The sequence below is a fragment of the Miniopterus schreibersii genome, assembly GCF_964146895.1.
Source record: "Miniopterus schreibersii genome assembly, chromosome: 4".
NCBI lineage: Eukaryota > Metazoa > Chordata > Mammalia > Chiroptera > Miniopteridae > Miniopterus > Miniopterus schreibersii.
Window position 1 is genome coordinate 58,420,141 of NC_138105.1, and position 53,441 is coordinate 58,473,581.

At 38.1% G+C, this 53,441-nt stretch overlaps 3 protein-coding genes and 1 long non-coding RNA gene across 4 annotated transcripts; 1 reads left to right on the forward strand and 3 right to left on the reverse strand.

Annotated features, from left to right (window-relative positions):
• Positions 1-461: 461 nt before the first annotated feature.
• Positions 462-3,115, reverse strand: HMGB2 (high mobility group box 2). Its single transcript, XM_081136658.1, has 5 exons — positions 2,949-3,115; positions 2,198-2,366; positions 1,782-1,927; positions 1,516-1,690; positions 462-1,007 (listed from the first exon to the last, which is right to left on the reverse strand). Exons 2-5 carry the CDS (start codon positions 2,345-2,347, stop codon positions 849-851), a joined length of 630 nt encoding a protein of 209 aa, XP_080992784.1. The 5' UTR covers positions 2,348-2,366; positions 2,949-3,115; the 3' UTR covers positions 462-848.
• Positions 3,116-10,118: 7,003 nt separating this feature from the next.
• LOC308556897 lies at positions 10,119-15,763 on the reverse strand. Its single transcript, XR_013998774.1, has 3 exons — positions 15,666-15,763; positions 14,608-14,676; positions 10,119-13,891 (listed from the first exon to the last, which is right to left on the reverse strand). It is a non-coding gene; the product is annotated as an uncharacterized lncRNA (long non-coding RNA).
• A 174-nt stretch (positions 15,764-15,937) lies between these two features.
• SAP30 (Sin3A associated protein 30) lies at positions 15,938-21,625 on the forward strand. The gene is made up of 4 exons (XM_081136659.1): positions 15,938-16,562; positions 18,170-18,295; positions 18,707-18,805; positions 21,296-21,625. The coding sequence occupies exons 1-4, from the start codon at positions 16,251-16,253 to the stop codon at positions 21,416-21,418; spliced, it is 660 nt and encodes a 219-aa protein (XP_080992785.1). The 5' UTR covers positions 15,938-16,250; the 3' UTR covers positions 21,419-21,625.
• A 10,899-nt stretch (positions 21,626-32,524) lies between these two features.
• SCRG1 (stimulator of chondrogenesis 1) lies at positions 32,525-39,242 on the reverse strand. Its single transcript, XM_081134465.1, has 3 exons — positions 39,160-39,242; positions 34,515-34,767; positions 32,525-32,759 (listed from the first exon to the last, which is right to left on the reverse strand). Exons 2-3 carry the CDS (start codon positions 34,751-34,753, stop codon positions 32,705-32,707), a joined length of 294 nt encoding a protein of 97 aa, XP_080990591.1. The 5' UTR covers positions 34,754-34,767; positions 39,160-39,242; the 3' UTR covers positions 32,525-32,704.
• Positions 39,243-53,441: the final 14,199 nt, after the last annotated feature.

Below are 53,441 nucleotides of genomic sequence, written 5' to 3' on the forward strand. Positions count from 1 at the left end.
ATCTCTCACATTTGAGTTTCTCTCAGTCTCTCCCCCTCCCTTCCATTCTAAAAAAAAAAAAAAAATCAATAGAAAAAATACCCTCCGGTGAGGATTAAAAAAAAGTAAACTTTTACTAATGATGTTAATGTTTTTAAAAGTTTGTTTTTAAGTATAGAGGTACTGTACTAGTCCATCTGCCTATTAATTATGGACCAATTAGCAAATACAAATGTCAAGAACCAAACATACATTTTGTAAAACTGCACAAATTTTTAAAGCTCTTTAAAAATTCTGATCTGATTTTTAAGGAACACTTTATAAATATGAATTTGAGCATATCTGACTCTTTTAACCAAACATTTTATTAACTCAGGTGTGTGTAAGAACTGAGGCAGAAACACAAAAAAGCTGACATGGTTCCAGACCCTATTTTTTAAAGTGAAAGCTAATTTAGCATATTAAGACAAAGACAACAGAAGTAATATACATAATTTTATTACAAAATTTTTTTTAAAAAACAAAATGCAACAGTCTAGAAAAACCAAAATTTACTATTGATACTAATTCCTATGAGTTTGCTGTGCTACCATACACAAGTCAAGAAATTAAAGAAACCTTTAAATATTTAGAAACATTTAACATCAGAAGCCTTAAAATCTAACTGTATGTAGTAGCCCCTCAAAAAGCTACAACCTGCATTTTTATAAAAGTATTTTCTCTACAAAGAATCTTATCAGCTATACAAAAATCTGTACAGTTTTTATACTGAAGCTAATATTGAGCTGCACTTGAATTCACATTCTTAGCAAAACAATTGCCTGAGAGCACACACACATATTCCATACACATCATTACAGGATAGCCATTTATTCTTCATCGTCCTCCTCTTCATCATCATCATCATCATCATCATCTTCCTCCTCCTCCTCATCTTCTGGTTCATTCTTCTTCTTTGAGCCTGTTGGCCTGCCAGGGCCCTTCTTTCCTACTTCACTTTTGCCCTTGGCACGGTATGCAGCAATATCCTGAAATATTGTCAAGAACATAAAATCAGCATCCGGTGTCATTTCTCAACTGAAAACCACTACGTTGTAAACAATCTAAGATTATTGACCAATAACCCTGGTGACTGGCTAAAAAATTATTCCGAATCTAACTTCAGTTTTGAGAGCATTTGTCCCCTCTAGGCTTTAGAAAGCTAATGATGTAAAATGATGGGGTGGCATTAGATCAGTGTCAGTATTTTCACTACCAACACCCATTTACCTCACTTAGCCCCACCACCCTTCAACTTCACATTTTAGATACACTTACATAAAATACATTTGGCCCTCCACTTTTTCAAACTAAGAGGCCTATATTACCACAAATGAAAGTCTATATGCAGGAACCTATCAGTGCTACAAACACTGGTTTCAGTCAAAAGAAAAGAGATTTCTCAATTAATTTGTGTTGCCTAAGTGTACAATTTTCATTAGGCCTGTGCAAAACACAGCTGACAGTCATTAATACAAGATTATCTACAAAGTGTACCTTTTCATATTTCTCCTTTAGCTTAGCTGCTTTTTGTTCGTAGGGTTGCTTATCTTTGGCTGATTGTTCAGACCACATTTCGCCCAATTTTTTTGCAGTATCCCCAATGGATAAACCAGGGTGTTCACTTTTGATCTTTGGGCGATGTTCAGAGCAAAACAGGAAGAAGGCAGATCTGAAAGGAAGTAACAGTTAATAAGCTGAATGAAAAATCGAGGGGCAATTCGAGTGATTTAAAAACAAACAAACAAACAACAAAAACTTACGGAGGCCTTTTAGGAGCATTGGGATCCTTTTTCTTCCCTTTCTTATCGCCTTTGGGAGGAACATAATTTTTCATCTCCCGGTCATAGCGAGCTTTGTCACTCTTTGCCATATCTTCGAACTTTGACTTTTCCTTTGCGGACATAGTCTGTGAGCATGAAGAGAGCAGTAAAGACAGCAGAACTGTAAGCAATACACATCCAAAAGATCATCTTAAGGGCCATATTTTCCCTAGTTAACAGCATTTTGGTTTAGTAGTCAAGCAAAAACCTAAAGCAGTCTGCCTAAAACTCTAAAATATTCCAGCGAGTCATCAGGATAGGAGAGCTGAAAATTACAAGTCAACTGCCTGCTTAACGTCCTACCCCCCATTAACACACCTGAAAACCCTTAGCTCCTGTCTGCATTCCTGACTCACCTTCCATCTCTCCGAACATTTCTTGGAGAATTCGGAAAAATTGACGGAAGAGTCTGGGTGTTTCTTCTTGTGCTCTTCCCGACAGGTTTGCACGAAGAAGGCATACGAGGACATCTTGCCCCTTGGCTTGTTGGGGTCTCCTTTACCCATGGTGACAGACAGTGTCGACCTAGCCGGGCGAAATCCAGTAGGTGGGCACCGGCGGGGCTCGGCTTCCCGCCCAAATCCGCGCCCGCCCGCGCCCCCCCTCGCGAGGGCGGCCGCCGGAGCCCCGCTCCTCCGCCGGCCCACCCGCCCCGAGGCCGCGGCGACGCCGCCTCCGCGCACACGCTTCTTCCGGGCCCGACCCAAGCGGTTCCAGCTGAGTCTCCTCACGCGCTACCGGCCACGTCCCTCCCGGAGGCCCGAGACGCCGCCGCCCGCTCACCGGCCCAGGCGGAGGAAGCGAACGCCGCGGGCGCCCTCGAAACCCCTTTCCTGACGGAAATGTCCTCCGGCTTCCACGTCGCGAGCCCCACTCTGAGTTGTCGCCTCGCGACTGACATTTAAAAAACTACCGGAACCGAGCCCCGACGAGCTGCCCCGGCCGGCCCGCCCGCCCTCCACAGCCCCTGGCCCTCACCCGCCCACACCCTAGATTCCGCTCCCCGGGGCGAACCCCGAGAGCCACAGCGTCCAGTCCGGCTAGAAGGATACGAGGGAAGGGGAACAGCAGGCCCACGAACCCCAGGGGGTCGAAGGGGATTCTTGCCTGGTGGTAGGTTTTCCTCAGAGTCCCGCCGGGCGGCCGGGTCTGACCGAGACGGTTCCCTCGCTGGGCTCCGGCTAGAACTGGCTTATCGCAAACCCAATCCTCAGCCTCTTGTTTTGCAGAGTTCTCCGCGCCACGGCAACTTGACGAGCCGGACGACAGGCCACACCCCGCCTCTATGATTGGGTCTGATGATTATTCAAACTCTGAGAAGCCACGCCCCCTCCCATTGGCTGTTTCTTATTGGCCGGTATCTCGCCGGGTCCGTCCCTCCACCCCCAGCCTAGCAGGTTCGGTAGGTCGCCCAGGTCGTTAACTCCCAGACCCGTTAGAACCGGTCAGGAGAGGAATGTGCTGCTCGATCGTGATTGGCGGCAGGAAAAGGGTTTGAAAAATGGCGGGCCTGACGCTGACTGGCTAGGGCGGTAAACGGGGGGGAGTGGTTGGCCCGAAAGGGAAAGCCCCGCCAGATTTAAAAATACCAAGTCGCGAGCCTGGGGGTCGTTCTCAAGGCCTGGCGGCGGCGACTTGGTTTGCAGTCTCTGAGGTAACAGAAGCTCTGCCCCTGCTCCGACCACTTTCCAGGTCCTAGTCTCCTCTGCCGCGTCCAAATACTAATAAATTGGGAAAGACTGAGGAGCTTGCCCTGCGGGCCGGTTGCCCAGCGCCGCTCGCAGTCGCTGAGGTTGGTGTGCGACCGAAGGAAGACGAGAGCTGGCGGGGAACCGGGCCGAGGGCGCGGGAGGACAGCTGTTCCCGCCTCCCGAGAGGTGTTACAAAGCGACCTAAAAGGCGCTTTCGGCCGCTGGAGTTTCCCTCTGAAGGTCCCTCCCTCCCTCCCTCCCTTCCCCCTTCGTCTCGGGTGTCAAACACCCGGAGATAAACAAGGGCGCCTTCGGGTTCCGGAGGGGCGGAGGCGAGCGGCTCGGCTCCCGGCCCCACCCGCACCACCCAGGTCGGGATTCCCGGCTGCGGCCGCCCGGCCGGGCCGCGGGCCGCCCGAGCGCGGCGGGTAGAGGGAGCCCTGGTGACCTCCGCTCCTTCGGCTCGCCCAGCTGTCACCTTGTTTTCAAGTTTTCAATATCAGAGATTCATTTGAGACTTCCATAAAAGCAATGTGGAGCATGCTCCCCAGCCCCGATTGCATATATTGACCATACTGCTTACAGCAGCATGTTACAGACTCCTCCAAGCCCAGGTTAACTTCGTATTAGTGGCTAGTGGGAGCGCACCGATACTACCTTAATTTAGTGCTTTCTAGTGTCACAAGCTGCTTTTTCCAGGGAAGGAGGAGTTTCACTGACGGTATGCTATCTCTGTGTTGTATTTAGTTTTGAAGGCTATTTTTTCGTATTGGCCCGTATGTTGCACTGACAGTCGGATTCAATACAGCTTGGTTTGTAATCAGTAATCATGCTCAATAGAACCTCAGAGCCAGCAGTTATTAATCTAGATTTACTAAGAAAAACTAGGTTTTTAAAAATGTATTTTCCCTGATGAAAGATTAGTTGCACAACATTACGCATGTACTTAATGCTACTGAATTTAAAAAATAAATTTGAAAGGTGTAATGCATTAGTGACCTGTTTGTTGCTATTTAAATAATGTAGTATGATTTATTTTGTCGATTTGGATTTTTCTGTGCTTTTATGGCACAATTGGAACTGACCTTATTTGAGAATAGGGTCATTGCGAATGTAATTAGTTAAGATGAGGTAATACGGAAGCTGGGTGGGCCCTTAATCTAATTTGACTGTTGGCCTTATAAATAGGGAAAATTTGGCCACATTTACAGCCACAGAAGTAAGATGATGTGAAAAGACACAATGAGAAGGTGGCCATCTACAAGCTAAAGAGAAAGGCCTGGAATAGATCCCTCCCTTACAGCCCACAGAAGCAGCCAACCCAGCCAACACCAATTTACATTCTTTACTCCATCACAGCGGAACACAGGAAAACATTTCTATATTTAATCTACTTTTACCATTGATGCCAAGACTTCACTCTCATGCTGTACTTCCTGACCTAGAAGTAACATTGAGATGCGCAGCGAAGTGCTAAATGAAGTAAGGTTTAAGTGTGATATAGACAGTTGCTTATACAACAACCCTTTTTTTTAAATAAAAATTATATACAGAATCTGGCAGCACAAACAAAAATATCTAATCCCAAATGTAGTTCTGAAAAGATGGATTAAATGCCCAAGAAGCCTAGTTCACTATTAGGAATTACTTGGCATACCATTATAACAGAAAACTGAAGTGTCATATAAAGAGGTAATACCAACGGTGTTTCTCATTGTGTTTGTAATCTTGTTATGGTTCTAAATGAGAAAATAAGATTGTATTTCTAAAACTCAACTTTAGAACCATTTCTTTTCAGGAACACATCAATTTCATATATTCTAAAAATAATTCTCCAAATTTTTATTGAAATGATGCATCTTTCTAAAGATGATAAAGAGGAAAGTGTTTGTTCTTCATTTTTTTAAAAATGTATAAATTAAAATCCAGCAAGGGCTTGAGATTTTGAATAGTATACTTAATATTTCTAGGTTTTTGATTGAGAAATTGTAAAATGACATTTGGGGGATAATCTCTACAGTACCATTCAGCTTTTAAGTGTGATTCTATAATTCTGTGAATATGTGATCATAATGTGGGGAAATACATATTTTAACTTTTATAATTATTAGGTGATCAACAGATTATAATTAAAATTAAAAAGATAACTTGGGTTCTAGGAAATTCTTTGATTATGAATACCAATTAATTGTGAGCCCCTTTACTTCAAAACAGTATTTGATGAAATAAAAGTTTATAGCTACCCAAATGTAATAAACTATATAGACCAAACTTTAGATATACAATATTGCTCAGTCATCTTAGTCTTCTAGTAAAATCTTACCAGAGTTTTCCCCCACCTAAATGATACCAATATAGCACTTTATTGAACAAACTTTGCCTGAGTTTAGCATCTCACAAATTATAACATAAATATTTAGCAATAAAATAATTATGAGTTAGGCTTGAAGCTGTTTCCAATATAGGTCCCCTATCCTATAGGTATAAATAGCTATTATATAAATTGGAATTCATCCATAGCAGTGTCAACCTGGCCGGATTGTATAGAAATGATCTTGGTTTTGTTAGCTATTGAAATTCCTATCATTTATTCAGTCAGTTAACCCTAAGAATTTGGATTTTTCGTAATCTGACCATCAAACCAGAGTGCAAAATCCTGAGGGAAAGAGAATATCATTATACAGTTTTTAGTAACCCCACCCCCCACCACCACCACTACAGAGCAGTAAATAAGTTCTCAATTATTATTTATTGATTAACTCATATAGTTAGCCAAAATATAGTATACTTTACATAAGATTAGTTGCATATAAAATAATTATTCTCTCAAGTTGCAAGTTGTTTTAAAGGTAGTGAAAGGAGAAGGATAAGTGTACCGCAGTATTATCAAACAGGCACATCCACTTATGGGGAGATCACTGGTTCTGAGGCCTAACTGCATATACTTCAGATTGAGTTTAGTGATGTAGTTAATGTATTTTTGAAGAAATGAAAATTCAGGTTAAGAGAAAACAAAAATCCTCTCATCCCACTGCTAGCATTTTCAATTAAAAAATGGTAAGCAAAGTTATTTTGTTTTTCTTCAAAAAAAGCTGTTAACTATTTTTGTGAATCACTATTAACCAAATGTCAATCAAAAAGGTTATTTACTTTTTAAAAGCCTCCACTGCCACAATTGGGGGGGGGGCAGATTGCAAATTTCATGTTTTTAAATACATTGGAGATCCGTTGCAGCAATCAGAAAATAATTCAAACTAAAATTCTAGACAGGAAAGAGATCTCCATAGGTGTGCTGATGATTTGGGGGAACAATTAGTAGATTTTAGGCATGAAACGGAGAATCAGTCTGACTAGGCTCAGGTATAAGGACTTATACAAAGGGAAAGAATCTAGCAAGTTTTTCGCAATTGTATGGGGTTAACACAGTCAGTTGGAAAATAGAGGACACCTAAATATACATAATGATCTATTTTCCACACAGATAGGCTCAATTCTCAGGTGGTATGGGAGGCTAGAGAATTGTGCCAGAATCTTCTAAAAGACAGTGAAATCTAGGGTTTCATGGTACTCTTTGGACAAAAGTCTGGCGGGAGTGAGCACTGGTCTCTTCCTGAAGACATTTGCTATATTTTGAAGCTGTGTAGACAAACATGGAGAGACAAGCTCAAAACCTTCAAAGAGCAGAAATGAATCTTCTCAGGGCTAAGGAGACAGAGACTGCCAAGACTTCTATCAAAAGTGCATGCCCTACCTGGTTGTTCAGTGGTTAGAGCGTCAGTTGGCGGACTGAAGGGTTCCAGGTTCAATTCTGGCCCAGGGCAAGTGCCTTGGTTGCAGGCTCCATCCCCGGCCCTGGACGGGGCATGTGCAGAAGGCAACCACTTGATGTGTCTCTCTCACATGGATGTTTCTCTGTTTCTCCCCCCTCCAAACTCTCTCTGAAAAGCAATGGAAAAATATCCTCGAGTGAGGATTTTAAAAATAATAATAATAATAAGCCCATGTAATGGACACAGACAATAGTACGGTGAAGGCCTGAAAATAGTATGGTGAAGGCCTGGGGTGGGGTAGGGGCTGGGTAAAGTGGGGCAAAGAAGGGGGTTGGAATTGGGGACATCTGTAATACTGTCAACAATAAAAAAAAAAATTTAATTAAAAAAAAAAAAAGCCCATGTGACAATGTCTGAGGAACAAGAATGAGCCAGAGGTAAACTGGATCTTACTAAAGCTTTATAACCCAGCCTGGATAGATATAGCTCCATCTATCACTGGATTGAGATAATCAACCCCTTAGCTTTCTACCTATTAGATGGGTTCCCCCTGCCTAACAGGGGAAAGATCAAATCCTCTTTAGTAGAAGACATTATCTGTAGTATATCATAATAAAAAATTTGAAAACTAAAGATAGAAAATCTTAGGAACCAGAGGGGAAAGACACAGTAAACTTTAAAAAGCAACAATAAGTCTGAATACTGACTCTTCAACAGAACTAGGAAATACAGAAGACCATAGAATGACAAATTACTGAAGAAAAAAGTGCCTCAAGTTCTATATCCAGGGAAAAAGCTTTCAAGAATTAAGGCAAAATACAGATGTTTTCATAAAAACAAAGCTGAGAGAATTTATTGCTTAAGGAAAATGGTCCTAAATCTTCAAAAGCAGAAAAAGAACACAGGGTAAGTATGTAAATTTTAAGAGTATTATTTGTTTAAAACAGCAATAATAATAATGTCCTGTGGGTTTTTATAACATGTATAAATAGAATATATAACAATAGCACAAGAGATAAGAGGAATTAAATTGTTGAGAGTGTCTTTCATTGTTCAGAAAGTGATAAAAGTAATAATTTGTATTAAGCTGTAATGTGCCTTGCATACTATACTTTAATTGGGGTGCTAGTTACATAGGTATATTATATATACATATACATACATGCATATGTAAATATGTGCATGTGCAAAAATTCATCCTCCTATACAAAGGATGCCAGGTCTAATTAGTCTGTGCTAAAAAGCCAATGACTAATGACTACTAAGATATGAAAATTCATGCAACATCACTAATCATTAGGGAAATGCAAATTTTAAAACCAAGTAAGATACCACTTTGTGCCCACTAGGATGGCTACAATCAAAAAGAGAAAATAACAAGTATTGTTGAAGATGTAAAATTGGAACACATACATCACTAGTGGGAATGTAAAATGGTAGTTACTATAAAAAACAGTTTGGTAGTTTCTCAAAATTTAAACATACATTTACCTAGAGATTCCACTCCTAGACATCTACCCAAGAGAAATGAAAACCTATGTTCTCACACACACATACACACACCCAAAACTTGTGTGCTGGGGGTTTTTTTGTTTTGTTTTTTAAGGCAATGACATTTTTCTCACTTTCAGAGCACTGCATTTAAAATCGTCAAGAACAATTTAGACCTTAACAATGACAGCCACAGAATACAGTATGAAAATAAAGGAATCATTTGAGAGGAAGTGAATACAACTAATCTATTTTAGGAAATAGTGGTTAAGAGTGTCAGAAGCTCTTGAATTGTAATAGCATTGTGAATTTGGTTCATATTTAGCTGAATATCTATTGCTTTCATACAATAGGAAAATAATTATTTTGTAAATATTTTTGAAAATATCTTTATTTTTTATATTTTCAATTAAATTTGATATACAAATACTATGCTGATTTTATATCTAGCCAATAACAGTTCTAAGTTTAGTAATGACTGGAAATTGCAAATTCTGATGTAAATACTCATAAAGGTGACATATTTACAACTTTATCCCCTAAATAATTTTGTTACAATGCTTAGTAGTTTGATTGTATTTTAAAACATGTTCACGAACAATATGATTTTCAGATTTACTTTTTTTAAAAAAATATATCTTTATTGATTTCAGAGAGAGGAAAGGAGAGGGAGAGAGAGATAGAAACATCAATGATGAGAGAGTCATTGATCAGCTGCCTCCTGCAGGCCCCCGATTGGGGATTGAGCCCGCAACCCAGGCATGTGCCCTGACCAGGAATTGAACCCCGATCGCCTGGATCCTAGGTCGAAGCTTAACCACTGAGCCATGCCTGGCCGGGCCAGATTTACTTTTAAAAATATCTATCTAAATTTAAAACCTAGAATTCTATTAGACTAAAAAATGTACTTATGCCTAGTTGAAGAATGGACTAATTAATAGAGAAAAAGAAGTATTTACACATTGTAGTACAAGCTGAAAGATTAAAGGACAGTAAAAATTGAAGTAGTGATCTAACTTTGTTAAAAACTTCAACAGAAAGTCTAGGAATTTCTGAAACCAATTCTCTGGACAATGATTCTATCCTTGTACAGACACAGCAGAATTCTGTCCATTCAGTAATCTCTAAACCTATCTCATTCCACTTTGGGGGGGCTTGAGGGGCGGTTGTCTTCAGGATCTTGGAAATGGAGTAAATATAGCCCAAGGATCTGAGTCTGCTCTTCCTGCTGAGTATGAGATCAAAAACAAGTCTATTTTCAATCTCCCAAAACAGAAGTCAATGAAATAATTCCATATGAATGTAATATAGTGTTTTATTTTTTTAAATATGTTTTTTATTGATTTCAGAGAGAGGGAGGGAGAGAGAGAAATAGAAACATTAATGATGAGAGAGAATCATCAATCTGTTGCCTTGCCTCCTGCATGCCCCCTACTGGGGATTGAGCCCAAACCCCTGCACCTGCCCTGACAGGAACAGAACTGTGACCTCCTGGTTCATGGATAGATGCTCAACCACTGAGCCACACCAGCTGGGCAAGATAGTCTTAATGTAGACACAATTTAACCAAAAAATCTGTATTTCTCAAGCTTGTCTCCTACATAAGGAACCTGACATCCCACTATGAAGATTCTGGATTCATGTTCAAGTTCTAATATAGCCTATTGCCTTCCACTTCCTGGCTTCTCACCCTGCAAACCCCTCTCACCACTGCAGCATCCTAAAATTCATTAATTTCATAAAAACATTTAATCCTGCAGACCTCCAAAATGTCTACATTATATTTAAAGAAAGTGAGAGAAAGACACTGAAAAACAGACGTGCTGTTTTATGACGGAAGAGATAAGCAAAGGAGAAGACAGGCATGAGAGGTAGGGAAGTGAGAGTGATAAGCAGTAAAAATAAGGGAGGATTATGGAGCAAGTTGCACAAAGGGGTGGGTATATGGAGCAGGACATTAGATTTTATAAACTATTGCTAATGCCATTTGCATATAACAATAGAGTATGAAACAATACCATTTATTTAACAAACATAGTGTCTGTTTTAGGGAAGGCATTGTTCTAAGTGCTCTAAAAATATTAACCCATTTAATCCTAATGCTATGAGGTAGATACACTATTTCATATTATAGAGGAAGTCACTGAGACAAAGGAAATGGATTACTTGCCCATGGTCACAGTATCAGTATCTAGTCAGGGAGAGAAAAAACACACACCACTTTGGGTATTTCAGAGGGAATCCCTACAGAAAGGCTGGAGGAGCAAAAGGGGGTGGGGGAGGTATTGTTATCCAGAGGTAACTACAAGAAGAGCTATCATCCTAGCACTGGGGAACAAAAGAGAAAGTAGTGTTATCCACAATCCACAAACGCTGTGCTTCTGAGGCTTTTGGAACACAGCTTGCATGATTAGAACTTTGCTCCCTGCTTTGCAGGAAGCCAGTTGACTTAAGTGGGCCCTGCACTCCTGGAGCCAGAATAGAGAGCACAGTGCTGCTGAGGCTGCTGGAGCCCGAAAAGGAAAAGTGCCTTCTATCCTCCTCTTGCCTGTTAATCTCCCATTAGCAGAACTGAACATGAGACCAACTGGAAAGTCAGTCTGGGTAATGGTTTTTTGGATTCCAGTACCCTGCAATACAGAGGAGAAAGTAGAAGGAGAAAGGAGCTGAGAGATGACAATCAGCATAGTCTAACAACTAGAAAGTGGCAGAGTTTAATTCTCAAGCATCTGGCTCCTGAGTCCATGCTCTTAACAACTATGGACGATGCTATGACACTATGATATACTATAACAACAGTATTTCATACATTTAAAAATTAATGTCTGATCATAAATGTGGGTTAGCAGCAAAAAAATGTAGGAATTGTATTCATTGAATATTCTACAAATATTTATTTATTATGTTCCTACTTTGTGCCATGCACTGTTCTACTAAAAATACAATAATGGAGAATTTTTTTAAAAAAGTGAGGCCTCTTTTCTTCCCATTTCAATTGAACAAAATTGCCTGGGAAGGATTTAAACTGGCTTGGCTTGAATCAGGTGCCCACCCATCGAACTGCCACTGTAGTTGAGGAGTGGGTAAGTGGAAATAATCTAGTGGAGAGGCCCTCTATAATCCTGAGACAAGGATTTAAGTGCAGGTAGTTTATCTGGAGAATTCAGGAAACACCTGTAGAAGGTGGGGCAGTGAGACAATGATGGGAAGGCAGTAAATAAAGGGTGACTTACCAAGCCAGCTACCACTAGTAATGACTGTAGCTTAATCTCACCAGAAAATTCATGGAAAGGGTACGAAATACATGGCTCAAAGTTATTGCATGTGAGAGGCAAAAGAACTGGAGTATAACACTGCATAAGCAATACTGAGATGGGAGGTTGACAATTCTCAAGCACTTCCAAATTGTCCTAACCACAAGGGAATATGACTTTCTTCCACCCTTGGGAGAAAGACCTCAGGCAAAGGGATGAAGATACTGGCAGCTGAAAACCTGACCCAGAACATTAAAGTGGTAAAAGCCATAGAGGCATAGGAAGGGATCTAGAGGGCCTACTATTTATCAGATAAAAAAATTTCTTCTATACAAAGCTGTTATGATTTCCAAATATTTCCTGCCTGTGAAAGAGTTTTATAAAGTGGAAAATATAATACAAATAATTATTGTTTCGAAGTTTCTTGAAGGCAGGGAATATGTCTCATGTTTTATATCTCTCATAGGACCTAGTACAGTGCTATACTAATGTCTTTGGCTCAAATATTTACTGAGTGAATTTGTCAATTAATACCTGAATATATTTTCTAGGTTTACAAAGGTGGAATTATTTTTAAACTTTCATTAAAATCAGTAACTCATTTCTGCTAAGTTCTGAATTTATCTGTTTCAGAATTTTAAGTAGCATGGTCTTGTTCTATTCCTTCTATCATATTTCTTAAATCTAGACCATTACAGTATTCCATTGTGTAAATGTAACAAAGAAGGAACTCTTACCCTTTGTGATAGGATGGATGGACCTGGAGATTATTATGCTAAGTGAAATAAGCCAGTCAGAGAAGACAAATACCTTATGATCTCACTTATATGTGGAATCTAATGTACAAAATAAACTGATGACAAAAATAGGACCAGAGACATAGATACATGAAACAGACTGACAGATCTCAGAGGGGAGGAGAGTGGGGAGGACTGCAACTGATTAGCCAAAGAACATATATGCATATATATATAGCCATGGGTACAGACAACAATGTGGTGGTGGTGGGGGGAGGTGTCTGAGTGGAGGGGAGCAAAGGAGAATGGGAAATGGAGGACATTTGTAATAGTGTGAATAATAAAAATATATATAGACCATTGTAGATAACTCTCTTAATTGCTTACCCAATAATCATTCTCTCCTTCCTTCTTAACTGCAAAAGCTACCTTGATTATAAACAAGTTATTGATAGATTATTGCTGGTTCAAACCAATCGTGAGAATGCTATCCTGAATAGCATGAGGGAAAAGCAAGAAAATCATAGATGCCAACCCTGACATTGTTGAACTTCGGAAGCAATACCAGGAGCCATCTTCCCTCAGTCTTATTATGTCAAAAAAACAAATTCCTAATAATACTGCTAAACAGTTATTCTATTCTATGCATTCAGTGATTCAAAACCCTTAAATAGCATTTTCTCCTTTTGCATAACAATGCCAAGACAAGTCATTTTAATTTTGGAGTAAATTATTTAAGATAGCAACTCATCAGAAACCCCACACAAACATTAAGTGTTTGGCCACACTAGTTTTAATCCATCTGAATTTCCCTCTAAGGAAAGATCACAGTGTTCCCCACAGCTCTCTACCTGTGCCCTCCCCTTCAATATTCACTTTAGTATTTTAAGACATCTAAAGAAGCTTAGTAGGATTCTATCACCAAAAAAGTTATAGTGAACCTGGCTGGTGTTGCTCAGTGGTTGAGTGTCCACCCATGCACCAAGAGGTTTCGGGTTCTGTTCCTGGTCAGGACACACGCCCCAGTTTCAGACTTGATCCCTGGAGGGGGGGGGGCAGGAGGCAGCGATGGATGTTGATCTTTCTTTCACATTGATGTTTCTCTCTCTAAAATCAATAAGAATATATTTTTTAAAAAGTTGTATGAGATGATGACCTTTCAGATACAAGTAATTCTGATTCTCTCTACTATCCTTTGGCCTCCCTTCTGAGAGATGACCACAACCCTGAAGTTGGAGTGTATCCATCCTGTCCATATGTTCTCATTTTTACCATTTAAGGAAATATACCCATAAACAAGGTAGTAGTATTCTGTGTTTTAATACTTTAAGCCAGCATTATCTAGTGCAAATGTGTGTGTAGTTTTAAATGTTCTAGTAGCCATATTAAAAAAAGTGAAACAGGTAAAATTTATTTTAATGTTATATTTTAGTTAATCCAATATATCCAAAACATTAGCATTTCAACATGTAATCAACATAAAAATTGTTAATGAGCTATTCAATATTGTTTTTTAATTTCTGCTACTAAGTCTTTGAAATCCCACTAGTAGTTTATACTTACAGTACATCTCAATTCCCATGCTGAATTTAGATTTCATAAAGTTTAACTTGAAAAAATAGATTACTATATCCTGGTTGTTCCAAATATATTTAAAAGTTTTTCAGAACTGAAATCAGTTTTTAAAATGTAAAATAATTAACATTAAATTAATTCCATTTTTCAGTCACAATAACCATATTTCAAGTGTTCAATAGCCACAATATACCTAGCTGACACCCTATTGTACAGTGTAGATGGAAAATATAACACAAGGCACTTACCATTTCGCATCTTTCTTGACTACTCAATTTATGTAATATTTCAATTCTTTTGTTTTCCTTTGCCATATCCTAGAATGGAAGTACACAGATGGAATGGATGGCTTTGAATTTCAGGGCAGATAACATTTTACATTAAAAAAAAAAATCATCCATCACTAAATTTACTCAGGAAGTCTAAATGAATTTTCAAAAACACCTATTGGTTTGTATTTTAAAAGAAACACACAACGGAATTGTTAAACAAGGCATATTTACTGATAAGGACGTGTAAACAAGCCACGGCACTGCTTTCATATTAGCGGATCCCATCCTTTTACCCCACCCTCCACAAGCACTCACCTGCACGCACGAACACCCCTGCGCACACACACACACACAAACGCGCGCGCGCGCGCGCCAACCCAGGACACGCGCATATTTCTCCCTGTGGAAACTTTCTGCGGAACGCTCAGACTAACTCGGCATGGGAAGGGTTCCAGGTTCCCTTTCAAAAGATACTAGACTCCGCCCTCTCCAGGTTCATTCCAGGAAAAAAGATTGGAGGTGGCGGCGAAAAGTAGGCCTATTACAGTCAACTAGTCAGGAGCTCCACCTCAGGAAGCGGCAGACTTCGTGAGCCCAAGAATAAACCGTGTTACTTGCAGAAACATGCAAAAGATTTCGCAAGGGCCTTCTGCCGAGGCATATTTGAGAGGACTGTCGTCCCCGGGAGGTCGGACAGGGAAACCTAAGCAAACGCTCTTATTAAGTCGCGTCAATGAATGGAGCTGCTCTTCAGCCGCGGTGTTAGCTGCGGGACCTCCTGGACCCGAAAAGCGCCAGCTCTCCTGAGTTCTCTTTGGTTTGGGTTTCCCACAAAAGCGTGGTCACACCACAAACTCTTTTATCACAAATACGATAACGGCCCGAAACTTTTCCAGCACCCTCTCTCCCCTGCTACCCCTGCCCCACCCCTGGTTCTGCGCTTCGCTTCCGGAGTTGAGTGACCACAGAGTTTAGAATGCCAGCTCTGCAAAATTCCAGGAGCTAAACACCAACCCACCAACCCACCAACCAACCTCCGGGTGAGATTTCAAGAAATGAGAAAGCGTAGCAAACCCCAACAACACGCCCCTGTTTTTCCTGAGCTTTAACAAAAAAAAAAAAAGTCTGGCCCATGGCCGCGCAATGCATGCTAGGATAAGTAGTTCCTCCAACCCGCGAGTTGCGCGGTCAGGACATAGTTTAGGTTAACTCCCCAGACGAGTACTACAATTCCCGTCGCGCCTTGCGGGTAAATGGAACGGGCGGGCCGGAGAGGGATCATTGCGCTTGCGCAGGTCGAGGGGCCGGAGGGAGGCGGAGACGCCGCGGTCCAACTGCTGAGGAGTCTCCATGTGACAGAGAGCTGGGTCCCAGCTCCAGGCGTCGCCCGACTCTGGTTACTGACCCTCAGCACTGTCTACTGTCCCGGAGCCAGCAGACACCAGCAGGCGGGGGACGCTTGGTGTTTGGCCGTGCCGCCAGAGGACTTGGGGTGCAGAGTGAATTGCCGCCTCCAGACCGGGAGCCGGAGGGACCCTGCCAAGACACCCGAGTCTCCGGAGAGAGGCGGAGCGGCGAGGCTAGCGGGGGTTTCTGCTGGCGCCCCGGAGCGCGGAGTCATGAACGGCTTCACGCCGGAGGAGATAAGCCGCGGCGGGGACGCGGCCGCTGCAGTGGCCGCGGTGGTCGCTGCTGCCGCCGCCGCCTCGGCCGGGAACGGAGCCGGAGCGGGTGCAGGAACTGAGGTGCCCGGCGCCGGGGCAGTGTCGGCGGCGGGGTCCCCAGGAGCGGCCGGGCCGGGCCCCGGGCAGCTGTGCTGTCTGCGGGAGGACGGTGAGCGGTGCGGCCGGGCGGCAGGCAACGCCAGCTTCAGCAAGAGAATCCAGAAGAGCATCTCCCAGAAGAAGGTGAAGATCGAGCTGGATAAGAGCGTAAGTGACGGCGGGACTGCCCTGCCCTGCCCGCCCCCTTGGGGTCTCAGGAGCGATTCAAACTGGGGTTGTTGGGCCGGGGGTTCGGGGCTCCCCCAGACCTGTCAGTAGTGCAAACCCGTTGTGGGGTCTCTGGTAGGAAGCAAAAACAAACTCGCAGTAACTCCGACCGCGACCCCCAAAGACACTCTTGCGCGCCGTGCTTCCTCTCCCCCGCAACCCACCCCACCCCGCCCCCGGCGTCTTTCCCGCTCCTCGTCTTCTCCCTTCCCCCTTGGCTGAGATCTGGAAACGAAACAAAGGGAACAAGCGCTCGGAGGGAGGGCCTGGACTAGTTTTCTTGTAGCCCGGCAGCTCCTTCTGGAATGGAGGCGCCTTTGTTTTGGTGCCCAAGCTGACGTTTGGCCCCAGGGAGTAGCTTCCCGGGTCTGGTGGAAAGTGGAATCCTGCAGGGACCTGCAGCCGCAGTCCAGAGATATCTCGTCCCTCGTTCCTCTGCGTACCAGCGAGAGGGGAGCCGAGCTCCCCCCGCGCCTAGCAGGGGGCCGGGGCTGTGAACCGTGGTGGTGGTGTCAGCATCGAGGGCAGCTGTTCCGAACGTGGGGAGCACGTCGTCTCCGCGGCTTTGCCATCCGTTTGGCAGCCATCAGGATTTCTTTTTCCGTCCTTTTTGCACGTTTGTCCTTTTGACCATCCATGAGACTTTTAGAAACAACCTCTGCCGCTTTCCGGAGTTCTGGCAGGCGGTAAATTAATAACAAGATGTCAGAATCTAGCACACGTCCTGCTTATTTTTAACTTGCACTTAGCTTAAAAGTTAATTTAAAAGCCTCTTAGCTCAGTCCTTAATTATTTGTTGCTGTTGTTTTTGAAGAAATAACTGTTACTGTATGAAGCCCGGTATTTCAAATGTTACTATACAGCTCTCAAGACTATATGTAATTAACATTTTGGAAAGTTTGTGATGCTTTCTGCTTGTTTAAACAGTTCTTCAGTCATGTTCATGAGAAACTTAGGTACACCTGAATAATTTCACATTGCTTTGGTTGCGGAAAATGTATTACAGATAAATACATTTAATACTCAGAAATGTTTATAATTTCAAATTTAAATATAGGTAGAATATGGAAATCAATAGCTCATTTGTAAAAATGAATAGTTTTGTATCTGGATTATAATTTGAGTATTAAATTAGAAAGAAAGATTAGGAAGCATATAGTATGCTACTACCATATGCTCTTTAAGTGTGGGCAACATCATCATTTCCCTTGTTAGCAATACAGCATGACCTAACTCATCTAGTTTATCCCCACTGCAATTTGATGACAAAATCTAGAGGGCTGAAATTCCTCTTTCTCCTTCTCCTCCTCCCTCCCCTCCCTTACAGCCACCCCTCCGCATCCCACTTCCCAAGCCTCTTAACAGTATTGCCAGACACAGTATGTTTTAACTGTGTACAGGAGTTTAGAAAAAAGCATGCCCTTGCCTTAACAATGCCCTGTTTTGACTGTTGTTTTTTAATGATTCACTGTGGCCTATGTATTTTACTAATACATAGATACATTTTACTGTAATCCTAAGTAGTCTGTGAAACTTTTCTGTTTCAGGTAAGGCATCTTTACATTTGCGATTATCATAAAAACTTAATCCAGAGTGTTCGAAACAGAAGAAAGAGAAAAGGGAGTGATGATGATGGAGGAGATTCACCTGTTCAAGATATTGATACTCCAGAGGTAGAGGAAAGTTTTTTCATGTTAAATGTAAATCCTAAGTAGTCCATTCTGAAACTTTTATAAGACGATATGAACACATTTTAAAAATACTTAGAACATTTGAAAAATCTGAAAATGAAAGCAAAATTAAATATAGCCAGTTAACGCACAGTTACACAATTTGACTTGTTATATTTTCAGTTGACAATTCTTATAGTTCTCTTGTCTTACAACTTTTCCCCCCAAACAGTTTTTTATATTTATCCTCAAATGATTAAATTGTTTATTACATTTATAGTTTTGATTCTATAAAAGGCTTTTTAAATAATAGAATGAAATTTTTATTGTGCTGTGATTGAAATGTTATACATATCAAGAATAAGTTTTTAACAAATTGCTTAAACTAATTCATATATTTAAATTTTTTTCTAGGTTGATTTATACCAATTACAAGTAAATACACTTAGGAGATACAAAAGACACTTCAAACTACCAACCAGACCAGGACTTAATAAAGCACAACTTGTTGAGGTATTTATGAGTTTTAAACTATTTAAAACTTTAAAGGCATCTGTCCATACAAAAAAGGAGTCATTCAATGCTAATGAAATTGTTAACGGAGTGTATAAAACAGTATATTTTAGTTAAAAAGATCAAAGTTAATTTTTAAAAATCTATTGTGAAAGAATCTAGTTACCTAGAAATGTTTGTCTGCCTCTTAGGAAATTCTTTATGTAATGACTACTCAATGAATTGTATATAGTTTTCTAAGCATCTTCTAATACTGGGTTTCAGAAATATTGAGTGAGAATTTTTTATTCTCATTCTAGAAATTTATTTTAAAATCCCATTTACTCAGTAAATATTTATTGAACATCTAATTGAGAAATAATAAATTAATAAGCTTTGATGTCTTTATTAGAATTTTTAAAAAGTTTTGATGAAATAGGTTTACAAAAAGAGTATTGCCATAACTTTCTGATTTAACCATTTCAGAATTTGTCCTTTGATGTTAGTTTGTTTTATTTTAGGCATCCATGTTTTCTTTTTTAATAGAGAAGGGAAGGGAGAGGGAGAGAGAGAGAGAAAAACAGATTGGAAACAGATTGCTTGCCTCCCATACACACCCTGACTAAGGATTGAACCCATAACCTGGGTATGTACCCTGACAGGGTATTAAACTGGCAGCCTTTCAGTGCATAGGACCACATTCCACCAGCTGAGCCACACCGGCCAGGGCTAGGCATCCATGTTTTCTTCACATCTCAAAGATGCAAAGACTATGTCCAAGCTTTTACTTAGTTTGTTTTGATACAGGACTTCTAGTTCTTTAGTGAATTTTGAAAAGTTGAGCATGTGTGTCTGTTTGTATGTGTGTGTTCTCAGGAAAAATACAGCCAAGAAATCTGTGCATGATATTAAGATGTTTATTGATTTATATATTTTTACTTTAATCATATATAAAATAAAAATGATTAACCTACTAGGCAGAATAGACATGTAAATATGTAAATCACTTTCCTCATATTCTTTATCTTGAATTTAGTAATTCAACATTTCTAAAAAGTGCATATTGAATAAGCTAAAAGATGAATAGAAGGTACAATTCTTTGGCAGAAGAGAATGCTTTTTAACACTGTCGTCTTGCCTAGGCAATAAAAATTCAATTTGTCTTTAAATCTGATTGAAATATCTATTCTTTTTGGATTGTATAGCACATTGCTATAACATAAATATAGATATTGTCTGCCATGATGAAATATCAAAATATACAGATACTAATCAAGTAGAAGTATTTTGGTTTTGGACAAATGAGAACCAAAGAAATGATTATTTTAAGTGTTACATTTAAATGTATGTATCCTTTCAATGCATAAACCAAACCTGAAGTTTTTGATAATCTCATCTAAAAAATTACATTATTTCTAGAGCTATTTTTAATTTTTTTTAATTTTTATTTTTAGAAATGAGAAATAGCCATAATCCAAATAGCCATGAATGTAGCCCTGGCCAGGTAGCTCAGTTTGTTAGAGCATTGTCCCGGTACACCAAGGTTGCTGGCTCGATTTCCAGTCAGGGCACATATAAGAATCAACCAGTGAATGTTATAAATAAATGAAACAACAAGTCAATCTCTCTCTCTTCCTCTTCCTCTCTCTCTCTTCCTCTTCCTCTCTCTGAAATAAAAAAATAAACAAAGAGCTATGAGTGTGATAGTTTATTTAGTCAGAAATAGATATTTATAAGTGATTCCAGAGTTTGATAACGATCCTCCTTAAGTCTTAATTTTCATTTGGATAACTTTTCTTTAAAAAATTTTATCTTCTAGAATCTAGATATGCCTTTGAGCATCCCAGTTTAGTTAACTGTACTTCTGTTGGTAGTTGCAGTGCACATGTTAGATTAGTGAAAAAGCAAGAAAGCTTGTAAACATTCTTCAGTGAACACATCCCTCTTTTCCCTCTTCTTTTCCATTTATAATTTTTATTCAGAAAATTTTCAAGAAACCTTAAAGAATATTGCCAATGAATGAATGAATATAAGTTGTAGCAAATGTATTTGTAAGATATTTCCTGGTTTGTTCTTAAAGTACTAAACTTTCAACTTCATATTTATTCTTTTTCTATGAGTAGGACCTAAACTATTATATGGTGCATATGGACTCTTACGTTCTGTTTTATTTCATTGATATTTAAAGTTTAAAACTAAAAATATTACTTCCTAACCTAGATTCCAGTTATAAAATTTAAAATAAATAAAAGGAAATACACATTCTAATAAATATATATTTAATTGAGTGGGCTGAAGGGTCCTTTGAAATCACTGTCTCTTGTTCATAACATCTTATTCTTATACACTTTTTGCCCTGTTTGTATTTTGTTGAATACAATTTATTTTTAAAAGGAAATAGCTCTTACTATCCCATAGCACTTTTTCTTTTGATGAAAGTGTTTTTAACCTAGTTTATGAAATCTGATAATACCTATAATTTAATTTCCTCAATTTTTTTTTTCTTTATAGATAGTTGGTTGCCACTTTAGGTCTATTCCAGTGAATGAAAAAGACACCTTAACATATTTCATCTACTCAGTGAAGAATGACAAGAACAAATCAGATCTCAAGGTTGATAGTGGTGTTCACTAGGAGAGATGGAATTGAGACTAAGACTTGGATATTCAGATGTTAAGACTGTTTACTGCTTTTCACATGTAGAAATAAATGTTCCTGTGTATTTTTTCTACAGAGGATTTTCTCTGGTTTTATTTTCTCTGTTTCTGACTCTAATAATTAGCTGGAAACTCATGTAAAATGAGCTTTCCAAGATTAACAATAAAGGTTATTATTATAGTTGCTTCAGTGTATTTATTTTGTGAAACTTGATTTTTATTTTAAACTGACTTTCAGGGACCTGTATTAACTGAAATTTTAATATAAAGATCATTTTGTTACCGTCTGCTCCCCCTTTTTTTAATTCCAAGAAATTAACAGATTAAGGAGAAGTAACAAATGTAGTACATACGCTTTTTCTGGGACAATCTGATTTGGCATTAAGGATATCCTAAATAACATTATTTTTTGAAGTGATTTTTAGTGTTAACAAGTTTAAAAAATAGAGTTCCATTGGGATGCAAACTTTTTTATTTCCTTTTTTATTATTTCTTGATGAAATATCAGTAAGAAAAAATAGTTTAATACCTGTCTCCTTCCAAAGTAGACTTAATATGCCAGCAAAGGTAAGCACAGTGCTGAAAGTTCACATAAGAACACAGTTGTAGCTATTTCTTTAAATTTTGTCTTACAGAAAAGGTATTCATATGGCATGAATACAGAAAGAACCTCTGCAATACACCTTAATTTTCAGTCATGTCCTCTATTGTTTACATTGCAAATTAAAAGTTTAACGAGATCTCTAAGTTTTGGTCATATATAGCTGTGACTAGATTTTTATTTTACTTCATTTTATATTTCACTTTCAGTTTTCTAGTGAATATTTTTAACCTCTGTTTTTCCTGAAATCGTGTTGCTCTCCCAAGTTCTTATAATTACAAATCAAGCGTACATCTTGTACATTAAAACAAAACAGCTTCTGAGATTGTGATGTAGATTTTAGGCTGGAAATGGATGAGACCAGTAATGTAGCTCAGGGATTCTCAAAGTTAACATTTGGGTCTGATAATTCCGTACTGTGAGAGGCTGTCCTGTGTGTTATAGATTTAGCAGCATCATTGGAGTCCACACACTAGTGCCAGTAGCACTCTGAAGATGTCACAACCAAAAATATCTGTCAACATTGCCAAACATTCCTTGGGGGGCAAAGTCAGACCTGGTTAAGAACTGCTGATGTAGCTAAATTTAAAGTACTGGTTCATTAGAAGGTGAGTCTATATTTTTAAGTGCTCTCAATGTATTAACAGCTAGAAAACATGGTGAACAACAAAGCAACTGGTCTTTATTTTTGCTATGACCATTTGAGTATTTACTTATTTCTCTATTGGTGATCAGAGGCATTACAGAAATCTCTGAGAACTTTTTTCTAAGCCATATGAAAATGAACGACATAGCAACAAGATATGTTGGTTTATTTGAATAAAACATTACTTCCAAATTTTATATTTTTAACCTCAACCTACAGAGACTTTTATTTTTTAGAAAGAGGCAGGGAGAGGGAGGGAAACATCCATGTGAGTGTAAAGCATCGATTGGTTGCCTCCTGCATGCCCCCACCAGGGATGGAGCCTGCAATCTGGGCATGTGCCCTGACTGGGAATAGAACTGGCAACCTTTTGGTGTACGGAACAACACCCAACCAATTGAACCACACTGTCCAGGGCAAGGCAATTTTTTAATAAAAACTTGACTGTTAGGCTTACTTTTTTCTATAAAGCACACTCCATTCTTGTGAAAAAAAGTTTGAAATTATTTACATTATAGTGTCTATTTATGAATATAACCTTGGACTAGCAATGTTAGTTTCATATAGCTAATTATTTGCATAAAATATAATTGGATAAAGGGTCAATAAGAATTCTGGATATTGATTATCCAAAGAAATTAAGTTCTTGTTAGAGCAATTTAATACATGAAAAATTGAGAACTTAAGAACCTCATCAAAGCTGAAGAATTCAAGAAGTTACAATATAAAAATCAATTACATATAAAATTTTAATTTTTTGCTATTGGGTTTGAAAATCGTGAATTCACTAGAAATCTTTTTACTTATCTATATCAAAACAAAAATTCAGTGGAAACTCGTATCTCTATAAGGGTAGAGGTTACTTTTAATGTTAGAGCATCAGAAGAAAGACTGCCTTTGGGATAAAAGAAAGGAAACAATGAGTAGCGGGGGCTCAAGAAGTAAGTCAGTTATTCAGTAACTACCTTTTACTGAACAAATTAGGAAAAAGCAAAAAATTAGTACCTGAAATATATTTAAGAAAACAAGCTCTATTGTTTTTACATAAGGCCTTTTTAATTGAGGTGAACTTTATGTAACATACAATTAACCATTTGTGAAGTGTACAGTTTGGTGGTTTTCTGAACTATATAAGGATGTTTATATAGTGAATAGCCTGGAAATACATTGGACTCTTGAACATCACAGGGGTTAGGGGAACCAGCCCTCCTCACAGTCAAAAATCCACATACAACTTTGGATTCTTCAAATACTTAGCCTACTGTTGACCAGAAACCATACTGAGAGCACAGTCAATTAACACATATTTTGTATGTTATATGTATTATATACTGTGTTCTTAAAGTAAGCTAGAGAAAAAAATGTTACTAAGAAAATCATAAGATACATTTATAGTATTTATTGAAAAAAAATCTGCATAAATGAACCCACCCAGTTCAAACCCATGTTCGAGTCAACTGTATATGTCCTTTTGTGTCCAGGTTTTTTTCACTAAGCATGTGATACATGTACCACATGTATCCACTCACTAATTGATGGATATGTGGGTTTCCACCTTTGACTATTGTGAATAACGCTGCTATAAACATTAATGTACAAGTTTCTGTATGGACATCTTTTTATTTCTCTTGGGTATATCCCTAGGAGTGGAATTTTAAGTCACATGGTAATTCTATATTTAATGTTTTGAGGAACCTCTAAATTTTTCCATAGTGGCTGTGTCATTTTGCATTCCCACCAGCAATGTACAAGGGTTCCTATTTCTCCAAATGGCCAGTACTTGTATTTCCTTTCTTTAAATTAAAGCCATCCTGGGTGTAAAGTGTTATCTCATTGTGAGTTTTGTTTGTTTGTTTTTTTGTTAATCCTCACCTGAGGATATTTTTTCCACTGATTTTTAGAGAAAGTGGGAGGGAGGGAGGGAGGGAGGGGGGAGACAGAGAAAAAGAGAGAGAAAAACATCCATGAGAGAGAGAAACATCCATGTGAGAGAGACATATCTATTGGTTGCCACCCACACCCGCCACAAATGGGGCCAGGGATTGAACCTGCAACCCAGGTACATGCCCTTGACTGGGAATCGAACCTAGACCCCTTGGAGCATTGACCAACTCTGTAACCACTGAACAACACTGGTTTTGATTTGCATTTCTTTAATGACCAATGCTGTTGAATATCTTTTTGTGTGCTTGTTGGTCACTTGTATATTATCTTTGGAGAAATGTCTATTGAAGTCCTTTGTTCCTTTTTTAATTGCGTTGTTTTTTTGTTGTTGAGTTGTAGGAGTTCTTTATTCTAGATATTTGATATATGATTTGTGAATTATTTTCTTCCCTTCTGTAGATTGCCTTTTCACAATCTTGATAATGATCTTTGATGCACAAGAGTTTTTATTTTTTATGTAGTCTAATTTATTTATTTTTTGTTATTGCTCTTTTAGTATCAGATCTAAGACTTCATTGCCAAATCTGAGGTTATAAAAATTAACATATTTTTATTTCTAGGAATCTCATATTTTTAGCTCTTCAATTAAAGTTATTGACCCATATTGAGTCAATTTTTGTTTATGGCATGAGTTAGAGATCCAACTTCATTCTTTTACATGTGATTATTTAGGTGTTTCAGTACCATTTGTTGAGAGACTATTCTTTCTCTACTAAATGGTTTTGGCACCTCTGTAAATTTGAGATAGATTTTTGCATTTATTTCAGTATTTTCAATTATATTTCATTTGTCTACATTTCTATTCTTTTGCCAGTACTACACAGTCTTTTGACTACTGTAGCCTTGTAGTAAGTTTTGAAGTCAGGAAATGTGAGTCATCCTACTTTATTTTTCTTTTTCCATATTGTTTAGGTTATTTAGGCTTCCTTGCAGTTTTTGTTTTTCCATTTCTGGAAGAAAAAAAAAAAGAGCCATTAGAATTTTAATGAGGATTATATTGAATATGTAGATCACTTTAGGATTGCTGTATTAACAATGTTAAGTATTCTAATTCATGAACATGGGGTGTCTTTTCACTTACTTAGTTCCTCTTTAATTACTTTCAGCAATGTTTTGTAGTTTCCAGTGTACAAATCTTTCACCTCCTTTGCTAAATTTATTCTTGATATTTTATTTGTTCGGATGCTATTGTAAATGGAATTGTTTTCATGATTTCTTTTTTGGATTATTCATTGCCAGTGTATAGAAACACAACTGATTTTTGTTGACATGGCAATTGTGCTGACTTTGTTTACTAGTTCTGGTAGTATTTTGTGTATAGAGATTGTCTATATATAGAATCATGTCATCTCTGAATAGAGTTAATTCTACTCTTCCTTTCCAATTTGGACACCTTTTTTTGATTTTTCTGGCCAAATTGCTCTGGCTAGGACTTTCAGTACAACGTTGAATGGAAGTGGTGAAAGCAGCCGTCCTTATCTTGTTCTTTATTATTATTATTATTATTTTTAAAAATATATCTTTATTGATTTCAGAGAGAGAAAGGAGAGGGAGAAAGAGAGACAGAAACATCAATGATGAGAGAGTCATTGATCAAGCCCACAACCCGGGCATGTGCCCGGGGACAGGGAATCCAACCCCCATCACCTGGATCCTAGGTCTATGCTCTACCGCTGAGCCACGCCCGGCCGGGCATATCTTGTTCTGTTTTTAAGGAGAGCTTTCAGTCTTTCACCATTGAGTACGACTTTAGTTGTGGATTTTTCATACATGCTCTTTATCATGTTAAAGAAATTCCCTTCTATTCCTGGTTTGCTGAGTGTTTTTTGTATTAAAGTGTATAAAATTTTGTCAAATACTTTTTCTGTAACTATTGAGATGATCATGTGTTTTCTTTTTCCCCTTCGTCTATTAATTTGGTATATTATATTAAATCATTTTATGTTGAGCCACCCTTGCATTCCTGGGATAAATCTTACTTGGTCATGGTGTAGAATCCTTTTAATGTACTGTTGGGTTTGGTTCGTTAGTATTTTGTTGAAGATTTTTGCATCTATATTCATAAGGCATATTGGGTTGGAGATTTCTCATACTATGTCAGACCCTGGTATCAGGGTAATGCTGGCCTCATAGAATGTGTTGGGAAGTATTCTCTTCTATTATTGGGGAAAATTTAAGTAGGATTGACATGAATTGATCTTTAAATGTTTGATTGAATTTACCAATGAAGCCATCTGATCCAGGATATTTCTTTGATGGAAGATTTTTAATTACTGATTTAATCTCTTTTCTTGTTATAGGACTTTTGAGATTTTTCTGTTTATTTTTGAGTCAGCTTAGGTCATTTGTGTTTTTCTAGGAATTTGTTCCTTTTATCTAGATTATCTAATTTGTTGTCATAAAATTGTTCATAGCATTCTCTTATAATACTTTTAATTTATGTAAGGTTGGTACTAATGTCCCTGATTTTAGTTCTAATTTTAGTCACAGTCATGCCCCACATTATGACGTTTTGGTCGGCAACAGACTGCATATACAACAGTGGTCCCGTGAGATTTTAATGGAGCTGAGAATTTCTATTGCCTAGTGGCGCCATAGCCATAGAAACATCGTGGGGCAATGCATGACTCGTGTTTGCGGTGACACTGGCGAAAACAAACCTACTGTGCTGCCAGTCACTAAAAATATAGCACATACAATTATGTACAGTACATATGCTTGATAATGATAGTAAGTAACTACAGGGTGGGGCAAAAGTTGGTTTATAGTTGTGAGTATGCAAAACCAAGTTTATACTTGTATTATTCTTTATTAATTATTGTATTATTTTCCATACAAACAACTGTAAACCTACTTTTGCCTCACCCTGTATGTTACTGGTTTATGTACTTACTATAATTTTTATTGTTATTTTAGAATATACTCTTTCTACTTATAAAACAAGTTTACAGTAAAAAAGTTGTCTGTAAAACAGTATGGTGCGTTACGCTGGCAGCAGCCTCATACGCTTCATGTTTATCGAATCTCTTGATGGCGTCATTTTCTGTTGTGCTTTATTTAATGTTATGTTGTTTTGCAAAGTAACATGCTGTCCAGGCTTGCAGCCGAGGAGCAATAGGCTGTGCCATATACCTAGGTGTGCAGTAGACGATAACATCTATGTTTATGTAAGTGTACTTGATGATGTTCGCACAGCAACAAAATCTCCTAATGGCACATTTCTTGGAAACAGCCTTATTGTTAAGCAGCACATGACTATTTTGTGTCTCCTTTTTTTCTTAGTAGCCTAGCTAAAGGTTTGTCAATTTGGTTGATTTTTTATTTGATTTCATTTATTCTATTTTTTTATTCTCTATTTTATTTAAATCTGTTCTCATTTTTATTATTTCCTTCCTTCTGCTGGCTTTGGATTAAATTTACTCTTCTTTTCCTAGGTTCTTAAGGTGTAAAGTTAGGTTGCTGATTTTAGATCTTTCTTCTATTTTAATGTAGGTGTTTACAGCTATGAATTTCCTTCTGAGTACTTCTTTCACCACATCCAATAAGTTTTGGTATGTTTTGTTTTTGTTTTCACTCATCTCACGGTATTTTGTAATTTCGCTTGTGATTTCTTCTTTGGCTCACTCATTGGTAAGGATACACTGTTTAATTTCTACATATTTGTAGGTATTTCAGTGTTTATTCTGTTATTGATTTCTAGCTTCATTTCACCATGGTTAGAGGAAATAATTTGTATGATTTCAGTTTTTCTAAATTTATGGAGAATTCTTTTATGACTAATCCTAAAGAATGCTCCATGTGCATGTGAGAAGAATATGTACTTTGCTTTTGTTGGGTGGATTGTTCTGTGTATGTTAGGTCTAGGTGGATTATAGTGTTGTTGAAGTTCTTTATTTCCTTATTAATCTTCTGTCTAGATGTCTTTCTATACTTAAGGTAAGGTGTTGAGACCTCCAACTATTACCATAGAACTGTGTATTTCTCTTTTTGGATCTGTCAATATTTTAATATATTTTCTGGCTCTGTTGTTTGACACCTATGTGTTTATAATTTTTATGTCTTGTTATGAATTGAGTGTTTTTGTTTAAAATTTATTTTGTCTGATATTAGTGTAGCCACCCTAGCTTTCTTGGCTATTATTTACCTGGATTTCCATAAAGTTTGGGTAGCAAAATCAAGATTATTATATCAAGGCAAGTGAGGGTGGTTCAAAAATAAATTTTTATCATGTTATTGTTTATTCATTTATAGAGTTAATTTAAAAAATGTCAAGCAATGTGTTGCATATATACATAAACACAGAAATTGTTTTTTAGTAAGCGTTTGGCATATATGAGCTACCTGAAATGTAAAATCATGTGTCCTATACAAGTAAAGGTTTACTTTTCTAAAAAGAAAATACGTAAGATGATGCTATTAAATAAAGGAGCGGTTAAGACTCTAGATGCTAGAGGAAATATATATATGTATTTCAAATGTAAGTCCTGTTTACTATAGAATTTATGCCTTTGAGATTATGGAATTTTTTATAGTTTTTTTATAGCTGAAAGTTGTTGCTATAAACTTTAATTTATATATCATGTCCTAGTTGCATTAATAATTTACATGGTCAACTATAGTCCTCAATAATAGTCATATTAATTGCTACTATATTATCATATATGTGAATATATATGTATGTGTTTTTGTAGTCCCTTTAATGCATACTTAATGTATCAAGTCAGTTTTTTTACCCATAATACCCAGTAGATTTCTTTTTTGACTTCTAAACCTCTGGAAATACAGATCCCATATACTCTTTAGTGTTGAAAATTTCCCATCAATCTTTATTTGTAAAATTCTCAGTATATATGGGCTACATATATGCCATACATTTCTCTCTAGATATACCACTCTACAGAGATGAGCACATTATGGAGATACCATTCTATATAAGTAAATTGCCAAAGCTAATTCAGTGTCAATTTACTATAACTTTCTAATATCAGTTTCTCTTAAAATCTTTGAGAGAAAAGTTTAGTCTTAGGCTGTTAATGCAAGATGATTTATAAATATGTGAATTTGACTTTTTTTTTCCTTTTGGGAAGGTTATTTTAAAGCCTGTAGTGCTTTATAAATAGAATTATTTACATTTTAAAAGCACATGTGATGATATTTTGCAAAAATGATTTGTTATGGAAAGAACTCAAGTGTACTTGTTGGCAATTATAAGGAATTTAAAGTTGCAAAATGATTTGTGAATGTTCTTATTGGTCTTCCCTTTCCTTCCCAATAGTTGTTGCTCATTGTTTTAGTTCTCTATGTTGCTTCCCATTATCTAATAGTCCTTTAGGATCAGTACCTAATCCTAACAAACAAAAATATTCAAGGAATCCTTGTGGTTTATGATGAGGAAAAGAGAAATGTTACGAAGAAGACATGAGCTATTAGTAAGTATTACTGTCAGCTTTGTGCTCAGCACCATGGGATTCACAGTAAGAACAAGGATATAGAAAATAAAAGAAAAATTACAGAAATTGGTTTTTAGTAAGCATTTGGCATATATGAGCTATCTGAAATGTAAACTCATGTGTCCCATACAAGTAAAGGTTTGCTTTTCTAAAAAGAAAATACATGAGATGATGCTATAAAATAATGGAGCGGTTAAGACTCTAGATGCTAGAGGAAAACTGACCATATTTTAAAACCTGGCTCTACTGCTCTAATAATGTAACCCTAAATAAGCTACTTCATCTCTCTAAACCTTGGCACTTAGGTCATAGAACAGGGACCATGGCAGTATCTACCTTATTTTGTTGTAAGACAGTATTTAGAACAATAGTAATTTAAAAAAATATATATCTTTATTGATTTCAGAGAGAGGAAGGGAGAGGGAGAGAGAGAGAGAAACATCAGTGATGAGAGAGTCACTGATCAGCCGCCTCCTGCACCCCCCACCCCCACTGGGGATGGAGCCCACAACCCGGGCCTCTGCCCTGGGCAGGAATCGAACTGCGATCTCCTGGATCCTAGGTCGATGCTCCACCGCTGAGCCACTCCCATCCCGGCAACAATGGTGAATTTTTATAAACACTTAGTTGTCTTTTCTTATAGCTAAAAGCTATTGAAAAAATTAAAGGATCTACTCATTAATATGACTGAATGAAATGTTTGCTTTTAAAAGCATTTTGACCTAGTCAGAAAAAGTTGAGTAAGGTGTGTCAACATTCATGCTCTTACATTTGTTTCGTAGTATAAAGAAGAATGTGTGGTTCTATAACACATCCGTTTCTGAAAGAATGTAATGGAATGTCATATTAAAAGTTATTTCTAGACAAGACAGAATATGTTGAAGAATGATCATAATTATAAAATGCCACTTATTAAATACTTAGCTCGTTTTCAAATGCTATTTTTCTCATCAGGTTTTGATTGCAATCGTAAGGGAACACTTACTCAACAGCCATTGCTGCCTCATATATGCCCTTATGCTGAGACACTGAACCTTTGCCACTTAATTTTTCTCCCTTAAAGAGAGTTTGTACCAAGTAGAAAATTAAACTGGTTTACTGATGACTTTCTTTATTTACCTATTCTATACGCCATTCCAGAAAGGACATAAGATGTTCATTATTGAGTTAGTCCAATTCCAATAGCAGTCAATTCAGTGAAGGAAAAAAGCCAAAGCAAATCACATTCTATTGATAAAACAACAAATTTGATTTTTAAAAACAATTCCACTTCAGGCATTTTTGTAGGAGGTGATACTATTTAAAAACAGGTTGTGACTTAGGTTTGTGCAGATTTTAAGAGGAACTGAATTCTGACTACCTCAAAATTGTTTGGTCCAGCATAGTAACACTTATTGAGCGTTGAATAGATACCAGATGCTGTTCTGGGTGTGATCTTCGGAAACAGATTAGGAACTTCCAAGGATCTATTTCCATTAAATAATGTCACTTTTATACACAAAATATCTCCTAAGTTTACTACAGGTCATGTGCTCCTCAAACCATACTTTGTATAGCATCCTGTGCCTCTCCTCTGTAGCAGGCTTCACATTTATAAATAATAATTCGTGTATAATTATTCTACTTTTGTTAAAATACAGTTTCCAAGAGGCAAGTCCATCTTATTCATTACTCTGTGTGCAAACCTTAATGATAGCTGATACTTAGCAAGCATTTAATAAATTTTTCCTGCATGAAGAACTTTCTGAAATCACCTCCAATGGCCACTAGTCAATGCATACCTCCTAAGATATGGGGGATAGTCCAAAGCTGTCTCTAACAATCAGGAAATATCTTTGAAGACATCTTTTTTACTTACTTTTAAAATTCATCTGACTTTTAATTCTCTTCCATTACGTGTAGTTTTTTAATGTGTGCTGGACTCAAGAAAAATTGATACTTTGGGGATATGCATCGTAGTTTTAAGGGTACAGCTTTTAGGTATGAGTGTGTGTAGTGTATGGGCTTTGGAATTAGGACTCTTCAAATTCTCACCTTGATTTTTAGCAAATATCTTAAACTTGAGTCTGCATCTGAAAAATGGGTTTAAGAATACTTACCTTGAAGGTTTCGTTGTTGGCCTTTTTAAGAGAGTAAAATGAAAATGTACTTAAAATTGTTGGCATACATAATATGTACTCAAATATTGGCTTCCTTTTCTCCTTTTACTAGAAAACTTTTAGTTTCTCTTCTAAGAATCTCAATTTATATATGATCCTTTCCATTAAGTATTAGATGGTCAATAACTGTCAACTAACAACTGAAAGTTCTCGATCTTTGAGCCAAGATTATGGCTGTTCATTTGGGGAACAGAATTCTTTTATTAATGTAGTTAACACCTCATAGATGAAAAACTTCTAGCCAATATTTTTAACCAGTGCTAACAATGTCCACAGAGAAGAATTAAATTGAATTAATTTTTATTACTACTTATTTAACACACGTTTACTCGTCTTAGACAAGCAAGAATTTATAGAATCTGTGCTTTATTGCACTGGATAGAAACTAGAAATGCAGTTATACTTGATATAGTGCAGTTTCTGGGAAATTAGCAATGGTGCTCTCCAGAACACATGAAGATTCTCAGTGACTGTTGCAAGGAATCACAAAAGAGATCTTTGGTCCAAAGAAGACATCTCTGAAAGAAAACAGAACATCAGTTAAATCTAGCTATAAGCTAAGGTATATATTGTCTTTTCTGGGTTAAAAATGGACAGTGATTTGGAGGATTCAGATATGATTATTCTTTTTAGGTGAATAAAGTACAAAGCGAGTGAGTGGGAGGACTTGTCACAGGAGCAGCAAAGACCAAGGAGGTAATCAATTCTACTTGCCCTCCATTTGCCATTGATAATATGCTATCATTTCTTTATTTTAAAAAAAGGAAAGATTAAGTGATTTCCAAACCTTATAATCATACCAAAAAAAAAAAAAAAATCATTCCTCTGATATGAGTGGGATCGACCATAAAATTTAAATCTACAGGTAAAATACAGAAGATTAAAAATTTCTTAGAAAGTCAGTAAATAAATTTCTAGCTTTTACCAGGAAAGGAGAAATGTTAAGCTACTCTACCCTTGTTGGAAAGATCATATAAGGTAATGTATAAAAATGCATGAAATAATATAAAGTTGTATATAGGTGTAAGGTAGTATGGTTATGGTTTATTGACATCATCATTTAGGACAGTGATTCTGAAACTTTGTCATACATCAGAATCACATGGGGAGCTTGTTAAGCCATAATTGCTATGTGTCATCTCCATTGTTCCTGATTTAGTAGGTCTGATGCATATATATATTTTTAAATATGTCTTTATTGATTTCAGAGAGAGGAAAGGAGACGGAGAGAGAGCTAGAAACACCAATAATGAGAGTCATTGATCGGCTGCCTCCTGCAAGCTCCTCACTGGGGATTGAGCCCGCAACCCGGGCATGTGCCCTGACTGGGAAATGAATCATGACCTTCACTGAGCCATGCAGGCTGGGCAGATATTCATTTTAACAAGAATGCAGGTGATATTGAAGCTGCTGTTCTGAGAACCACACATTAAGAACCAACAGGCTTGATATAAAAAATATGTGGTCCAAATAAGAAGACTTGAGTTCTAGTGTCAGTGCTGGTATTAACTAGTCATGTGGGATAGTGCTGGTCATTTTACCTCTCTGCATCTTTTCCTTGATCAGATGGTTAAATCTGCCCTTTCTGCCTTGCAGGTTTCTTAGAAAAATGAAAATACAATGACATGTGAAAAGTAATTTGAAAAAGCTAATTTAGGTATGAAATAGCCAAGATCATAGTGTTTGAAAGATTCCTCAGTAACCAAGGGAAGATGATTTTAAAATCAAGAGTTATAAATATTTATTGACTTATCTACTATTATATTGTATTTAAAATACTTTCCAAGTCAGTGGGAAACTTTTATTTAGTTTATTTGTGGTTAATTCATACATAGAGCTGGAAATTTTTTCTTGGACCATTACCAAATTTTTCTGTCAAGTTAATTACTTGATCCTGTTCACTGAGATCTTTTATCTAAAGCCTCTTATTAGTTTTCAAACTGGTTTAAAATATCAACCTTGAAGTTGACTGCTGCTGCTGGTAGATTTTTTTGTGGTAAAAATCTGATAGCGGATTTAGATTTTAATAAGATTGGAGTGTTATTAATTTTCTGAATTTCATTTAGTTTTATTAAAATCTGCCAAATTCTGTTTCTTAAATGAAACATTTAGTTCCATACACAATGGTGATGATTCTAAAAAATAGCTGAGATTTGAACAGGATTTTACTAAAAAAGGGTGATTATTTTCAGCAAACTCATTATAAAGGTGTCAAAAATGAATCATTATACATACGTTTCATAGCAATAGATTTTGTGATTATATTTCCTTACTTTGGGCAGCAGAGAAGTTCGCTGAAGTTGCAGTAACAGATCATCTCACATCCCTTTCCATCCCAGAAATGATCCTGGACATTTACATCAATCTTTGTCAGGTGAGCTACTCCTTCTGGAAGGCTGTGACAGTTGCGATCTTTCAGTATCTTTCTGTAGCAAGAGAGGCGATTTGCAGGCATGGTTTGGGCTCCTAGCAGCAAAGTTAGCCCAATGGTGACAAGTACTATAAATTTCATTTTGGCTTTTGGTCCTGAGATTAAAAAAAAAAAAATCAAAACGTGTCAGTGTTGTTGTTTTTTAAAGATGGAGTTCATCTGAACATAAAGTTCTTAGCATTCTCATAAACTCCTGGGTAGAAAGAGTTGATCTTTTCTACTCTCTTCTTTGTGTTTCTCAAGTGTGGTTGAAAGGCCATCTATAATAAAAATCACTTAGAATATTTGTTAACTATTAAATGCCTCAGCTCCATAAAAGAAATATAGAATGAGAAATGCTGGATGAGGGGAAGAGGTGGTGGTAAGATCCAGAATTTGCATTTTAAGTACCCAAAGTCTTTCTTTTTTTTTTTTTTTTTTGTATATTCAGTAGAGAAAAATTGCTTTTTAAGGTGATAAAACTCTGATAAATTTCTAGGACAGAAAGCTTCACCAGGGCACTGTATTTTTTTTCATCACCACATACCCAATGGCTAATAGAATGCTTGGCCCATATTTCTAGTATTAATGAATGCTTCTTTGAAAATACAGTTTTAATCCTGAGCAAGAGTCTACAGAAGTTTCATGTTATCTAAAAGACTGTGAACTTCTTAGGGCTAATCCTCTGGTCTTCCTTCCACTTCCCCTCCACACAAATCATTCGTTATTGCGGAGTTAGTAGGCAGTCAGACCTGTCATCTCTTCAATCCTACACATGCGTCTTTGCCTTCTTGCTCCCTCTAACCTCTTCCCTTTAAATTAATTTCTGAACAAGCCATCCATTAAGTACAAACCTCAAACTCATCTGTCCTAAGAAGCCTTCCTTGATCCAGCCCATATCATTCTAACAGCTCCCTTGTTCTCTGTTTCCATAGCTCTTATGTATAATCTGTACTATAAGAACTGTGAATTTGACCAAATAATGCCTTGCCATTGTCAGCATTTTTCATAAGCCAGTTAACCATATGGAGAATATGGCTACAGTTGGGAGTGGGAAATTCACCGAAAGCCATTTGGCCACTTATTAAATTGGTCATTTTATGAATTTACCTAGAACCAGGAAGGAAGATCTGGAAAGATCATAAAGGGCCTTATAATAAGGGCTTTAGATTTTATTGAGTATATTGGGAAACCATTGGGGAAAATAATTTTTTTAATCCTCACCTGAGGATAACTTTTCTATTGCTTTTCAGAGAGAGTGGAAGAGAGGGTGTTGGGAGGGAAGTGGGGAGAAAGAGAGAGAGAGAAAGAGACATCAACTGGTTGTCTCCTGCATGCACCCTGACGGGGGGCAGGGAGTGAACCTGCAACTGAGGTACATGCCCTTGATTGGGAACGAAGCCTGCAACCCTTCGGTGCGGGGGCAGACCCTCTAACCACTTAGCCACGCTGGCTAGGGCAAACCATTAAGATTTAGATTAAATAGTAACATGATCTGATTTATGTCTTTAAAAAAAAAAAATTTTTTTCCTGATTCTTTGAAGATGTGTTGTAGTGGGACAAGACTGGAAGTAGAAGAAAAGAGATGAAAGCTGATGGAAGATATGACACAAGAGGGAAAGAATCAAAGATAACTCTTAGGTTTCTTACCTGAATGCTACTGATGTTTATCGAGCTGAGAAAGAATTAGAGTCAATTTGGGGGGAATGCAAGAGTAAATTTTTGGACAAGTTAAGTTTGAGATGCCTAATAAACATGCAAGTGAAGATGTTGAGTAGGTAATTGAATATAAGTCTGAAGGTAAGGGCTAGAAATACAAATTTGAGAGTCACCAGGATATTTATTGATAGTATTTATAGCTATGGGACTGGCAGGGTAATGAGTATAGATCAGAATTGAAGAGGCAAAGGACTGACTAAGGGCAAGTGAACATTCAGAGGACTGGAAGAGAAGATGCCAGCATCATAAAGGCAAGGTCTATAGCTTCTGGGGTTTTTGCCTCTCTCTCAGAGTGCCTTCTTCAATGCTGGGCTCACAGTAAGTATTCAAAAAACATTCACCGAAGGAGTGAAAAATAAATTGCAGGAAAAGTAAGTCTGTATGCTGCCATAACACACACCTCTTCTGACTATGTTCATGCCAGAGCATAAAATAGTGTTTCTGTCACAGTCTCAGTCACATACTACGATGGAAAGTTCCACATCTGGAAAATACTTTTTGGTAGTTTTGTGTGTGTGTGTGTGTTTTAACACTTTAGAAATTACATGTTTAAACTGAAGTCTTCTCTTCTTCCTTTACTTAAATGCAGATAAATAGCTTTAACTCTTATTTCGCAAGTGGAGCAATGTCTGAACCAGTACGTTCCTGTGATACATTGCTTGGTTTTTTCATTAGAAGGCATCAGCCTCAATCCTTGGCAATCTATCAAGACCATATATTTTCAAGTTCCAACAAGATGAAATGACTTTGGCAGATTTGCAGCAAATTGCTCTTTTTTTTTTCTCTTTCAGTTGAAGTACATGCACATAAAATTCATACTGGAATACATCCAAATTAGAAAAGAAAACAAAGCTAAAAGCTGAATATATGAAGGAATAAGTAAGAGATCCTCAAATAGTTCTCTATTTTGCTATTTTGGACTCAATTTTATGTAATTAATATTGTTCCTAATTTATGATACCATTCATATCTCAATATTTAATAGATTAGCATAATATTAATGGCATAATTATATATATAGTTTTTTGTTAATCCTCACCTGAGGATATTTTTTCCATTAATTTTTTTTTAGAGAGACTAGAAGGGAAAGAAGGAAGGAGAGAGAGAGAGACAGAGAGAGAGAAACACTGACATGAGAAACATCAATTAGTTGCCTATGGTGTGGGGCCAGGGATCAAACCTGCAACCCTGGTACGTGCCCTTGATTGGGAATAAAACTGGGGACCCTTTGGCATGAGGGTCAACACTCTAACCACTGAGCCACATCAGACAGGCCTAATGGCACAATATTTAAAAGATCAATGCAGAGCACACAGAATTATAGGCAAAATGTTTCCAATTAAGCAATAAATCATTGCCACCATCAATAGGTCGGGAATTGCAAATCTTGATTGTGTGAGGGTATTTGGCACTAGCAAGCTTTTGAATGGTTGGAGTTAAAAGGAAACTTAGAAAAAAAAATTATCCCATGCAATGGCCAAAACTAACAAGGCTATGCAGTTTAAGTGTTGAGACATTTATGGTGCAATGCTCCTATGGGCAGCTGGTGTCAGTTCTGGGAACCGGCATTTGAAAAAGTGGAATGAAACAGAGTTGATGAATTAGACAGAAAGGGCAGTCCATTTTCAGGTTTCTTTCAAAGCACAGCAAAAGAGAAGCAAAAGCTGCAAAACAAATGAAAATTACAGCCCAGAACCTGACATTTAAAATATCAAAATTATACTTGGAAGAGATTAAAATTGCTGTCCAGCCTGTCATTGTTCTGTCATTTTCTCAGAGGATGAAAATCACTGTTATTTTAAAAATCCCCTCTCTTTCTTATGAACTGTGACAGAAGAGGTTGGAGTTAGAATGACTGAGTCCTGAAGTGGAACTTCTCAAAGGGTATGTTAAAGGAATCAAAGTGGTATTAGAAAGTGGGAAAGCCTTTCAAACATCATTAAAACAGACATGATCACCCCAAATACTCAAAAGACATTCATCAGTGGAAAGATGAAGTCCGGATGCTCCCTGAAGGTGGCCTGGCTCCAGGCTCTCAGAAAATGCTAGAAGATGATAGCAATATTCAGTCTTGCACCACTCTAATTGTTTTCCTGGCCAGAGGAGATCATCATCATGGAGAATTAGACCAACCTTTGGGAGAGCTCTTCATAGACTGTGCAACTAAGTTAAGGAATTTTTAAGAGGAATGTTTATAAGCCCCCAAAGGGAAAAAGGGTTCTCTTTATCTTAGCAGTACAGACACTGTGCTGTGTTCCGTGGTGGGGACACCAAGGATGAATTCCGTGAATTCACTCTTTGTATCACACATGTATACCAGTTTCTTTTTAGGAATCAGGATTTTTATAAAGAAAGCAACATTTGCTTTCTTAGACCTTGCAGTTCATTTTGAGTAGGTAAAATATACAGATACAGCTACTGCATTAAAAAAAAACCTCTGTGCTTCATCCTCCTCACATAGTTCTGAGAGGTCTTGTTGTGTGGGAACAAATTCAGAGTGGACATATGCATTAATAAGAAACAACAGAGAGGAAGCTGCCTCTTTTAAACCTGTGATTAAGTGACTTTCCCAGTTAAGGAATACACATTTTCTATTCTCTTAATCTGATTATTTTCCTATATCCTAAAAAGCATTTCCCCCCCCCCCAAATTACATACATCATCTCTTTAGAGGGTCTCTCTCTTTCTCTTCTAACTCAACACATAAATACATTTCTGCTCTAATCTATAGCAGTAGCTTGGAGTAGAATAAATGACATAAAATGATTTTTAAGAAAAAAGTTACATACCCTTTTCTTCTTTCCTTTTGGTCTTCTTGGCAGAGGAATCTTTTAAAATGCTCCAACTCACTGGGTGAGTTTGGGCAGAAGGAGAAGAGAGGAGGTGCTGGAGGGAGGTTCTTTACAAATGAACCTTTGTCTGCCTTGTCTCCCGCCTGGGATTGACAGCCTTGCTGCTCCAGCCAAGGCTCTCGGGGAGGGGGGAGTCTGGGCTGCAAGGCCTGCCTCCCTCGGGTTCTTACACACCAGGCGAAGATGAACTAAACAGCTTCTTTACAGAGGGAAATAACGAGTCTATACAGGAACCTCAGGGAGGCAGACTTGGAGCAATAAAATATAAAACCCAAGGGATTTAAAAGGAACACAGAGAGAGTGATTTTTACCTTCAGAGAAGTGTGTGTGAGAGACAGAGACAGACAGAGAGACAGAGCTAGGGAGAGAGGGAGGGGGAGGGAGATGGGGGGGGAGGAGAAATGGCTAATATGATTTAAGAAAATAGCTGAGCACCTCTTCCTCTTTCATAGTGTCTTTGTGTTTTGTCACCAAGTTTTCCTCACCATCTGGATCCCTTGTTATGACATTTTGGTTGAAGACATACTCCAACCCTCATTGCCAGTCAATGGAAAGCAAAAAATATAATGACTAAAAAAGAAATCTATTCTGTGTATCAGAAATAAAGGCATAAAAGGAATCCCACTCTGCGTTGGGCAAACTGTCCTGGAGTTGTAGCATCTGTTAACCACCCTTCAGATGTTGGTGTTTTTAAAAAAATTCAATTTGGAATAGTGTTGCTGGAGTTGGAAATATTATAATAAAATAGGAATTATCTAGACAGAAAGTGGAGGGAAGGTCATTCTAGGTTGACCTTCAAAGGCTTGAAGGTGAAGGAGAGGGTAACAAGTTTGGGGATTGTAGGTAGTTTAGTGTCCTGGAACTAGCGATGGTGGAAGATAAGATTAGAGGGACAGAGGGACAAGTTGATGAAGTGCCTTATATACTATGCTAAAAATGGTGGATTTTACCCTGCAGGTGAATGGAAAGATGATGAATATTGAAAAGGTTGAACCCCTGACCACAGTGCGAAGGGACGGCATGGGAGGAAAGAGACTAGCGACGGGGAGAAGAGGAGCTCCGGCAGCATCCAGGAGAGGGCAGGAAGCACAACCGAGAGGACCTGGTGACCAGGCAGGTTTTCATGTTCAGGGTAGAAGTAGTTGAGAGAAGGGTAGGAGACTATTAAATTTCAAAAGTTTGGACCCTTGGATGAGTGATGCTGTTCATTGTCTTGGAGAAAAAAAAATACAAGAGAGCATTTTGGACTGGAACAGGAATGGGGAGATGGAAATGGGTTCGTGAGTGAATGTTGAATTTAAGGAGACCTAGATGCAAGTGGGAATGTTTAGTAGGCACTTGGAGCTCAGAAAGCAGACTTGATTAAATGGACTCGGAGCTCAGAAAAAAATATGCGCTAGAGTGTTGGAATTAATCAACTGAATGTCAACTAAAGAATTAATCAAGTTATTCAACTACATGATAGTGGAAGCGATGGCTGTACCCCTTAGAAGTTACTGAGCACTTACTGGGCTCTGAGTTCATTTACTCTTCTTGATGACCCTGTGAAGTAGATACAATTAGTCCCACTTTCTAAATAGGAAACCTTAGAGATGTTAGGTGGCCGGCCAGCGATCTCACACACACACAGCCAGAAAGCGGCCCGCCCCTGGGAAGTGGTTCCAGTGTCTGGGCTCTTCGCCACTGTGGCCCTTAGAATGGCTCCTAGAGTGAGAAGAGAATAGCACTAAGATCAGAACCTGAGAAAGCACTGGCGTTTAAGGGGTGAGTAGAGAGCAAGAGGTAGTTGGACAATGAGGGGAGTATTGTCATGGGAGGCAAAGGAAGAGCATTTCAGGGAGGACGGAGGTGAGTGGAAGGCCCCTGGTGACAGCGGTTTTATGGAAGCCATACATGCACAGCCCGATATGGAGGTATGTAGAGAAATGGGAGGACCAGCAAACTAGAAGCAATTACCAGCCATGAGAGAGACTGAGTTTCTGGTCTCCATTCTACTGGAGCTGGAAAAAGTGGCATGGAATTCAAGAAAAGAGGTGACAGGCATGCATGCAACTGACTCCACATTTCCTTTGCATACTTATAAATAACTTTCCTGTGATATTAAATAAAGATTATGCCATCGATAGGGGTAATTTATTTTTATGACTTAAATGTGTAGAAATATGTGAATATGAGGAGGAAAGTGGAGATTATTCAGCCTTCACTCCATCTTAAGAGCTATCCATTTTGTTTACTCCACATGCATCTAGGCAGGAAGTATGGTGCCGACACAAACTGACTTTCCTGTAGATGGATTTTCTCTTTTCCTCTTATTTCCCTGTGTGTCTAATTCTCTTTTGTCTCCTTTATTACATTGCTCATTTTGTTTCCTGTATTTAGCCCATAGCTGTTCAAAATAGTGGATTCATTTTTATATCCAGCAGTATTCAGATCCATACGGTAACATGCCTGGCCCTGCGTTTCTTGCATGCCTGCTTCAAGTGGTACGCAGCTCCTTGGTAACTACCTAGTGCCTCTGGAGCATGTTCCTAGTTGCTTAGGAAAAATCGTCCCTAAAAAGCACATTTGGATCTTGGCTTCCTAGTCTCTTGTGTGTCAAACATTTACTTCTTACTAGTTCATCATTTCAAGGGAGGATCACTGAGCATCGTTAAACTGAAAATGCCCACCGCTACTCATCCCGATGTCTGTTGCACAGAATTGCCCATTTGACAAGCAGTTGAATTGCAAACCAAGGCCTTCGATTGCAGAGGCTGCCCTTGTGACTTTCAATTTGGGGCTCAAATATGAAGCCACTGTTTGTTTTCTTGTATGTAGAAACTTAGGCATTTGGGGGGGTTTTGTTTTCTCTCCTGATGGCCTATTACTCAGACCTCTTGTTGAACCCTGGTTTATGTTGCTCTGGAGACCACCTGTCTCTTTGAGATAGCCTCTGAAGCCTCCCAAAGTAAACCTTTTCTATGAGATAGGTAAGACCATTCAGACATACTGTCCAGATTTCTAGAAAACATGTCCTGCCATATTTTTATGTGATACTCTCTGTATATATGTATGCGTTTTATTTATATACATTATCATTCTTATGTCTCATCAGGTTTGTTACAAATAGCAAATCCCCATAAATTGGTGACAAAGTCAGTCCATGAGTAGAGAAACATTTGATCTAGAGCTTAAGCCATTATGTTAAAAGTATTGGTATTAAATGTGAAAAGTGAGCTAATTCGTTTTTACTAAAAATCAAATAAAACAATAGCGACATTAAAGTCCTTCCAATCAGATGACGCCTCAGAAGACGTTTTAGATATAAATAATTTTAGACATCTGACATCTTAAGTTTGTGAGGGGAAAAAAAAGGGAATACATAAATTCTTCCCCTGATTTCCACCTGGGAGCTCATGCGTATGACCTGATTTAGAATCCACTGCTCCTGCGTTTCATAATTGACCTCTTTCTCGCATTTCCCTCAGGCTTAAATCCTTCTGGAGTCACTGAGAGTGGCAGTGTGGGGAGAAGCAGCAGCAGGTTTCCACCTTCACAGTTCCTCCCAGGAGAGAGGTAGGACCTGTTTTATGTGAGTATCCTTGACAAAAGGAGTTTCTAATAACAACGCTAATGGAAAACTAATTCACAGTATGTTTGTTGAAATAATAATGAGCTACAGACGAAATTACCTTTTAAAATTCCTTTAAAATAAGTTAAAAAGAAACAATTAACCTGTTTTATTAACTTAATTATTTTTGAACTCAGTAAAAGAGTATTCCTCTTTATTAAAACTATTTAAAGTTTCCCTTAAGATTTCCTCTGAACTTGGAAACTTTGTGCTGAGAATGGGCTTTGCAGCTGGGTTGAACAAGATAACCTCTATTACCCAAACTTAGCTTTCTACCACTGGAGTGAAACTTAGGAAAACACACTCCATTGAGGAGTCTCAAGTGAGGCCCTTGAGGAGAGCAGAATTCCCAAGGAGCTGTTGTGTAAGTTATTGAGCTGATGCCAGGACAACTACCAGATGAGAACTACTTTCTACAGGCATTTGTTTTGAATGGAGTTTCAAAAGTATGGTGTCCTTGGAAACTGTTGGATTTCCAGACAGGAAGGCTTGGCTCTAATGAGGATTACAGGGGAGTCTTCTTTCTCAGAAACTGTTAGTCAGAACAGCAAACACAGACCTCTTTTACTTGGGCCTAGAGAATATGACGTCCACTGGGAGTGCTGGACTTTTTCACAGCATTTATACATAGAGCTTGTGAGCACCGGAATAATATGATCTTTAAATATGCTAGAAATAAAGTCAGTAAAGTGAATATCAGGAGTGAAGTGTGTTAAGGAGAGGAACTTAAAAATAACCCCTATAAGTTTCCTGGAAGTCTAAAAGGGGCATTGGTCTAACAGTAAATAGAATCATAGCCCAGATCTCAACAATAATTGTGTGGTTTGCTGGAAAAAACCCACTTATCAAACCTAGAAAGATCAAAAGAGCTATTAAGTGTGCCAATGTGTGTTCTTTTGTAGATTCTAAGTTATTGCCCTAAACTTCCCAAAATTTTTTCACAGGTACAAGCATCTGGTTGGTTGGTAATGATAACAATAATAGTATTGATACTAGTAATAATAATCCCATTGCCAAGTGTGCTAAACACTTTAGAAATGTTGGCTTATTTAATGCAAGCAGCATTCTTTTATGAGGTAATCTTTCAGATGAGGGAAACGAGGCTCAAAAAGATTAGGCAACTTGGCCAAAACTGTGGAGCTGAAACTAGAAAGCAAAATAAAACTATTCTTTATTGCCCCAATAAATAGTAAAAGTGGTAATGTGAGAGGAGAGAATCTAAAATAACAGTACTGTTCAAGAAGGTCATAGCCCATAATTTGAGTGTAAATGAACCATATATATTCTCTGTGCCTCTTAGAGTCATCACTCTCTTAATGTGTCTCCTCTATCTATTTTCTGTTAATGCTTGGCTTAAAACAATTTTCCTTGGACACTTATAAACTTGAATCAGCTAAATAGAGTTTCCTACAACGTCAGATATGGAAAATTGCCAGAATGTCAGTCATTTGGATAGAGTTTCCAAGTGATTATAATTATTATTATAATTATAATTCTAGAAGTAAAATTGTAGTGCCAGATACTCAGTAAATATTTGTCAAATGAATGATTGAGTTAATGAATAAGTGAGCGAATGGATGAAATACTTGGATAGAGGATAGGTTTGAGGGAATTATTCACCATTCAGTAATTATTTATTGAGTATCTACTGTGTACTATGATTGATGTTTAATGTCACTGAGGACATAGTTCAGCAGCTAGATACCACTATTTTCTCAAGGCCATCTCCAAAGTGCCAGCTACTCAATCCTACCTTAAACCTTCTTCTCTCTTGTAAGTAAAGGGTTTAATTGATGATTTTTATAGTCCCTCCCATTTCCCACTTTCTATGAGTGTAAGATTCTCAATATCATTTTTTAAACAAAGTTTTAAATTTTAGAATAGTTTTAGATTTATGGGGAAAATTGCTAACAGTACAACCAGTTTCTTTTAATGGTTAACATCTTACATTAATGTGGTACATTTGTTGTAATTGATGAATTATTAACTAAAGTCCATAATTTATTAATTTTCTTAGTTTTTACTAAGGAATGAGTGTCCTTTTTTCTGTTCAAGTATTCCCTCCAGGACACCACCTTATATTTCCTTGTTATCTCCTTAGGCTTCTCCAGATTGACAATTTCTTACACTTTCTTTCCTCTTGTTGACCTTGACAAGTTTTTAGGAGTACTGCTTAGGTATTTTGTAGAAAGTCCATGAATTGAAATTTGTCTAATATTTATCTTATGAGTAAACTTGGATTTTATGTTTTGGGGGAGGGGAAGACCCCACAGTTAAAGTGCTGTTTTCATCATATCATATCAAGGGAACATACAATGAACATGACTTAACAATGATAGTAAGCACCTTGCTCACCTGATTGAGGCAGTGTTTGGCAGGTTTTTCCACTATGAAGTGGCTCTTTTTCTCTCCCTTTCCAACTGCACTTTTTGGAAAAAAGTCACTGTGCTCAGCTCACACAGGAGTGGAGGGAGGGTTACTCACCACCTCCTTGAGGGCAGACTATCTACATAAATTTCTTTGAATCTTTCTGCATGTGAGATTTGTCTGTTCTCCCTCATTTATTTATTTACATCAGTATGAACTCATGGATATTTATTCTATACTCTGGATTATAATCCAATATTATTTTTTAAATGTTTTTTTGTTGCTCAAAATGTTTCAGCTTTAGCCATTGGGAGCACTTTCGGTTGTCTCCTGTGTTCTTTTGATGTATACCCTCATCAGGTATTTTTGTTTGTTTGTTTGTTTGTTTTTTCCCAACACTTCCTTTTTTTCTGACACTATGGGATGCTCCAGGCTTATTTTATATATTTCCTGTCCCAGTCCTAGGATCATCCATTTCTCCAAGGAACCCTGGTTCCTTTGGTTGGAGAGTAGATTAGAAACCAAGATCCAGGTACTAGGTAGGCTCATGGCTACTGCTGTGCCACAACTTCTAGGCCCTCTCGTTGACAACAAGGAAATATATATGAGTATGCTAATCTGTATATATGTACATATATCTATTCATACTTCTCTGTGTAACCATTTATATCTGTATCAAGATAAACAGAGTTTATACTATCTCCAGCTCTAATCCATTACTACATGAAATGTTCTAGCCTCCTCCTCTTTCTTATCTGCAACCTCCCACTCCAACAGTAAGAAGCCTGTCTCCCACCATCTGTCATTATTTACTTGTTCAATTCCTGTACCCACATATAGCAGCCTCAGAATTGCTAACTCATATTCTGCAATAAATAATTTTATTGACAAGAGTATAGTGTTCATGTACAGTGTTTTCCGACTTCAGTTTTATAGATCCAAAGTTACTTGGGTCAGCACCTTTCCCTCCACCACACCCTTCAGTGAGGTGGTTTCATTCATTTGTAATACATTTAGATTGTTTTGTCACATTCTACATTCAATCCTGTGATATCCAACCTCTTAAAAATATATATTTTAATTTTTATGCATTAAGGTCCTGTCTTTGTGCTCTGGAGGTCTATGGGTTTCTGGCAAATGCATCGACCATTCAAGTATCCACCATTACATCATGGTACATAATAGTCTCACGGCCTGAAACTATCTCCTGCTTCACCTATTCAGCCCACCCCCGTCTGAAACTCCTAGTAACCGTGGATCTTTTTCACCACTCCTATAGCTTTACCTTTTCCAAACTGCCATATAATTGAAACCATATAGTATGTAGCTTGTATAGACTGGCTCCTTTCACTCAGCAATATGTATTTAAGAGCCATCCATGTATTTTTTATGGCTTGATAATTTATTTGCTTTTATCACTGAATAGTAGTTCATGGCAGACATACACTGCAGGGTTTTTTACCCTTTCACCTGTTGAAGGACATCCTACAGTTGTTACAATTATGATTAAAGGTGCTATTAGCATTTGTGTGTAGGTTTTGTGTAAATGTAAATTTTCAAATAAGTCGATCAGTATCTGTTCAACATTTAGTTTTCAGGTTGATTATAATTGTTGATTTGTAATCATCTGGCTTTTATATGGCTTCTCAAATATAACTATTTAAAAATAATAAACACTTCCACATAATAAATCTGTTCAGAATCAGGCACCATTTTCTAAAAAGTATAAACAGTGAACCTATAATATTTTATGAAATAAGAGAAATTTAAATATAGGGCACTTTAACAAAAATTTACATTTAATACTCTTTGAAATATGAGCAGACGTGTGGTCTGCTGTCCATTTCTTTTACATTGCAAACAGGAAAATTTATAAGTGTTAACTTAGCCTCAAAATTGTTCCTTTATTGCTCCCTCACTAATAGAACATGTTAAAAATTACTTGTTCGGAAATCCCAATAAAAGCATTTGCAAGTTGAAGTAATAAGAAGAGGCTCCTTCTTTGGAGATGAATTAATAAAAACCACCTTACAGAATCTTCACTGTATTTTCCACAGTATCTAAGTGACTTGTGTTGCTTGGTCCAGTAAGGCTGAGAATAAAATATCCTGGTATCAAGAAAGCTTTAGCAGTGTATGCTGTGTTTTATTTTGTGTCTTAAGGCACTTGATGTAAGATATATGAGAAAATGGAGAAGGCCAAGTACCAGTGAGAATGAGGGGCTTACGAACATCATACTTGTTCAGTGTATTTCTCCTCTCTATTGAAATTATGGACTTTTTAGTGTCGGAAAATTAATGAGTCTAAAGCCATATTGGCAAGTACTGGGATTTTCTTCCCTGACAGAAAAAATTCTGAGATTTCTCCATTAGAAACCTGACTCACAGAGATGAGGACTGGCTTACCAAGAAGCCAGGAGGGTTTTAGGGATCTTTTAGTTCATTGGAAAGAATTCAGGAGAGAATTCATGGGAGTCTAAGTCTCTCTGAAGGAGAGCATGCCTTATGATGTGTTAGATGGGGGCTGCTGTGGATAGATAACGCCTCCTTTAATATTACTAAGTTATAATAGGGAAACATCTTCTATCTCTTTCATTGCCCTTCTTTTTCCCATGTGACAGGGGGCCCTTCAGGTACTGAATTGCCTCCAATATACTAGAATCTCTTTCCATCCTTTGTACCCATGAAACTTTACAAGGGCTATGCCCTATATCCTTCCAGATTTTAGCCACCTTTCAAATCAAAAGAGGTTGGATAAACAACTTGGCCCAAATTATTTATAACCAATGATTTTTAAGTATTTCAACCAAGAAACATTTGTAGTGATTTGAAACTTAATATATATGCCAATTTAGACTTACCTAGAACCAAGCACCCTCAAGAAGAAAAGGGATCATGATCCTATCTCCTTCCCCTTTGAGATTCAACTTAGAGCTTTCTAAGTGGCTGAGATATCCCTGACGGAGGTCCCCTGGTAGCAAAAAACATTCCAATTCCCCCAGGAAAAAAGAGGAGTCATGCTCTGTGACTTAGGCTCCACACCAGGGCCTTGAGGTCTGTGGGAGACAGCGTGTTCCAGATGCAGTGTGCAGCTGTGGTTAGAAACCCAATCATACCTGGCCACCTGGGCAGAACTCTCATGTTTGGGAAACAGTGGCTGACTGTGTGAGCATAATTTCAGTAAGCTGTCATCTTGGGAGTCCATGTCCTCAGTGACACCCTGCTGCCTACACAGGGTTCTGCGGCAGAAAGGACAACCTTAGGGCAGGGCAAGGACTCATTGGAGTGCATCAGAACCAGCTTTCAACAGTGACACCATGCAGAAGTGATTAAAATCAGAATTTTTAATGGACAAATCAGTTCTTTCCACATGATACTTTGAAACAAGACTGCTCCCTTTGAATTAAATAAGTTCCCAGGGTTCCTGGACAATTTGGGAAATGGGGAGTCTTTAAGAGAGGTACTGAATTACCTCCAATATAGAGGAAAGAAGGCTTAAGCAAGCAATTAGAAAAATAAGACAGATGCCCAAATTTTGAATCCAAAACTGATGGAAGTCATACAGATTATATTTAATATGCCAGTTCATTGTGAATCTCTAAGCGCTGAAGTGGTGCCAAATTTGTTTAAGCACTGAACCTTTTTTATTTTTTTTAACTAAGCATTTTGAGGGACTAGATTTCCAGAAACACTTGCTGGAAAATACTTCTTCAATGGCAGATTTAGAATCTATATAATTGCTTGACTGTCTCAGAGTAGATTAGCTCCTAGTTCTGTGGTGGTAATCACAATGTTCTAATGACAAACCCGAGGAGGGCAGAGTGCGCAGGGGAGGGTGCAGAAATGAGATCACAGCTTTCTCCCTGGCTCCAGCTATCCTTTGTCTTTGAATGATGAGCACCGCCTGCAATCACTCGTTGGCTCCATAAGTAAGAGTTTTTGTCTGTTTTATTCCGTTACATATCTTTAGTGCCTGGAACTGTGCCTGGCACAGGTGCTCAGTAACTATTTGTTGAATGAATGAACTTCTGGCCTTCACTGTCTTGGCAAAGTTACTAAAAACCTAATATTGCCATTTCTTTTGCATCTTTTGTCCCTTGCAGCTGCAGAACAGATCCTTCTGAAGATTCAGGAAGTATGAGAACAGTAATGACATCTCATTTGTAAATCAAATGAAGCCCATATGTGCCCAAGTCAGACCAACCTGGGATGGGGGACAGGGATACAATGAAGCCATTTCAAATCCCACCAGCTGAATCACTACCCCCCAGTTCCATACTGCCCAATCTAAGGATGATATTTAACAACCTGTATGGCAATGTAAGTTTTATAAATAAATGTGATATGTGTGTGTGTGTGTGTGTGTGTCTAGTCAGTATATAAATAAAATTTAAAATATTTTTTTATTCTCTAAACTATATGTCATGAAACTACTTACCAAGTGATACAAGATAAAATGGTCATCAAATCACCCTAATAATTTCTAAATCATTATTGAATTTTAGAAATTACTAGTTGATCTTATGTTTGATAAGCTCTCATAAAACTAAAAGTGGCCGATCTCTAAGCTACAGTTGTGTAGAGGAAACTGCACCAGACTCTTCCACTGACCTCCCCATTAAATCGATGGTCATTATACTTGGGGCCATGCACCTGCTGCACTGGGAGGGTGACTGGGCGGCCTGTTCCTCATGTTCTAGATGCTAGTGCTTCTCACATAGTCTGTACCTGGAGGGCCTTTGCTTCCACTCCCACTACAACACCGCCATCAGCCAGGCCTGTCCCACCACTCCTGTCAGTCCTGGGTCCCTCCTGAGCAGTAGGCAGGGACTGTGTTCCCTTCAGCTACCATCTTGGCCTGCCCAGCTTATGTCCTAATGTCCAGATGCACCATTTTAAGTCCCGTCACCACCGATACAGTGGCTATTGGATGTTGTCATTCTGCAATGTGGTCTAACGTAAGCTATTTGCCAACCATCAGAGCAGTATTTATTTTAACCTGTAGTAACACCATGCCGGTGTATATTGGCTGAATATCAGCCATGGCCCAATCCCTTCTGAGTAGTTCAGAAAGCCCCAGAGTCTTCTCCCACATATGCTAGAATAAAGTATGAATGCTTTTCTTCTATTTGACTCTCACCTCCATAAAATAGCTCCCATATTTATGCATTGATTCCTGGAAGCAGTTACTGATTTTGCTTTATCCTTAAAGTCACTCAAGTAGTGTTGTTGCTCTTGCTGATGCTCTGTCTCTGAGCTAAAGCGGGATAAAATCCCTCCTATTGACCTGAGTGCGCACAGGTGTCAAGGCAAGGCTGCCTTTTTCTCTTTGTAACTTACTTCTTACTACAACCCTAAGTCTCTGAATTAACAATATCAGAAAACAACCCGCGCACCATGCCACCCTCAGTTTACTGTTGCCTCCCACAGTTCATCATCCTCTGGATTAAACCTGTACCTACTTTCCCAGTGTTATTGACATATAATTGACATGCAGCACTGTATACATTTAAGGTGTATAGCATAATTACTTGACTTACATATATTGTGAAATGATCACCGCAATGAAGTTGGCTAACATCTATCATCTCGTAGGCATAAGAAAACAAAGATTTTCTTCTTGTGATGAGAACTCTTAGGCTCTACCCTCTTAAACTTTCCAATATACCATACAGCAGTGTTGATGATAGTCATCAAGTTGTACATTAATTACATCCTCATTACTTATTTATCTTATACCAGGAAATGTGTACCTTTTGACCACCTTTATTTGATTCCTCCACCCCCTACCTCTATCTGTCATCTCTGGTAACCACATATATGACCTCTTTTCCTACGAATTTATTTATTTTTGAGATTCTACATATAAGTGAGATCATACAGTATTTGTCTTTGCCTGACTTGTTTTACCTAGCATAATGCCCTCAAGTTCCATCCATGTTGTCACAAATGGCAGGAGTTCCTTCTTTTTATGGCTGAATATTTCATTGTATTAATATACCACAACTTGTTTATCCCTTCATCCATTGATGGGCGCTTAGGTTGTTTCCATGTTTTGGTGATTGTAAATTATGCTGCTAGATAGCTCTTCAACATAGTGTTTTTGTTTCCTTTGGATATATGCTCAGAAGTGCAATTGCTTAATCATATTCCCCATTTTAAAAAAATATTTATTTTTTTGCTACTGAATTGTATGGTTTCTTTATATTTTTAAGATATTAACCCCTTATCAGATATATGAATTGCAAATATTTTCCCCATTCTGTAGGTTGTCTTTTCACTTTGTTGATTTCTTTTACTGTGCAGCCTCTAAATTTTGACACTCTTTCTGCCCTGGATAATTCCCCCTCCCCCCCAAAAAAGCTTGGGAGCTTAAGTAGAGGTCTCTGATCCCCAGTGGTTTAAGGGGAATTGTTTTCAACATGCTGGGCATCAGAAGCAGCCAGCTAAGTGGTACCAGGCATGATGATTGAAAGCTCTATAAGTGAATTGGATATGCATCAAGGCTTGAGAACCCTTAACTTAGGGGTCTGTTCTGGGTCCAAAGCAAGTACTCAATTTCCCCTTCCATTTATCAGGCCTACTGCTAGATCTGCCAACATGCCTTGATTGGATTTCTTAGGAAAGTCATATACAGTTTGGTTGTTACTCTGGGACCCTTGCCACTCTATGAACCACTCCTGTGGACAGTGATGCACAATTTCCTTTAGGTTAATTCTATAAGTTGCATTAAGAAAGAAAGAAAGAAAGAAAGAAAGAAAGAAAGAAAGAAAGAAAGAAAGAAAGAAAGAAAGGAAGGAAGGAAGGAAGGAAGGAAGGAAGGAAGGAAGGAAGGAAGAAAGAAAGAAAGAAAGAAAGAAAGAAAGAAAGAAAGAAAGAAAGAAAGAAAGAAAGAAAGAAAGAAAGAAAGAAAGAGAAAGAAAGGAAGAAAGAAAGAAAGAAAGATCTGACACCACAAGGAAACCACTTCTAGTTGCTCCATTTCCTGGAGCCTACAGCTGGCAAAATGCCTAGGACGAGATATATTCAATTCAAGTCAAAGCAGAACTGTGTCAGAGAAACAGATGGCCCACCTAAGGTGAAAAAATTGCTTTCTTGGGGGGAGAGTAGGGTGTTTTATTCACTTCCTCCTTTGGAAGGCGGGGATGTGTGGAGGCAAAATAAATAAAACACGTTACAAATGAATTCCACAGATGAACAGAATGATTGGTGCAGATCAAATTTACAGGAGGCATCTTTTTGCCTCCAGGTGGGCTGTGGGAACTTGTCACGTGCTTATTAAAATGCCCCCAGAACTTGAAAATCATTTCATCAGAGGAAGTGGTAAGAATCAACATGTAATTATGAGACCAACCATCAGTAACCCTCTCTGAGAGCTGGTAATGAGGGGCTGGGAAGATTGGGCTAGTTAACATGAGCCAGGTAGAGTTTCAGGAAAATGACTAAATACAAAACAAAGCAGTGAGAATTATACTGTCTCACCTGAAAAAAACTGGGATTAATGTGTCTAGAGTTGTAGTCGATAGGTAATCTGCATTTGTTTAAAAAGGGGGAGACAAGGTGGTGAGAATTTATTGCTGATTATCCAACACTTTCCAGAGGAGAGACACTTTTCCTGGAAGTCACTGGTATTCAGATCACCTGGAAAACCCATGCCATGCAGAAGACTTTCCAATACCCCAGTGAAACACCCATAAGTTTATCCAGCTCTTATGTCTGGAATCTTTGTTCAACAAATAACATTCTGATTATGAATTTGATCTCCCAGCTACCCTGAGAATGGGCAGGACTGAGGTAACTGGAAAGTTATTACATAGCTGTGACAAATACATTTATTTTCTATTTGATATGCCAATCTTTTGCTGGCATGGTTAGTGTAGGTTAGCCTGCAAACTAAGTGCCTAGCAGGTCAGACAAAATCCGTTCTTTGGACCTGCACAGCTGAGTGCGAGGCCCCAGAGCACTGTGCCCACTCCTCCGTATTGCCCTCCTGTGAGGCGCCCCCCCAAGCAGCCGTGTGCCTGCTTCCCTGATGTCTGTGCCTCTCTTTATTTTTATTTTTTTTAAATATGTTTTTACTGATTTCAGAGAGAGAAAGAGAGAGGGAGAGAGGGATAGAAACATCAGTGATGAGAGAATCATTGATCGGCTGCCTCCTGCTCGCCCCTTAACGGGGATGGAGCCCGCAGCCCTGGCATGTGCCCTGACGGGGAATCGAACCCAGACCTCCTGGTTCGTAGGTT

Excerpts from the sequence above, each read along its gene's own strand:
- SCRG1 (XM_081134465.1), bottom strand. The coding sequence starts at position 34,753 with ATGAAATTTATAGTACTTGTCACCATTGGGCTAACTTTGCTGCTAGGA. Across the intron at positions 32,760-34,514 it reads GAACTTCTCTGCTGCCCAAA|AGATGTCTTCTTTGGACCAA; the intron begins GTAAGGAAATAT and ends GTTTTCTTTCAG.
- HMGB2 (XM_081136658.1), bottom strand. The coding sequence starts at position 2,347 with ATGGGTAAAGGAGACCCCAACAAGCCAAGGGGCAAGATGTCCTCGTAT. Across the intron at positions 1,691-1,781 it reads AATGCTCCTAAAAGGCCTCC|ATCTGCCTTCTTCCTGTTTT; the intron begins GTAAGTTTTTGT and ends ACTTCCTTTCAG. Across the intron at positions 1,008-1,515 it reads TAAAGGAGAAATATGAAAAG|GATATTGCTGCATACCGTGC; the intron begins GTACACTTTGTA and ends ACAATATTTCAG.
- SAP30 (XM_081136659.1), top strand. The coding sequence starts at position 16,251 with ATGAACGGCTTCACGCCGGAGGAGATAAGCCGCGGCGGGGACGCGGCC. Across the intron at positions 18,296-18,706 it reads AAGATATTGATACTCCAGAG|GTTGATTTATACCAATTACA; the intron begins GTAGAGGAAAGT and ends ATTTTTTTCTAG. Across the intron at positions 18,806-21,295 it reads ATAAAGCACAACTTGTTGAG|ATAGTTGGTTGCCACTTTAG; the intron begins GTATTTATGAGT and ends TTTTCTTTATAG.